This window comes from Tasmannia lanceolata, unplaced genomic scaffold, assembly GCF_043159265.1.
Source record: "Tasmannia lanceolata isolate RefF3 unplaced genomic scaffold, GAP_Taslan_0.1 ptg000003l, whole genome shotgun sequence".
In the NCBI taxonomy this organism is placed as follows: Eukaryota; Viridiplantae; Streptophyta; class Magnoliopsida; order Canellales; family Winteraceae; genus Tasmannia; species Tasmannia lanceolata.
In genome coordinates this window covers 21182644-21254732 of record NW_027518680.1, presented here as the reverse complement: position 1 = coordinate 21254732, position 72089 = coordinate 21182644, and the positions used below count along the sequence as shown (strand labels likewise).

Here is a 72089-nt window from a genome sequence, read left to right as displayed (position 1 = left end):
ACTCTCTTTTATGTGGAATTCGGATTGCCTTAGTGATCCCAAGTTCACGGAAAAGATGAATTAAATCACACCTTGCTATGCTCAGCGGCTTACCCCTGCCCTTATGGGTACTGGGTTGCACGTTTGTTTGCACCCTATGGCTTGGTTGCTGCCTGCTTGGTTGGGTAATTAAAATCAATAATAAAAAGCACACGCCATTCGCGTGAGTAGAAGAGACCAAGAGAAAGCGTGGCGGCTCGCGCCGCAACCCTCTCGCGGGATCGGGTCCCACAGGCATCATATAAATTCTCTCTCTCTCTCCTTCTCTCTCTCTCTCTATATATATATATATAGAGAGAGAGAGAGAGAGAAAATGATTGTGAGCTTGAAGCTCATATAGCTTATATGAGCTTGAGGCCCAAATATCTATCTCTATGAGAAATTATTTGAGGGTAAAATCGTAATCTACATATGAAAAGTACCGACAAAGGGTAACTGTCGATGACAATTACGGAAAAAAACTACCAAGAAGAGGTAAAGACAAGGACAATGACGAAAGAACTACTTTATATTGCTCATGCAGGACACTTCCAAAATATTGACGGATTCCGGGTACCTGAAGAGGAAGAACATTTATGGAAACCTCTATCGATTGGAGGGGTAGGATCAACCTATGGAAATGATTTTACGGGCACAACCGATTGATGTTGTGTTCTATCACATTGACGGTTTGGATCAACCTATAACCCTCTATAGATCGGAGGGTTCGGATCAACCTATGAAAATTATTTTTGGGGCACAACCTATGTAGACAGTGGCCCATCTAATGGATGGTTTGAATCATCCAATGGTAGGGGCCATACCGTACATTTTAATAAAGTGAGGAGTATGATCATCAAAATACGGTGAGTCGTGCCAGTATAAAATATGGTAGTGAGGACATTAGCAGTATATATAATTTGAAACCATCGTTGTTACTTGGATGTTCCCACGTGGGTTCAACCCGAATTTGGGTTGGGTCGGGTTAAGCTTTTTCGCAAATTGGGTTGGGTTGGGTTGGGAAAAATCAACCCGAATTGGAAATCGGGTCAGGTCGGGTCGGGTTGGGCTATCGGGCAACCCGAGTCGACCCGAAACCCGAATTTGGGTTCCATCTGAAGAAGTTCTGTATCTGTGTTTTTCTTTTTCAACATTGAAATAGTCTCCACAGTCCACAATGGACGGTTTGGATAATCGTAGGGTACAGGCCATACCGTACTTTAATAAAGTGAGGAGTGTGATCATCAAAATACAGTAGTGCGGATAACAATTCCCTTTGTTAATTGTTAGTCCCTGTTTGGTTTGGATTTTGAGAACCGATTGTGAGTTAAAAACTGATTATTGGTGACTATTGGTTCTCAAAATCCAAAACAACCCGGCTTGAGTTTAGGTGTCAACAATTGGTACCATATCAAATCGGGTCAACCCGACCCGAATTTGAAATCGGGTTGGGTCGGGTTGAGGAAATTGCAAATCCGGTTGGGTTGGGTTGAGGAAATTGCAAATCGGTTTGGGTCGGGTTGGAAATTGGGTTGGGTCAGGTTGGGTTGGGAAATATGGGTTCCTCGGGTTGGGTTGGGTTGAGACCCAAGTTGCACCCCTAGCGATGACGAAAAACGACTTTTCCTTATTCACTATGTGCGGGTCAAATTATGGAAAGTTTGATATTACGAATGCAGGACACCTGTAAAAATATTGACGAATTCTGGGCACCTTAAGAGGAACAACAACTATGGAAACCTCTACAGATTGGAGGGCTAGGATCAGCCTATGGAAATTATTTTACGGGGCACAACCTATTTATGTTGCGTTTTAGATCAACCTATGATGTGGTCTGTACAATTCTTTGTCGGTCCGTGCATCGTACGGGGTTTTTTGGTAGTATATATATATCTACTACAATATAGCGGGAGGAAAAGGAAATTTCTTTTCTTTTTATCTGGGATTTACACGTCAGCATTACTCTTTTACCATTAACCCATATCTAACATCTATCTCTATGAGAAATTATTTGAGGGTAAAATCGTAATCTACATAAGAAAAGTACCGACACAGGGTACCTGTCTATGAAAATTACGGAAAAAAACTACCAAGAAGAGGTGAAGACATATGACAATGACAAAAGAAATACTTTATATTACTCTTGCAGGACACTTGCAAAATATTGATGGATTCCGGGCACCTGAAGAGGAACAACAACTCTAGAAACCTCTATCGATTGGAGGGCTAGGATCAACCTATGGAAATGATTTTACGGGCACAACCGATTGATGTTGTGTTCCATCACATGGACAGTTTGGTTCAACCTATAACCCTCTATAGATCGGAGGGTTCGGATCAACCTATGAAAATTACTTTTGGGGCACAACCTATGTCGGCAGCGGCCCATCTATTGGACAGTTTGGGTCATCCTATAGTACGGGCCATACCGTACATTTTAATAAAGTGAGGAGTGCGATCATCAAAATATGGTGAGTAGTGCCACTATAAAATATGGTACTGAGGACATGAGCACTATATATAATTTGAAACCATCGTTGTTACTTGGATCTTCCCACATGGGTCGGGTTCAACCCGAACCCGACGGGTTCAACCCGAATTTGGGTTGGGTCGGGTTAAGCTTTTTCGCAAATCAGGTTGGGTTGGGTTGGGAGAAATCAACCCGAATTGGAAATCGGGTCGGGTCGGGTTGGGCTGTCGGGCAACCCGACCCAAAACCCGAATTTGGGTTCCATCTGAAGAAGTTCTGTATATGTGTTTTTCTTTTTCAACATTTAAATAGTCTCCACAGTCCACAATGGACGGTTTGGACAATCCTATGGTGCGGGCCATACTGTACTTTAATAAAGTGAGGAGTGTGATCATCAAAATATAGTAGTGCGGATAACATTTCCCTTTGTTTGGATTTTAAAAACCGATTATGAGTTAAAAACTGATTATTGGTGACTCACTATTGGTTCTCAAAATCCAAAACAACCCGGCTTGAGTTGAGGTGGTCAACAATTGGTACCATATCAAATTGGGTCAACCCGACCTAATCCAACCCGAATTGGAAATCGGGTTGGGTCGGGTTGAACCCAGTCGGGTTGGAAATCGGGTTGGGTTGGAAAATATGGGTTCCTCGGGTTGCGTCGAGTTTAGACCCAAGTTGCACCCCTAACTATGATGAAAAAACTACTCTTCCTTATTCACTATGTGCGGGTCAAATTACGAAAAGTTTGATATTATGAATGCAGGACACCTATAAAAATATTGATGAATTCTGGGCACCTTAAGAGGAACAACAATTATGGAAACCTCTATAGATTGGAGGGCTAGGATCAGCCTGTGGAAATTATTTTACGGGCACAACCTATTTATGTTGTGTTCCATCACATGGACGGTTTAGATCAACCTATGATGTGGTCTGTACAATTCTTTGTCGGCCCGTGCATCACACGGGGTTTTTTGCTAGTATATATATGGCAGAAGAGGAAATGAGAGAATTATTTGAAATTCTCCCAAAATTCTATGTGAATTATTTAACAAAGGCACCCATTCAACCCACATATTTTCAATCCTACCCCCTCCTTTATGCTTTTTAACAAAGGCACCCATTAAAGCCACATATTTTCAATCCTACCCCCGTCCTTTATGCTTTTTTAATTATGAAAACCTCTATAGATTGGAGGGCAAGGATTTGCCTATGGAAATGATTTTACGGGCACAAACTATTGATGTTGTGTTTCATCACATGAACGGTTTGGATCAACCTATGATGTGGTCTGTACAGATCTTTGTTGAACCGTGCATCGCACGGGGTTTTTTACTAGTATATATATATATATATATATATATATATATAATATAATAAGGAGGGACGGGGTTTACTGTTCACTGCCCATGTGGCAACCCTCCCCTTCCTCCATTCACATTTTTTTGACTTTTTTTAGACAAAGGCACCCATTCAACCCACATATTTTCAATACTACCCCCTCCTTTATGCTTTTTCACAAAGGCACCCATGAGGTACACATAATTACAATCCTACCCCCCTCCTCACTTATCTGTACAAATTATATGTGAGGATAAAATTGTAATCTACATACAAATTATTGTTCTTTTATTTCACCCGAAATATTACTCTTTTACCATTAACCCCTTTGCTGATATCTAACATCTAACTCTATGAGAAATTATTTGAGGGTAAAATTGTAATCTACATACGAAAAGTACCGACAAAGGGTACCTGTCTATGACAATTACGGGGGAAAAATACCAAGAAGAGGTAAAGACATGTCAATGACGGAAGAACTACTTTATATTACTCATACAGGACACTTGCAAAATATTGACGGATTCCAGGCACCTCAAGAGGAACAACAATTATGGAAACCTCTATCGATTGGAGGGCTAGGATCAGCCTATATAGATTGGAGGGCTACGATCAGCCTATATCGATTGGAGGGCTACGATCAACCTATGGAAATGATTTTACGGGCACAACCGATTGATGTTGTGTTCTATCACATTGATGGTTTCGATCAACCTATAAAGCCACATAATTTCAATCATACCCCCCTCCTTTATGCTTTTTTAATAAAAACTTTATAGGGTGATCTTAACCATCTGATTTAAGAGGAACAACATATTATGAAAACCTCTATAGATTGGAGGGCTACGATCAGCCTATGGAAATGTTTTTTGGGGCACAACCTATTTATGTTATGTTCCATCACATGGACGGTTTCAATCGACGTATGATGTGGTCCGTACAGTTCTTTGTCGGCCCGTGCATCACACGGGTTTTTTTTACTATATATATATAGCATAAGAGAAAATGAGAGAATTATTTGAATTTCTCCCACAATTCTATGAATTTCGTTACACAACAATTAAGTGGTTATGCATACTTTGTTCCCGTGTCATGTCGGGGAGGGGGGTTTACTGTTCACTGCCCATGTGGCACCCCTCCCCTTCCTCCCTCACGTCTATGTTAGAGAAATGCCTAATAGGCCCTCACATTCCCACGCCTCTTAGTTTCAAATACCCCCTCAGTCCACAAACCTTTACACGTCAGCATTACTCTTTTACCATTAACCCCTCTACTACTATCTAACATCTATATCTGTAAGAAATTATTTGAGGGTAAAATCGTAATCTACATACATACGAAAAGTACCGACACACGGTTCCAGTTTATGACAATTACGGAAAAAACTACCAAGAAGAGGTAAAGACATATGACAATGACGAAAGAACTACTTTATATTACGCATGCAGGACACTTCCAAAATATTGACGGATTCAGGGCACCCAAAGACGAACAACAATTATGGAAACCTCTATCGATTGGAGGGCTAGGATCAACCTATATCGGTTGGAGGGCTAGGATCAACCTATCTAAATGATTTTACGGGCACAACAGATTGATGTTGTGTTCCATCACATGGACGGTTTCAATCAACCTATAACCCTCTATAGATGGGAGGTTTCGAATCAACCTATGAAAATTATTTTTGGGGCACAACCTATGTAGGCAGTCGCCCATCTAATGGACGGTTTGGATCATCCTATGGTACGAGCCAAAGCATACATTTTAATAAAGTGAGGAGTGCAATCATCAAAATACGGTGGGTAGTGCCATTATACAATATGGTAGTGAGGACATTAGCACTATATTTTACGGACACAACCGTTGATGTTGTATTCAATCACATGGACGGATTGGATCAACCTATAACCCTCTATAGATCGGAGGGTTCAGATCAACCTATGGAAATTATTTTTGGCGCACAACCTATGTAGGCAGTGGCCCATCTAATGGACGGTTTGGATCATCCTATGGTACGGGCCATAACGTACATTTTAATAAAGTGAGGAGTGCAATCATCAAAATATGGTGATTACGGCCATTATACAATATGGTAGTGAGGACATTACCACTATATATAATTTCACACCATCGTTGTTACTTCGATGTTCTCACGTGGGTCGGGTTCAACCCAAACCCGACGGGTTCAGCCCGAATTTGGGTTGGGTCAGGTTAAGCTTTTTCGCAAATCGGGTTATCTATGATATGGCCTTGCAAATGAATGCTTTGGATCACCACAGACCCCGTGCAATGCACAGGCCGACAAAGAACTGTACGGACCACATCATTGGTGGATCCAAACCGTCCATGTGATGGAGCACAACATAAATAGGTTATGCCCCAAAAATCATTTTCATAGGCTGATCCTAGCCCTCCAATCTATTGAGGTTTCCATAATATGTTCTTCCTCTTAAATCGGATGGTTAAGATCACCCTATAGATTTTTTATTCAAAAAGTATAAAGGAGTTGGGCTGTCGGGTATAGTCGGGTTGGGTTGTCGGGCAACCCAACCCGACCCAACCCGAAACCCAAATTTCGGTTCCATCTGAAGAAGTTCTGTATATGTGTTTTTTCTTTTTCAACATTTAAATAGTCTCCGCAGTCCACAGTGGACACTTTGGATAATCCTATGGTGCGGGCCATACCGTACTTTAATAAAGTGATGATTCATATCATCAAAATATAATAGTGCGGATAACATTTCCCTTTGTTAATTGTTACTCCCTATTTGGTTTCGATTTTCATAACCGATTGTGAGGGTACCATATCAAATCGGGTCAACCCGAATTGGAAATCGGGTTTGGTCCAATTCTGGTTGGGTTGGGTTGAGGAAATTGCAAATCGGGTTAGGTCGGATTGAACCAAGTCGCGTTCGAAATCGGGTTGGGTCGGGATGGGTTGGAAAATATGGGTTCCTACTTCCTTGGGTTCGGTCGGGTTAACACCCAAGTTTAACCCCTAACGATCACGAAAAAACTACTTTTCCTTATTCACGATGTGCGGGTCAAATTACGGGAACTTTTTTTTAACAACGGCACTCATTCAACCCACATATTTCCAATCCTACGCCCCTCCTTTATACTTTTTAACAAAGGCACCCATTAAAGCCACATAATTTCAATCCTACCCCCTCCTTTACGCTTTTTTAATTATGGAAACCTCTATAGATTGGAGTGCTAGGATCAGACTATGAAAATTATTTTATGGGCACAACCCCAAAATTCTATGAGAATAACACATCACTTTTTTTGACTAATTTTTAACAAAGGCACCCATTCAACCCACATATTTTAATTTTCAATCCTACCCACTCCTTTATGCTTTTTAACAAAGGCACCCATTAAAGCCACATAATTTCAATCCTACCCCCTTCCTTTATGCTTTTTTAATTATGGAAACCTCTATAGATTGGAGGGCTAGGATCAGCCTATGGAAATGATTTTACAGGCGCAACCTATTTATGTTGTCTTCGATCACATGGACGGTTTGAATCAACCTATGATGTGGCCGTACAGTTCTTTGTCGGCCCGAATTTCTCCCAAAATTCTATGAGAATTACACATTACTTTTTTGACTTTTTTTAACAAAGGCACCCATTTAACTCACATATTTTCAATCTTACCCCCTCTTTTATGCTTTTTAACGAAGGCACCCGTTAAAGCCACATAATTTCAATCCTACCCCCTTCCTTTATGCTTTTCTAATTATGGAAACCTCTATAGATTGGAGGGCTAGGATCAGCCTATGGAAATGATTTTACGGGCACAACGTATTTATGTTGTGTTCCATCACATGGACAATTTGGATCAACCTATGATGTGGTCCGTACAGTTCTTTGCCGGCCTGTGCATCGCACGGGGTTTTTTACAAGTATATCTATATAGCAAGAGAAATTAGAGAATTATTTGAATTTCTCCTAAAATTCTATGAGAATTACACATGACTTTTTTGATTTTTTTTAACAAAGGCACCCATTCAACTCACATATTTTCAATCCTACCCCCTCCTTTATGCTTTTTAACAAAGGCGCCTTTTAAAGCCACATAATTTCAATCCTACCCCCCTCCTTTATGCTTTTTTAATAAAAAATCTATAGGGTCATCTTCACCATCCGATATAAGAGGAACAACATATTATGGGAACCTCTATAGATTGGAGGGCTAGGATCAGCCTATGGAAATGATTTTTCGGGCACAACCTATTTATGTTGTGTTCCATCACATTGACGGTTTGGATCAACATATGATGTGGTCTGTACAGTTCTTTGTAGGCTCGTGCATCCCACGGGGTTTTTTACTAGTCTAATATAATGAGGAAGGGGGGTTTACTGTTCACCGCTGATGTGGCAGCCCTCCCCTTCCTCCCTTGGATCTACATGTTAAATAATTTCCCACGTGGCATAGAGCGTGAATTAGAATATATATATATATATATATATATATATATATATATATATATATATATATAGCAGAAAAGAAAAGAAGAGAATTATTTGAATTTCTCCCAAAATTCTATGAGTATTACACAACACTTTTTTGACTATTTTTAACAAAGGCACCCATTCAACCCACATATTTTCAATCCTACCCCCCTAACAAAGGCACCCATTAAAGCCACATAATTTCAATCCTACCCCCCTCCTTTATGCTTTTTTAATTATAGAAACCTTTATAGATTGGAGGGCTAGGATCAGCCTATGGAAATGATTTTACAGGCACAACCTATTGATGTTGTGTTCCATCAGATGGACGGTTTGGATCGATGGTTTGGATCAACCTATGATGTGGTCCGTACAATTCTTTGTCGGCCCGTGCATCGCTCGAGATTTTTTACTAGTATCTACAATAATAAGCCGGAAGGGTTTTTTTACTGTTCATCAACACGTGTTGGCCTCCTCTTACTAGCCAAAGAGAATAGCAATAATTTTTTTGATTTATCTGTAGATTTTGTCCATTTAACACGTTATAGTTCAACATTTTTACGGGTTAACCCTTACCTGTTGTATGCCACTATGCCTATATGCAGGGGCAAGACCGTCTGTCTGTAATTTATTTATCACTATCCGTACTACGTGTCTTCCGTCAGAGATATTTTTGAGATTTTTGAGCCCCTTCTCGACTTAACGGAATGCATGTCCTTCGCTCGCTTCCATCTTACCCCAGGACTAATACCCAATCTGCCCTCCCTTTTGGAAGTTCTTCTTCAAATCTTATCACCAGAAATTCTCTTTCCGGGAGGTCTATTTTCTTATTCTCAAAAGACATCAAGTGAAAGAGAGAAAAAGAGAAGAATCAATAGAAGCGTTTGTTTGGTTCTTGGTGGATTTGTTTTTTCTCTTTTTTCCCATTTATGTCCTCAAAGTTATCTTCTACCACTGGTGAGATGTGCTATTGACATGTATATTATTTTCTGCAGAAATCCTAGAAGATGGAGATGAAGAGGCTTTCAAATAGAGATAGAGGTAGTCTCTTTCCCACCCCCCGCTTTTTTGCTTTTTTACTATCTGGGTTTTTCTTATTATTTTGTTATTTTTGTTTCTTTATTGGAAAATGATGAAGGGATTCTAGGTGGGTTGTTCTTGGGTTTGCTTTTCTATATCTAACTTTGTTATTTTCCTACTGTCAGAATTAATCAATGGTTGTTCTTCAATCATTAGTAGTGGGTAAGTTGGAGATGAGATCTTGCAATTGGCTATAATTGGGAGATTGGTTTCTGTTCTTTAACAGCTTTTATTTTGGCTTTAAAAGTGGTTAGCTTTTTCTTCTTTAAACTCTCTTTTCAATCCTACTGATTTTTCTTCTTTTTTGGTATATCCTTGAAGATTGTTACATTAATTCACAAAATCAAAAACAATTTTCTATTGGTCGGTGTTTTCATTTGGTTGTATTCTTTAGTTTAATTTCATTTGGTTTTATTTTCTAATTGATTGTTTATTCTTTAATTTCATCTTATTGTGAAATGCAGATATTTGTTCTTGCAGTTTTCTCTAAGCCACCTAATTTTCAAGTTTCTAAGGAAGCCGAGAGAGAACGAAAAGCTCCTAAAGTTCCTACATTTCAGACTGAAGTCTTTAAGCTCTTGAAGAAAGATATCAAAACCCTTGAATGTGCATCTGAAGTATCTTGTAGTGGCTATTATTCTCTGAATCTCCTTTTTTGGGGTTCTTTTATTAATTGTGATATACCCTTTCAATGAAACCCCTGTTGCTCTCTCTCTAGCACCATCTGAATGACTAAATCTGTAAACCGCTGCTCCTCTCTCCGAAATCTGCTCGAATGCCAAATTCGCCTCCTCCACAACCTCACATTTGCAATATCTATCCAAAAGTGCATTGTCAAGCATAAATTCTCTCCCAAATTCCATCACTTGAGCATGTAATTGTCTGCCAAATTCCAAAAGCACTACACCTGTACAAGCTCTTAAAACACTCGTTAGTGTACCTTATTTGCTCAAAAACCACCCCTCATATGCTTAAAGAGATCAAGAGCTCCAACATCATTACTGTTCTTAGCAAATGTTCCTGTGATCAAACTCTAAACGATTAAATCTCCCCATCTCACAATTATACTGCAACGGATCTATTGAATGGTCCTCAATCCATCCTTCTCCACAGTAGGATTAGTATAAGTTGAAATCATTGTGGTACGAGAAACGGCATTACGATTCAGACATTTTTTCAAACAGTTGGCGTGCTTCCTCTTTTAGACCTAACTTTATGTACATGTTCATGAGATTGTTGATTATAAAGGATTTTGGTTTGAACCCATGTGAGAAAAGGTGTTGATGGACGAGTTTCCCTTGTTCAATTGCTCTATTTGGATGCAACATTTGATGAGTTCCCAGTAATGTGATCACGCTTGTGTGCACGAATTATGTGGTTTTGGAGGGATTTTATGGCGTTGATGGCCATGGGGAGGACCCTTGGGTGACAGAATTTTGTGAAGTCGTTGATCAAGGTAGAGGGAGCTATGGGTTGATTGATAGAGAGGAGAGTGTGAGAGAGGATAATCGAAAGTGCTTTGAAGGATTCCAGGAGACATCACATAGGGGACTGAGAGATTCTGAAATTTTATTTCTTTGTAGAGAGAGACCTTGAAGCTTTGCAGCGAGAGACGTGATGCAGAGAAGAAGCTGAGGGTTGCGGGATTTGGAAGCGCGAGAGAGATGGGAGGGGGTTTAGTTGAAAGGGCATTTGGTCATGTTTGGAACAATTCTTTCATTGTAACTTGCAATCAATGTTAGCAGGTTTGAGAGTGTGAAAGCGGGTGTCCGCAGAATTAAGAGGGGCGTAAATATCAACTCCCTTTTAAAATTTATATCTATGCAGTGTAGAACAGGCAACTATTGTCAGGAAGGTTCAACATACCATTTGATCTGCTAGTATGATGGTACAAATTCGACCAGTACTTTGGGGTCGGTTGTAGTCGTGAATAGCAAGTATTTGCTTCACTCGGCATTTGATATTTAAAAAAGGTATTACTGGGTGGATGTACGTAAATGGGATATGCATCCTGCAAAATCGTAGTTGTTGTGGGTACAAAATTTCTAAATGCATATGAAAGAATATAATAGCGAGGAAGTAACAGGAAAAAATTACTTACATATTCTATTGATCAGAGTGCTTGAAACACTTCTTGGAAAATAATATTTCTTGTATATCCATTTCTTGTATGTTGCTTTTTAGATAATAGAATCTTAACACCTGCCCGAGAAGTAGCGCGTGAAAGAGCAACGTAAAGTTGTCCATGAGTAAAAACAGGCTTAGGCAAAAAAATACCAACTTTTGATAATGTTTGGCCTTGGCTCTTATTTATAGTCATAGCAAAGGCAAGCTTCAAGGGGAATTGTCTCCTCTTTAATATAAACGGCCATTTATTGGTAGATGGGGACATTATAATTTGTGGGATGCAATGTATGTCACCCTTATTAGTTCCTGTGATAATACTCGCTCGAATCGTACGCCTCTCTAATCCTAGAACAATTAGCCTGGTTCCATTGCATAATCCTATAGATGGATTTATATTCCGGAGAAGTATGATAGGGACACCAACCTTTAGTTGCAAGCAATGGCTCGCTATGCCAGGGAAGTTTAAAGAGTGTAAATATTCAGGTGTTGGTACGAATTGTGTAGCAGAGGGTTCGGTTCTATCAGTAGTAGCCGAGTCGGCACTAAAATATATTTTTATTTCACCAGGTGTGGGACCCGATCCCTCGAGAGGGGTGGGGCGCGAGCCGCCACGCTCTCTCTTGGTCTCTTGTACCCACGCGAATGGCGTGTGCTTTTTACTATTGATTTTAATTACCCAACCAAGCAGGCAGCAACCAAGCCATATGGTGCAAACAAACGTGCAACCCAGTACCCATAAGGGCAGGGGTAAGCCGCCGAGCCGAGCAAGGTGTGATTTAATTCATCTTTTCTGTGAACTTGGGATCACTAAGGCAATCCGAAGTCCACACAAAAGAGACTGACAGAGTCGCCACCTAGATGAGGGATCTAGGACCCATAATTGACCAGAAATCTAGACTCGTTACCTGGTTACGAGAATGGAAGGTATGGGGAGTTACCACCACATGCACCATTCCTGCCCGATAATCGGTCTTCAATTCCAAAAGTTAACTCTTTTGAATTTCTTTTAAATGGCTCATTTAACTCTGTATTAATGTGCGAACTACGTGACATGCATCCTAAGATCTAATTTCAATGTATTCCCTAATGTGTATCTTGATTTTCTTAATATGTTTGGATTCAATCTATGTGAATATTCTCCTAAAATGCTAATTTGAGGAAAATCCTATATATTTTAATTAAGAATTTATAAAAAAAACTAATATACAAAACCCCACCATTTGTGTGTGGGGCGACTCGTGATTGGTATGCCATCAAGCATCCAAGCTGCCTACGTACCCAAGCCTCACTAGGATCAAAGTTGACGTAGTTCGGTGCCTGAACTAAGCTACATGCCTAAGACATCTAGGACACCAATCTAGACTGGAAGGACTGTTTCAACAGTTTAAGAGAGATTATTTGTTTCAAGTTGAGTAGATTTTACTATCGTAGGACTCCATCTAAGATTCTATATGGTCCTATCTAAGTGCAAGACATCCCTTAGACTAATGCAGGTGAACCTACATCCTAGGTAACTAGGCTTGTCCTATGGAAAAAATGGGTAATTAGTGTAACTAGATCTATGACTAAATTGCTAATAATAGCAATCAGTTGTGATGAGGCTGAACTCCCTAACTCTAGGATAGCCTAAAACCTAGGACACAACGCGAGGTAAGTGTTCCTAATTGGTTCTAAAGGTCCTTACGAAGAGATACCGTTATCCAACGGTTCCAAAAGCATTGATCAAATGATCTTAATTTATTAAGTAAGTAATTTTTAATTTTTCAAAGATTTTCAATTCCTAACATCTAAGGAATACCAAAGGCTCTATGGTTGGCAAATTTCAGCCTTGAGTTGCATCCATGGAAGGGCATCATGCTCTCAATCCTTGTATAATTTAACACATAAATTATAGTATATTATTGCCTGGCATGATTCTCAGGATTTCCGTGGACAGTGAATCTCGGAGCCAACAACATACTATAATTTACATACTCAAATTATGGACGAACGATCCCAATTAGTATACGATTATGAATGCGATCTCGGCAGTTAAACCGTCACAGCATAGTCAATTTACAAAGGGAATCTAAAACCTCTAGGGTTTCTGTTTCAAACAATTTTAAGGTTAAATATATGATGAAAATTAGGATTTTCTGGAAGTTTTAAGTGACTTTCGTGTTGATTTGCTATTAAGTTGTGATTTATTAACATTAAGACCAGATTGCTAGGATTACACAGTAACCCTAAGCAATCGAAGTCCAAATTCATTGCAACTTTTTCAATAATAAGATATGAATGATTTTAGACTACTGAAAGAGTTTCATAAATTTGGAATAAGGTTTACTATCCATTTTTGAATTTCCCAAATTTAGGTCAGATTGCAAATTAACAAATCAACTCATAGCATATTAATCTCAAATCAAGTAAAACTGTTACCGTATAGATATAATCATGGTATTAGACTACTGTAAAAATTTCAAAGGTGTTTATCGAGATTTGATGCCAATTAAAATTCACACACAATTCGGATAAAATCAATGAATCAATTAAGCAGTAGATTAAATGGTATCCTAAAATCATGTACAAATTCTAGTAGATATAAAATAGGTTTTATGATTTACTGTCAAAATTTTAAAACCAAATAATTAATGCCCCTCCATAAAATGAATTTTTGAATAAAAAGGGGATTTCGTTCCCTAATAATTAAAACCCGTTTTTTTTAAAGAAAATTGTGAAATCATATTAAACCTTTATAAAATCTTTTGAAATGTTTTCGCTAACCTTCTAATGTCCTAAACAACTGGTTTGTAGGAAAACGATTCGAAATTTCATTAATTTAATATAAAAAAAGAATTACGACACGTAAAACGAAGAAGCGATTAGAAAACAAATAAAAAAACCTTTTTTCAAAAAACCAATTTCATAAGAAATTCAATTTATTATTGAAAATTAATTCTAGAGAGTTTCATCAATTTTTAAAACCTTTTGATATTTATTAAAAATAGCCAAAATTTAAAATAATTTAAAACCGGATTAAATAAATTCAAAAAAATCCAAACATTTTTGGGTGGTCTGGAAATCAAAAAATTGGTTTGGAAACAAGATTTCACAAATTTTGGACATGATTTGATATACTTGTAGCTTCGTTCATTAAGAAATAACCCCTTTCGGGGTTATTTTTTGAAAAATAGAATGAAAATTAAAACGGCCAAACCGCGATTGCAAATTAAGTTTCCAGTAGTATTTTATTTTATAGAAATCCCAAAAAATTGTAATTTTTAAAGAAACCCACCTTTTCAAACACTTTCTTTGATAATCCAATTTAAATCCATATTGAATAAAAAACGAAAGAAAATCATTATTAAATGGAGGAAAATTATTTTTTTAGTGAATTTTTGGATTTTGAAAACTTATAATCTATATTAAAACATACTGGAATTTCAAGGAAAAATTCATTGATTTGATCTATCAAAAGTAAAACCATAGCATGCTATTCTACTTTTGATATTACAAAGATAAAGATCCTACCGTTGATTGCACTCCTTGTCTCTAGGGTGCGTAGATACGAGGTATACGCTTTGTCGCACTTTTTTATATGATGAAGAAGACCCAAAGAACACCCCAAAGATCCTTGATGTGTGATTTGTTGAAGAAGAAAAGGAAATTCAAGAATCCCTTTTGTGAAGAACCCTTGAGAGAGATGAACACACTTCAAGAGAGAAGAAGTTTTTTTTTTTTTTAGGAGGAGAGAGAAAAAGGACGAATTTGGATTTTTTTTGGATCCTTCCTAGGATTGTTTGCTTTGATTTTTATACAAAAAAGCTAGGATTAAGAGAGAAATAGTAGTTTCGAATGTGAGAGCTCCCATTTTTGGCTTGTTTCTAATTTCCCCCTCTTGCTTTCTTTCTTTCTTGTTTCCAAATTGGATTTGATTCCAATCTTAATTTCTTGTCAATCAAGACATGCTATTCTCATTCCACATTGCTTCTTTGGAAGAAAACCTTTTTAAGCAATCATTCATCTGTTCCTTCTTTCATTCTTTTCTTTTTTTATTCTTTTTATTTTTCTTTTAACAAATATGATGTCACCATTGTGACATCATCAAGGTTGAGTGCTCAACTCATGTTGGTCAGCCATGTGGGATGCCCACCATGGTGGTTGACCCATATAGGTGAACCCACATGAGCTTCATCTTTGCGGGCTTTTGCCCAATGGGCCATTTCACAAGGGTTTCAGGTTTTTCCGTAAAAATTTAATAAAATCTTTCTAAATTCAACATTCTATATATGGACCCAACCCATTTGTCCCTCACACATGTCGGACCATCTTTTTTGGAAAATAACTTTTCGGACCAAAATGCCCCTATTTGACTGTTAGACATCCAAATGCAACCAAAATACCCTCAGATTGGATCACCCCTAAAGGAAAAAATTAAAAATGGAAAGTCTTTGTGGTCAAACTTCAAAAATAAAAACTTTTAAAATTGGGTCCTTTCGGTGAGGAATATTAAACAGGATCATTTGGTATCCCCTGAAAATACCCAAAATGCCCTAAACGCTTAGAATTTCTAAATTAAGCGAAACTCCTGAGAAATTCTAAATTTAGCAGGTTTTTCAAAATTCAGGAAATCATTCATAATCTCTCAGACATATTTTGGGGGTCAACAGAATTACACAAGAAAAGACCAAATTACCCCGAGGTGCTAGAATTTGGCGAGACTAGGGAAAACCCTGAGAAATTCCAAAAATAGCAGATTTTCAAAAATTTATGAACGGACTCAAGATTTCTTAGACACAACTTAGGGACCAAATATGATATGTTGGAAATGTCTAAAATACCCCCGAAGTGCAAGACTAAGAGAAAATCTTGAAAGATCTAAATTTAGTAGGTTTCCCAAATCTTACGAAATTACTCCTAATCCATCAGCCGCACCCTCGAGATGGTTTTGGATATATGAGAAATGATTGAAATATCCATAATTTGATGAAAATGTGGAAGCCCCATGAGTTTCTAAAAATAGTAGCTTTTTCAAAATTTGTAAAATCACTCAAGATTTCCAAAATATAACTCGGGGTCAAACGAGACACATCGGGAATGACCAAAATACCCCTGTAGTGTAAAAATGGGCAAAAATGAGGAAAAACCCCAAAAATTCTAAAAATAACAGGTTTTTTCAGTTGGTTGGAAACTTGAATTTTCATCTTCTAGATACCATTGGAACACCCTAGAAACTTTTAGAATAGCGAATCAACTTCAGAATTCCTTCAACGAGGCAAAATCTACCCTAAAATGCACAGAAGCTGTTAGAATATGTGAGATCCAACGGTTAGATTGGGTTAAGATCTCACCGTTGGATCATCTTGGAGGTAGATTAGGTAAGTTGGGTAAATGAGGCAACTAGATAAATGAGGCAAGTCGATTAGAAAAGGCAAGCAAGATAGATGAGGAAAGTAGATTTGATTAGGGATTATTTCCTTCTAGAATTATCTTGATTCCATTCCATGTTTATCATGTAAGTACTCTATATAAGCACACATTGATCCTCTTGTAAAGACATCTAAGAATTAGTGAAATTCCTAAATTTATCATGGTATCAAAGCAATTCAGTCCTAAGGTGCCTTGACCTTGAAGTTTGCAACACAGTGTTCCGGCGGATGGCCGATCTAGCCGTCCGCCGGGCCTCCTATAATCTCCCACGCCAGGCATTGCACCCATCATCAACACCTGTACTAGTTGCGCCAATCGTACCTCTTCTTCCTTAGGTTTTCTTTCCCTCCTCTTAGGTTGCAGTCTCTACCCTAGTTTTTCGTTTCTTTTGTTTTCCTTAATCTGTCATTCTCCATGTCCATAATTGCACACCTTTTGGTATTTCAAAATCCAGTCTTTTGATTCATGCACCCCTTGATTTTGTTTTCTATATTTCTCCTAGCATTTTTAATGCACTTATTTTCTTTCAAGACCCCATATTTGATATATATGCACCGTTTTTCACATATTGTCCCAAAATTTGTTATCTGAGCCGCTTGTTGTCATTTTTTTTCCTTCTCCATCCATTTTTCTTTGTCCTATTTCAGTTGAGGTACCTCTTCGAGGTGCGTGCCTGAAGTTGATTACTCTACTCAGTTGAGGGGCCTCTATTCTTTGAGGTTCGTGCCTGAGAGAGTCAAATTCCATGAGGATCGGTATTTTATCGACCCATGATTTCTCGCCCATCGTGGCCCATTCTTGCCAATCGTGGCTCATTCTTGTCCATTCCGGCATTGGTCTATTTTGACCCATTTCTTGCCCATTCCGGCATTGGTCCATAGTGACCCATTTCTACTCGCCCATCAAGGCTTGAGTATCATCTAGCTCCTTTGAGGCTATGATCTATTGGCTTTTAAGCTCTCTTCGTGACACATCAACAAGCGGCATCTTCTTCGTAACCATCATCAATGATCATTGGCAGCAACATCAGTCTTCATCAGAGGATCTTCATCATAGACTTTTGGAAGTGTGCATCATATCAGTTGATTTTGATTACATTTGTAATTTGGGGAATTCTATTGTATTGGGATTTTTTTTACTTGTTGTCAAACGTATATCGATTTTCAATCCATATACGTTTGAGGGGGCATGTTAGAATATGTGGGATCCAACGGTTGATTGGGTTAAGATCTCACCGTTGGATCATCTTGGAGGTAGATTAGGTAAGTTGGGTAAACGAGGCAACTAGATAAATGAGGCAAGTGGATTAGAAGAGGCAAGCAATAGAGATTAGGAAAGTAGATTTGGTTAGGTAGATTTGATTAGGGATTATTTCCTTCTAGAATTATCTTGATTCCATTCCATGTTTATCATGTAAGTGCTCTATATAAGAACACATTGATCCTCTTGTAAAGACATCTAAGAATTAGTGAAATTCCTAAATTTATTAGATGCTTAATCCTAGGCGGAATATAGACTCAAAACTTGACAAAATACCAATTCTTTTGCCTTTTAAAGTATAGCAAAATGGGAATGTCTACACCAGGTAACATGTCCAACATCTGTAAGTTGATGTGATCGACATCATCATTCCTTGAAGCTAATATCGCTCGTTGTTCGAGGTAGCTGTCTTCGTGCAACTTGGATGGGAAGTCAGTATAAATCTCTGAAATTAATCGTATGATGCCAGAATTATCATCATCTATGAGCATATCATCAGGGATCATTATCCAATCTGTTTCTGTGTGAATACCTATAGCATTCATAGGAACGTGGCCATTTCCAACTTCAAGAACCCAAGTTGCAAAAGTAGACATGTCACGATTCTCTATTGATGTTGACTGCTCTCCAGATAAGCGCATATTTCTGATTAAATAATGCAATTTGCAATGGGACCACAAGTAAGATTTCTGCAAGCAAGCAGCTACAGTTACTTGTCGGCTAGCCTTGGGAATGACAGGGAGTATTTGCCTAAAATCGCCTCCTAGCACAATCGTTTTCCCTCCAAAAACTTTTGACCCAGCGTCAGTTGATGTATTTTTTAGTAAATCTTTGAACGTCCGGTCTACAGATTCAATTGCGTACCGATGTATCATTGGAGCATCATCCCAAATTATGAGGCTAGCTTTCCTAATTAGGTCTACCAATTCTGACTGCTGTGGAATAGTGCAGGTAGAAGTGTCATTTAGTTCAAGTGGGATTTTAAAACGTTAATGAGCAGTACGACCACTTGGTAGTAATAGTGCAGCTATACCTGAGGAAGCTACAGTTAATACTATTTTTGCACTACTGCGCAACTTATATATCAATGTTTTCCACAAATATGTTTTACCTGTGCCGCCGCTTCCATATACAAAGTAGAAATCACCTTTATTATTATCACAGGAGTCAATTACTGCATCGAAGATTTTCAATTGTTCGACATTTAAACCTTCATGTAAATGTTGAAACTCAGTCAGTGCCTCAATTTGATCGTAGTTTGAGTCTTCCCAAATTAGTCTGTTTTCATATTCATGGTTGTGAGTTTTCATTGCCAGTGGTAGAGGAGGGTAATTCGAAAGACTTTTTCCATTACAATTGAGAATGCTTTCTATTTCTTCAAGTACCATATTCTATATGACATCTGGAGATAATAATAACATTGGATTTTGTAAATGCCTTTGAGTTCATAATTGTAAGTCTTCTGAAAGAGCTTCATAGTAGGTTTCCCATAATAATAATGGGTTTGTTACTTTGCATGATATCAAAATCGATGCAAACAAATGGCGAAACTGGTTACCTGATGCCCAAATACTTGCTTCTGCTAGTGCCCCAAGCCATTCATTATCATCTTCTAACAAACCCAACGAACCACACCCTGATTTAAAATCTGGGTAGACAATTCCATTAACAGTGCGTATGTTCTCATAATAATGTTCACCTGACGATGGGTGAGCAAAATACAGTTTGCCAATAGCTCTCTTTTTCTTACGGTGGTGCCATTCTTTTTCTTTTCTATCCCACACCCATGCAGTAGGGAATTCTATATATTTCAATGCTCTCGCATCATCGAATTTTCTGTTAGTGTCCATCCATTTTGTAAACATTGTTATCCGAACATTTGGATTTTCAACAATTTCATACAAATTGTCATTGTCATTGAGTATAACGTATTGTTTATTTGGTAGATGAAATTGCAGACGTTCAACAAATGGTTGTTGGCCTTGTGTATAAAATTCAAAAATTCTCCAACATGCCTCCGGTGCAGATACATATCTACAATCTAAGTATTGTTTAGCTTCGTCATTATTTTTATGTAAGCCAATATTTCTATCTGTCGTTTTCGAGGAATTAAGTTCAAAAACTATGGTTGCTCGATCAGGTCCCTTATGAAGATATTTAAACAAATACTTAATAACTCTTGTTCTAGCACAAAGTTCAACATTCATGTGGCAGTTATATTTTGTTATTAAAGAACGATTGTACGATACAACCCATCGATTGTCCACTTCCTGATTATGAACCATTGTTGTCCGTCCATCAGCCCTTCGACGGTAAATGGGGAACCCATCTTCATCAGTTGATGTATTATTGATGTATTATTGTTGAATTTCTTAGGGTAGTGTTTAGAACTGACATTATTAATCATACATGGCGAATTTGGATTCGAAGTTCCACAAGGCCCGTGTATCATTGTTTTTTATACAATTTCAAAGAGCAACGGTTCGTCATCTTTATCTGGGAATTCAGCACAAATGAAATTATCAATCTCGTTTGCTGTAACAATCCTATCTTCACTTGCTAACGTTAAAAGAATATGTACATGTGGCAATCCTCTTTTTTGGAATTCTACTACATGGACATCTGCATTTAATGAATATTACTGTTAGCAATAGGGGTGTTCATTAATCCGTAATAACCGATCGAACCGACCGAACCGAATTTTTTTTCGGTTTCGGTTTCGGTTAAGTTGAATTTCGGTTCGGTTTCGGTTTCCAAATCCTGATTTTTTCGGTTATCGGTTTCAGTTTCGGTTATAGGCATCAATACATTCGGTCTAACCGAAAAACCGATTTGTAATTTTGTACGCATACAAAAATGAAAATTTTGTAACTTGTAAGAGTTTTTCCCCAAGTGGTGTCTCCAAAAAGCCTAGATAGTCAAACTTCAAACCCTTATCAGAGGTGGTGTCTCCAAAAACCTTAGATAGTCAAACTCTAGATCCCAGCTCTAGGTCTCCTGACTCGCATTTATTACCCAGAGAATCCTATGCTTCTATTTCAAAAGCCCAGTGTACTATTTCAGGCATGAATATCACCATAGCTGCTAACCTTGGTAATCCCTGACGATAGAGTACTGCCTAGTTCTGCTCTTCCCCTCTTTATCTGGTTGTGATCTTGCAACATTTAATGCAATAGATCTTTCTATTGAAAAATCAAAAGTTGAAATTTCCTGCCCTCTTTATAGCTCTCCTGCCAAGCGCTCAGACCCTAGCCTTTCAAATACACTAGAGAAGGTCTCATCGAGTGCATTAAATGAAGATGGTAGCATACGTACTGGTCTTACTATTGTTAGCCCATTAAATATAATAGATAGCCCTATCATCCTTACTGAAAAGCTTCAACGTACCAGACAACCAGTCACTCCCACATACAAAAATGAAAATATTGTAAGACTTTATTCATCACACCCCTCGTTTTGTTGCTTTGGACAGCCCCCTTTCATGATTTTTAATACTAAAATACGAAAAGATAGCCAAATAGGGGTGTATTAGTGAGTCGAAATTTTTAGTTTGACACAAAGACTAAAGAGTCAAAGCCCAATGCCCAAAGGCAAAAGTCTTAAAGTCGATTGCAATTTCATTTTGCTCTGCGTTTTTAGGGTTTTTCTCAACTCCTCTCAGCAAACCTACTTTCTTCTTCGCGTTATACCTTTCTCAGTTCTACGATTCGACACAACCTCTTCTTCTTCTCTCTCAGACTCTCGAATCTCTCCCTCTCTCTCACAGACACGTTTGGATTTTGCCATTTTTGGGTTTTTTCAAGTAGTAGCAAGTTGCAGACGTGGCCTCTCTCCTAGTGTTCTTCTTCTCTCTCAGTCTCTCCACCTCCGCCCTCACACTCCAAGTCTCCAACACTGGTCAAGACTAAGGGGTATTGCCTTTTATTTCTAGTGTTTGTATGCGTTTTAGCTTTAGGGCTTTGGTCCTTTGGATGTGGTCCATGTGGATTGCTATTTAGGGTTTAGGTTTTGATTTCGAAAGTGGTTTGTTTGATTTCAACATTGATTTCAACATTGAGATTTAGGGTTTTTCTTTTTCCTCAATTGAAATAGGGTTTTGTTTTTTTCCCTTTCATTTGTGCTAATGCTTTGTTTTTTCCCTATGAATCAATGACTCGATGAATGACTTCTTTTTTTTCCCCAATTGAAATAGGGTTTTGCTGTGCTAACTTGCAGCTAATGCTCTCAACTCAACTCAACAAAGCCTTTGTCCCAAGCTAGTTTTTGAGTTTTTCTTCCCATTGATTCGGTTACACCGAACTAACCGAATAACCGAACTAAAATTTCAGTTTCGGTTATGTTCGGGTATAAATAACTTCGGTTACGGTTTCGGTTATGAGATTCAACTAACCGAATTTATTTCGGTTACTAATTTTCGGGTCATTCGGTTCGGTTATAACCGAATGACCACCCCTAGTTAGCAACACGTAACAAATTTATTTTTTTGCAAATCTCCAGTGGAAAAATGTTACTTATCTAACGGAAGGAAAAAATTTCATTATGATCATATATATTTATTATCTGCGATAACTCTGCCAAAGACTTTTTCGCACGGAGGTCATTCAGAAGCTGTTTTTTCTTAATATTAAACACTCTTGCTACTATATCAGGCCTGTCCTCAACCTTCTGTCCCGGGATTAATTCTAAAGCAGAAGTGATTTCTATCCATTTGAATTGCAAGTGAATGTTATGAATAAATCTGGAACTCCATACCATTGGCAGATTGCCATTGCATCCTGAAATATTTGTCCCATATATCGAGCTCCACCTGTGAATGACGATGGAAGAATAACTCTTTGTCCTATTTTTCCTACATCGTGATCTCCGTTTTCTACAGCATCTTCTAACCCTTGATACACTTCTCCCGCAATTGTCCCTGGTGCTTTCTCACCCAGTAGAGTCTTTGTTCTTCAATAGCTACAAATGCATCAACGACAAACTGCTGAAAAAGCCGCCCAGATTCGATAAGGGTCCTTCCTTCGATACTTCGGTATTGAATTCGATAAGCGTAAAACTCTCTCATGGTTACATTTTTCCTACTTGGGCGTGTTGAAGTGAGAGTTGACCTAATTGGTATGTTAATTCTCCAACCATCTCCTCCAAATGGAAACAGCAAGGGATACTGCAGTGCCATATAAGCGGGGTGGCATTCACTTATTCTCTGCAAGAAACCTTCACGATTACAAATAATAACATCACGACAGTCAACATGTTCAGATCCATCACCAACCATAAGCGCGGCAACTTCAGGGGCAGTTGGTAGATTATATTGTCGACTATCTCGAGATCTTTCTTCAATAAGACGAATACGTAAGTCAATAGTGGAATCATTTTTCAAGAATTTGCTCGCATATCTGAAAATCTGTACATAAGGATTTGTACAGTTGAGCATATGCGTTAAATTTCTGACAATATGTTCATCAATAGAGAAACGCCCATCGTGAGCATGAATTTCTGTTATTCTATTCCTTATTTCATTGTTAGGATCATACACGTATAATTGTCCAAACATCGGTTTGCAACTAGGTCTTGGCAACAATGTTCCAATTTGATGGTAGTTTGAACCGGAGATCCTAAATGAATATGGGCTTCTGCCATCAATAATACTGTAGTCAACAACACCACCCATTGAAGTGAAACTGAACATAGAATTATATGCTCGAAGTAGTTCTTTGAAACATGTATGTTGAGTATCATATTTTCCATTATGCAATTCTTGTAAATATTGTGGCATCTCTGGAAGTGACGGAAGCTGGATTTTCCCATCCTGGCAACACATGGTAAATCTGGCAAAAGTACTTTGCGTAGTAGAAGAGGATCTTTCCTCATACCACATAAGCGCACCACACATTCGGCACATCATGTTTGGTGGACCAAAGTTCCATGTTTTTTTAAATGCATAACGTTCTCTACATGTGGAATGATTCGTACCTATACAATTTGGTAGAGCAGCAATCATAAGGGGAAGATAATAGTAAGTGAATATATATTGAAAAGTACAGGAATTGGGACCTTCGGGACAAAAATCTGGTTCTTCGGCACATCTGTTTTGTCCTGTTAATGGATTTAATGTGATAGGCTCCATTTGTACTTCAGTAGCAAGTACGGTTGGTGCGAGGGCTGATATCCTAATCTCTATTTGGAACAGACGAAATCACATTAAATAAATATGCACTATATAATATTGTGCTCTAAGAAAATCAAGTTAAGAAAAAGTGTTGACCTTGAAGAAAGGATGGTTGCTCGTTTGCAGACATGCTATACTGTAGTAATGAATTTAATGTAGGAAGCTCAACGGACGTTCCATCAATAGCTGGACTTTCTTCAGTTGTTACAATTAGGCTTGCCATTTGGGGTTCGGATTCCGAATAATTGTGCTGAACATTGTTTAGAAGATGTTGGCGTTGTTGTAGGTCGCAATCAGTAGTATTTAATTCTTCAGTTGCAGTTGATGGTGCGCCTTCACATGTACTTCTTACCAATGCCCGCTCCACATTCAGAGTAGCACCTTTCTTCATACGTAACTGTCTAATTCTAAGCGAACGTCTAAGTTTTGAACCATCTTCTACCAGCTTATCATCTATTGAGGAAAGGCAATGATAATATCAATTATTTGATGAATGATGAAGTAGGTCATGGAAGTTGCAAAAACGTTCATGTAATGAGTTGATAGACAATTATGTGTATCATGACGGGGATTCATTTTGAACAGTGCATAAATTAGTTCGTAACAGATGCTGGGCAATAGTGAATAAATTAGTTACAATTTCAACAATGAAACTATAAAACTGTACAGTACGACGTATGAGGAATAAAACATATGAGGAAGCCAAAGGGCATATTTAAATGATTTAAAAAAAAAACAAAGTTAACATCTTATATTTTAAGAGTAACATCTCATATTGTAAGAGCTAATGTGAAAAATACAGTAAATAAGATTAGTCGATATCTGAAGGAAAACAATATACATCCGTATGGACAGAGCATATATTTGAAGGAATTGTTCTTAAGACTCAATTGACATATCATATGCTAACAATCCATAAGAAAACATAGTAAATACTATTAGTCGATATGCCGGAGGAAATAATATACCTACCCATATAGTAAAGCTATAGAAATAGATGGACATATAAGTGCATCTGATGAGGCGAAAAGTAACGATTGACCAAACATCATTCGGGAATGTAAGAAATATATAGGCATAAACTTATAGCTACGAAGAGGGCATGTTAGCAAACAATTGATTTGGTAGATGTAATAAAGAAAGACGAATAGTACAAAAAATAATAATTATGCATACCTAGTAAAAGGAACTTACAAATCCAACCAATCGATCTTTAATTTGGTCTACAATTGTTCTGATGCTGTTTGCACGTAGAAGAAGTAAGCAGAATAAAACTCCAACCGTAACAGTCGAAGGAAGAAATCTTGTTCTTTTTGTATTCTACCAGGAAGAAATTCCATATCCAATCTGTAGTAGGCACAAATCACAATGTCAAGATCGTTTGTATTGGTATCGTAGAAATCCCTACGCATGAGGCAAAAAAAACCTTAAAACAGACACAACCAAAGTAAGAAGAGACAAATGAAAAGAAGAAGAAACCAATCCAATTATAGTGCTCGTATTTGCAATAATGATGAAAACCAAAGGTACTTGGTAATTGTTTTCTTAGTTTCTGTTTTCCTTAGTGGGGGGCCGTTACTATAATTCATGATAAATTAAGAAAACATTAACAAACAACATCAGTAAGTAAAATTCCATTGACATTAAACAGTAAAGACATTCTACAGGGGACTTCCAATACTAATATTTATTTTTTCCCAAATAGAGATGACACATAAAATGTTATCCTCTCTCTCAGAAAGAATATGTTTTTTGCAATTGGGAATTTTTTTGCACTAAGGATGTTACACTATAAGTGTCATAGAAATTTTCATTGTTTTTATTATTGTAACCAATTATTGAAACAGTTAAATTTTTTTATTACTATAGCACAAGATAAGTACGATATTGTAAGCTTTCTGAGTTGAACCAACTATAACTGTTAGAGTAGGCATTAAAGGAACTTTATGCCTAGATGGTGTACATCAACTTATAACAGCCCATCATCTTTCTCAAGAAATTACTTTATGATTTGTTTACTTCACTATTATTTGTAAAAAATAATACTTTATGATTTCTTTTGTACATAAAAAATAAAATAATTTCTTAAGGAATATGACAAGCTCTTGTAATTTTTTTGTAAACCACGTAGACGTAAACCTATTTTAATGTCTACTTTAACATATATATTTGCTTTGATTCGGGAACTCATCAAAACTGAGTAATTATATAATTATACAATGAAATTTGATCTGTGAACAACAGAACTTTATATCACGAATGACATAAATTATAATTTTTTACCATAGTAGGAGAAAAAATAAAAAATATACTGTTAAGACTTTCTACATGGGATGGGAAATTTCATTTCAAAGCCATGCTATATAATTTAAAAGACATGAATACCTTCAGTAGAGATGCACAGTAGGAAGTAGTAGGAGTCCAATTGATGTAAAGTTTTTCAAACGACGTTGACAAAATATACTTCCACTACAGGAAATGAGAAATTCAAATAACATAAAGTTAAAAAAAATGGTGTTATTTCATGTTTGCATTTATTTGGTGTAGGGAAAATTACGAATTGTAACGTAAACAAATATGGACAAAACCAGTTGAAATTTAACAGCAAAAAATAAATTTATTATCAAACTTGTAGGAGTTCATTCATAGCATGGCCTTTCGAATTCGTTATTTGTGTCCCCATCAATTTACATGAACCAACTTATAGGGGAAAAATTCTGAAACAGAAAGAAGGCTACATAAGTAACAAAGGAACCGTCTAGTATAGTACCTGTCGAAAGAAAGGTTAGACTTTCATGCAGCAGGTCTCCAATAGCCTGGAAGCTAATTGGCCGCAAACTCTGTCTATCGAAGACGAATGGAAACCAACAGGCACAAAATGTTTTTTCTACTAACTCGGTTTTGATTTTTTTTTCTGTATTGGTTGAACCTACTTTCTAAAGTTCGATAAGAAAATAGTTTATTTCCTTTAAAACGATAGTGAGGGGAACAATAAATATCCCTAATGATAAAAGAAAACAAAGTAACACCCAAACAAAAAAAAACCAACAAAAGAAACAGTAATAGAAGAATTAGAACTTTACATGTCGTGCTGAGAGAATAAAACATATGTCATCCATATTTTCTGTACTTGAAAATACCTACACCAACTATACGACCTAATGTAGACACCCCCGTTTTGCTACGCTTTAAAAAGTAAAAGATTCGGTAGTATCATCGAGTTTTGAATCCGTATTCAACATTAGATTAGACATCCATGCATTTTAGGGTAGATTTCATTTCATTATGGGAGTTTTGAAGTTGATTCACGATCCTAAAGGTCTCTAGAGGGTTCCTTTGGCCTCTGTAAGATGAAAGCTCAAGTTTCCAAGCAAATAAAAAAACCTGCTCTTTTTAGATTTTTCAGGGTTGCCCTCATTTTTGCCTATTTTGCACTGCAGGGGTATTTTGGTCATTCCCGATGTGTCTCGTTTGACCCCCGAGTTATATTTGAGAAATCTTGAGTGATTTTATAAATTTTGAAAAAGCTACTATTTTTAGAAACTCATGGGGCTTCCATATTTTCATCATCTTATGGATATTTCAATCATTTCTCATATGTCCAAAACCATCTCGAGGGTACGGCTGATGGATTAGGAGTAATTTCGTAACATTTGGGAAACCTGTTAAATTTAGATCTCTCAAGATTGTCTCTTAGTCCTGCACTTCGGGGGTATTTTAGACATTTCCAAACATATCATATTTGGTCCCTAAGTTGTGTCTAAGAAATCTTGAGTCCATTCATAAATTTTTAAAAAATCTGCTATTTTTAGAATTTCTCAGGGTTTTTCCTAGTCTCGCCAAATTCTAGCACATCGGGGTAATTTGGTCTTTTCCTGTGTAATTATTTTGATCCCCGAAATATGTCTGAGAGATTATGAATGATTTCTTGAATTTTGGAAAACCTGCTAAATTTAGAATTTCTTAAGAGTTTCTCTTAATTTGGAAATTCTAAGTGTTGAGGGCATTTTGGGTATTTTCAGGGGATACCAAATGATCCTGTTAAATATTGCTCACCGAAATGACCCAATTTTAAAAGTTTATATTTTTTAAGTTTGACCACAAAGACTTTCCATTTTTAATTTTTCCCTTTAGGGGTGAATCAATCTGAGGGTATTTTGGTCGCATTTGGATGTCTAACAGTCAAATAGGGGCATTTTGGTCCGAAAAGTTATTTTTCAAAAAAGATGGTCCAATCATGTGTGAGGGATGCATCATAAATGTCAAATGGGTTGGGTCCATATATAGAATGTTGAATTTAGAAAGATTTTATTGATTTTTTACGGAAAAACCCGAAATCCGTGTGAAATGGCCCATTGGGCTAAAGCCCGCAAAGATGGAGCTCATGTGGGTTCACCCATATGGGTCAACCACCATGGTGGGCGGCCCACATGGTTGACCCACATGAGTTGAGCACCTAACCTTGATGATGTCACAATGGTGACATCATATTTGTTAAAAGAAAAATAAAAAGAATAAAAAATGAAAAGAAGGAAAGAAGGAAAAGATGAATGATTGCTTAAAAAGATTTTCTTCCAAAGAAGCAATGTGGAATGAGAATAGCATGTCTTGATTGACAAGAAATTAAGATTAGAATCAAATCCAATTTGGAAACAAGAAAGAAAGAAAGCGAGAGGGGAAAATTGGAAACAAGCCAAAAAATGGAGCTCTCACATTGGAAATTACTATTTCTCTCTTAACCCTGGCTTTTTTGTATAAAAATCAAAGCAAACAATCCTAGAAAAGATTCAAAAAAATCAAAATTTGTCCTTTTTCTCTCTCCTCCCTAGAAAAAAAAAAAAAAAACCTCTTCTATCTTGAAGTGTGATCTCTCTCTCAAGTGTTCTTCACAAAAGGAATTCTTGTATTCCTTATTCTTCTCCAAGGCATCACACAATCAAGAATTATTGGAGTGTTCTTTCGATCTTTTTTAGCGTAAAAAAGGGTTGGACAAAGCGTATATCTTGGATCACCATCCCTAGAGACAAGGATCGCGATCAACGGTAAGGATTCCTCATCTTTGTGAAGTAGAAAAAGCATGCTAGGGCTTTAATTTTGATGGATCAAATTAACGAGTTTTTCTTTCAAATTCCAGTATGTTATAATATAGATTATGAGTTTTCAAAATCTAAATTTTGATCCAAAAATTAATTTTCCTCTATTTAAAAATGGTTTTCTTTTGTTTTTATTCAATATGAATTAAAATTATATTATCAAAGCAAGTATTTGAAAACATGGGTCTTTTTAAAAACTGATATTTTCTGGGTTTTATATAAAATACAAAACTAGGGGAAACTTAATTTCCAACCGCAGTTCGGCCGTTTTATTTTTCATTCTATTTTTCAAAGAATAACCCCGAAATGGGTTATTTCTTGATGAATGGAGCCAAAAGTATATCAAATCATGTCCCAATTTAGTGAAAGTTTGTTTCCAATAGTTTTACAAGGTTTGTAGATCACCCAAAAATTTTCATATTGGTTGGAGTTTATTTAATCAGATTATTAATTATTTTCAATTTCGGCTATTTTTAATAAATACCAAATGCTTTTAAAAATTAATGAGATTTTTCAGAATTAAAGCTTAATAATAAATGGAAGTTTCCATTGAAAATATTTTTAAACAAATATGGTTTTTACTATTTTCTAATCGCCTCCCCGTTTTACATGCCATAATTCTTTTTCTTATTAAATTAATAAATCAAACTTTTTCTTTACAAACCAGTAACTTAGGTTACTGGAATGTTAGAAAAATATTTTTAATTGATTGTGCAAAGATTTGTTAAGATTTTACAATTTATTTTAATAAACGGGTTTTAACGCCTAGGAAACAAATTGATCTCTTATATTTAAAAACCAATTTTATGGAGGATATTTAATTTTTAAGTTTTGAAATTTTGATAAAAAAATTTATAATCTATTATATATCTACTGGAATTTTTTATTTGATTTTAAGATACCATTAGGTTTGCTTTTTAAGTAATTATTTGGTTTCATCTGATTTTTGTGTGAATTTAAATGGGGATCAAATCATAATAAAAACCTATGAAAGTCATACAGTAGTCTACACTTATGATTGTCTTTATCCTGTAAGAGTTTAAGTTGATTTGAAATTGATATGTTATAGGTTGCTGTGTTAATCTATAATCTGATTTGAATTTTGAAAAATCAGAAATTGATATCTAATTTTAATGATAATTCATGCAAATTTTTCAGTAAACTTTAATCATCTATATCGTTATTCTATAAAAGTTTGGAGTAATTTAAGATTGATATGATATAGGTTGTTGTGTTAATCTATAATCTGATTTGAATTTGAAAAAATCGGGAATTTATATCAAATCTTAATGATAATTCATGAACGTTTTCCAGTAAGCTACAATCATCCCTATCTTGTTACTGGAAAAGTTTCAACTGATTTGGAGTTCGCTTGCGTAGGGTTACTGTGTAATCCTAGCAATATGGTCTTAATGATATTAAATCACAATTTAATAGCAAATCAATACAAAAGTCAGTAAAAATCTCCAAAAAATCTTAACTTTCATCATAAATTTAATCCCTAACTTTTTTGAAACAGAAACCTTAGGGTTCATAGATTGCATTTGTAAATTGGCTATGCTGTGACAATTTAACTGCCGAGATCGTAACCATAATCGTATACTAATTGCGATCGATCCAGCATAATTGGAGTGCGTAAATTATAGTATGTTATTGGCTCCGAGGTCCACTGTCCACGAAAATCCTGAGAAACATGCCAGGCAATAAGATATTATAAATTACGTGCTAAATTATACAATGATTGAGAGCACGATGCCCTTCCATGGATGCAACTCAAGGCTGAAATTTGCCAACCACAGAGCCTTTGGTATTCCTTAGATGTTTAGGAATCGAAAATCCTCAAAATTTGAAAATCATTAAGTTTAACAAATCGAATTAACTCGATTCGCATCTTAGGAGCCGTTGGATTACGGTCTCTTATCGTAGGAACCTTTAGGGCTCCTTAGGAACACTTACGTCTCGTTGTGTCCTATGTTTTAGGATAGCAACCGTGCCATAGATCTAGTTACACTAGTTACCCCATACCCCACTTTTCTCATAGGACTTGCCTAGTTACCTAGGATGTAGGTTAACCTGCATTAGTCTAAGGGATGTCTTGCACTTAGCTAGGACCATATAGCATCTTAGATGAAGTCCTAAGATAATAAAACTTAAACAACTTGAATTAAATAATCTCTTGAAAGCTGTTAAAATAGTCAGCCCAGTTTAGATCGGTGTCTTAGACGTCTTAGGCACATAGCTTAGTTCAGGTGCACCGAACTACGATCGACTCTGATTCCAGTGAGGCTGTGATACGTAGGCAACTTGGATACTTGAGTGGTATACCAAGCCCGAGTCGGCTCCGCACATAAGTGGTGGGGTTTTGTATATTAATCCTTAAATTAAAAGTAATTAAATCACTTAGGACTTTTCATGAAATTAGAATTTTAGGAGAACTTTCACTTAGATTGAATTCAAACAAATTAAGAAAATCAAGATACATATTTAGGAATTACATTGAAATTAGATCTTATGATGCATGTCATGTAGTTCGCACATTAATATAGAGTTAAATGAGCCATTTAAAAGAAATTCAAAAGAGTTAACTTTTGAAATTGAAGACCGATTATCTGGCAGGAATGGTGCATGTGGTAGTAACTCCCCATACCTTACATTCTCGTAACCAGGTAACGAGTCTAGATTTCTGGTCAATTATGGGTCATAGATCCCTCATCTAGGTGGCGACTCTGTCACTCTCTTTTGCGTGAAATTCGGATTGCCTTAGTGATCCCAAGTTCACGAAAAAAATGAATTAAATCACACCTTGCTAGGCTCGGCAGCTTACCCCTACCCTTATGGGTACTGGGTTGCACGTTTGTTTGCACCCTATGGCTTGGTTGCTGCCTGCTTGGTTGGGTAATTAAAATCAATAATAAAAAGCACACGTCATTCGCGTCGGTACGAGAGACCAAGAGAGAGCGTAGCGCCTCGCGCGTCATTTCCCTCTCGCGGGATCAGGTCCCACACCTAAGGAAACAGATTAAAAGACGGGGAAAACAATTACCAAAAAACAAAAATAAGGGAAAAAACCTACAACTAAAGTTTTCTGTACTTGAAAATACCTACACCAACTATACGACCTAAGGAAACAGATTAAAAGACGGGGAAGACAATTACCAAAAAACAAAAATAAGGAAAAAAACATACAACTAAATTTGGAATAAAAAAAAACAATCCAAACAAGGAGGGAAACAACATTATTTTTCTCCTTCCTAAAAACCCAAAGATAAGAAAGATATGTAACAGAAGTAAAAAATTCAAAATTAACGCATATATTTCAACTTGTCTTGAAGAAGAGTCGAACGCTTCTTTCAATAACGGTGGCGCATCGTACAAATAACACGGGGCGTCTGATCTGTATCCCACCGCCAGATAAACATATCGGAAACGAAGTTTGTTGGCGGCGGAAGAATTGGAGCCATTTAGAACGACCTAGAAGAATTTTATGACAGAAGAAATGATTTAACTTCTTTTAAACCTTATTTAAACCTAATATGTCTGTAAAAAGTGCAAAATATGTAAAAAAAAATAAAAAAAATAACCTCTATGTAGGATTCCTTACCGAAGATTTCGGAATTTCTCCCCCCTTTATCCGCTTCGACGGTTGGATTATAAGGGAACGTGGAGAAGGCGGATTTACTGGTCGTTTCCCCTTGATGTTAATTCCTGGATTTTCACCGTCCCCTGATCTCACACGTGTCTTCATCGTCCCCTTATCCCATCCACACATCTACACGTACCCAACCGTTCTTTGGGTTGTATTTTATAGCGTTTGACGAAAAGTATCGCTCTCTCCGCCCACAAGATAGACCACAAATTATAGAATATTTTCTTCCTGGGATGATCGCCACCGTCCCATATTAAAAAATTTCTTCTGATGTAGTTTTAGGCTACATTTTAGGTGAAAACGAAACCAAAAGGCATTTAACGGGTTTATAGATTTAGGAATAAGGGCATTTTAGTCATTTGACAACTCCAAATGGATGTACGTTTGACGGTGCGCGTTTCCGGTGATGCTAAGCCCTTATGAAAAGATTGTCGATAAAAACTCCATTTTCATCGTATCTGTCTTTCTAGGTGAGACACGTCATTTTCAATCAGATAGAGAGAGCAGCCGCACATGTGGACCATCTTGCAGATTTTATTTTATTTAATTCAATAATAAACTAGGGCAGTGATAAATCGACTCCCATGTGTGTATCTCTCTCCTCTTTCTCTCTCTAACTAACCTAGGGGAGAGAGAAAGACACATGGGAAGTCGATTCATCAATTTGGAGAGCCGATTTATCACTCTCCTAAACTAATGAGATAGAGAGAGTACTGTTCGCATGCTTATGAGAAAGGGGAGCATGACACGTAGAAACGAACTAAGAGGACATTTGCCAATTTGAAGATAAGTTAGGCCGGACAAATGCATTGACAGTATAGTTGTCAGCTTAATAGCTTTTTCACAGAAAAGAAATAAAATTCCCTAATTTCCGCATCCTTATTATATTTCATCGTCCTTTTTTAATTAACAGGTGTATGTAGATAAAGTTGGAAGGATTAGAAAGCCATTTTTTAATTGAAAATTTATGGAGACAGTAAATAACGCTGGCATTTGCAAGAGAACGACGCTTAGAAACATTGGCATAGGCATCGTTCCTGAACCACCTAAACACCTATGTTATCTTTGTGCTTGTTCGTTTTGATCAATGGTTCCACTTAGAGAGAGAGAGAGAGCACATTGTTTTGGGCTCCTTTAAGTCATACGAGCCCACAACTATGTTCCCACTCCTTCCCATGAAAATCTATGAGAATCTTCTTTTCCAGATTGAAATGAATGATTAGGCAATATTCATGTCGTTTTTACAATTACTAGAGAAAGTTCCATGCACTTTCCTCTTGATTCTTATCTTCATCTCCTTGACTAAGATCACCGAGCCGTTCACATTTAATTGGCAAAAGTTAATTTATAGATTACGTGAGTAGGATAGTTTTATTGACGTAATATTTAATTGGCAAAAGTTAATTTATATATTACGTGAGTAGGATAGTTTTATTGACGTAATTTTTATGGGATTCATCGCAGTTGGTATTTCGCCGGCATGCAATCGCATGAGAGAGCAGCCATAGCCACAGCCACATAGGCTCACTTCTCAACAAATTTTGTCTTATTCATTTAATTCATCAGAGGTAGAGAGCAGCCACAGCCACAGTCTCACTTCTCAATAAATTTTGTCTTATTCATTTAATTCATCAGAGGTGGCTGCTCTCTCGTGCAACAGTCTGCTTGTGAAATGCCTTCTCCGTTGGTCCCTAGCTAAAAAAAGGAAAAAAACCAACTGCCCGAGGCGGCAAAAAATCATAAATTTCCAATGCATTCCTACTAATCCCAGCAAGGGTAAGTCCATCTACATCGCTATTAGCTGATCTTTTCACATGCCAAAGGGTAATTCCATAGTTGGTGCCCATTTGGATGCCGAGAAGATTTTGATTTGGATTTCGCACATTTGCAGCCCTTTTTGCATTATGATTTGGATCTGGATCAAATCCTTGGATTTCCAACTCAGCGACTGACAGTGAAAAAAATCAAATTTCCAAATATGCTGTGAAAATAAGTAATTGGAAATCCACAGATCTGGCAGTTGCCTTCACGCTCTTCAGTCCTCAACCTCTCCACTCCACTAGGAAGTACCCCCTTCCCTCTCTGTCTGCCTCAACATGAGCTGGCAGATCTATTCAATTTGTATTCAAAACTCAATTCCTAATCCAAATGCAAAATATGAGGTATCCAAATGTGCCCTCATTCTCTTGTAGATGTCATCTATCAACTTGACAAATATCCAAGGATAGGGATTGCTACCATCCATCTGCCTAATAAACATTAAGTGAATCCCTAACAACAATCCGCTTTATTTGAAAAACTTTCATTTGAGATTTTGATTCCTTGTAAGACCGCACTTAATTCAACTTCACTTGAGTCAGTCACCCCAACGGGACAAAAAGATCAATCCTTGGTCATCCTTCGTACTCCTCCAACTCTGGCCAGCCCCGGATTACCCTTACTCTAGTCATCAAATTGAATTTCAATATGCCTTATCAGGGGAGGGTTTCATTGAGGAGCGGTGGCCGCCTTCTTGTCACTGTTGGTCCAAAACAACTATGTTTGAAAAGTTTTTCTCATAGAACATCTAGAATACATTGATTTTCTAAGCACGGCTTAGCACAATGGAGGAATCATTAATCAAGCATTATTTTCTTGTACTTTTGACCGCCCATTTTATTCTTTCAAAAAGACCCAACATGTGTACACATCCTCTTTTCACACTGTGGAAGATCTCATTGTGGTTTAATATTGATCAAGCAAATCATGGGTCCCACCACTCATTAGCAGCCCTAATTTTGTTCTGCATGCGGTGTGCCCTCGAGCCTGAACTTTTACAAAATTTCATGAAAGGAATAATAAATGCAACTTGTCGCTTTTTTTGGGTTTTTGTTTTCATTGGGTCCTTTGCTACTTTCGTTGGCTTACTTAAATAACATTTGATTGTGCAACATCATCGTGTGAACGTCATCGCGTGGACTGCATCTTGTCGCTTTTTTTTTTTTTTTTTTTTTTTGAGTGGCATCATTATGTACATTTTCTATCTCTTTCAATCCATTTCTCACACAAAGAAGACTAAGACTCCATCATCGTGTGAACGTCATCGCTTGGACTGACATCTTGTCGCTTTATTCAGGGTTTTTGTTTTCTAGATTTTCTTTTTTCTTTAGTTTGGTTTACATCCATCAATTTCCTGGAATCTTATTTTCGATGGTTTGGTTCGATTCAAGGAATTGCCTCAAGTCGTGATGATGTTTCATAGCCAGATCCCCATTTTGAGAAAAGACGAGAACCTATAAACCTAGCCTGATAAACAAGAATTTTTGTTTTCCATAACCAAAATTACAGCTCTCGGTGAGTTTTTTTCTTTCTCTTTTTTTTGAAAAAAGTTTATTCATAGAATTTGATAATCTGTATTTAATAAGCTTACCAAATTATGGAAAACACCTTTTTTAAGGAAAGTTTTTTCTCAGAAAAAAAATATCTATTAAAAAAATGAAAAGCTGAGTATAAGATTTTAAAAGCTTGTATGTACTGCCATTGTCAAACTGAGCATAATTTTATAAAACTTGTAAGGGGTGTCGTTATCAAAAGGGCTTCTGACTATGTTTGGCTTTTGGAGATAAGTAGTAAGGATTTCAGCTTTTGAGAAGTTTTCCCAAGCTGTTGAGAAGCTTTTGTTCTCTTTTAAATCATTCGACTAAATTTTGTGTGTGTGTGGATCATTCAACTAAATTTGGGGGGGGGGGGGGGAGGGAATAGGTAACTTGGGGAAGGAGGCTATGTTGGAAAGAAATTGAGGACTTTATATTTCCAAAAATCAAAGGGCTATTTACAAGATGTAGGTGGTAACCCAAAAGACAAGAAAAAAGTTGGAAGAGCAAAGAAGTTCATTCTATGTTACTGGTTTTGACAAAAAAAGTAAGTTCCCATTCTTGGGGGTGCATCACAGAAATTGAGGGGCGACACAGAAATCGAAGGGCTATCATATGCCACAAAAATTGATATTTTCGTAGGGTACTGATAAATTCACCCCCTTGAAAGAAGAATATGATGCGTCATCGAAATTTAGGACATGTGATTGTCTTATTAAATAACCACAAGTGCACGGATCGCGTGTAGTCACGGGTCGAACTCAGGAAAGAGAAATCTTGTTTGTGAATCATATTCTTATATCACTTAGAATATAAACTATGATATATGTTGCCTGGCATTTACTCAGGATTTCCGTGGACGTACCTCGGATCCAACAATATCTATAAATTTGTATTCTAAACAATCTAAGAATCGAACACAAATAAGATTGTGATTTGAAAATCTTAATTTAGGCAAAGTGTACCAAAATTTTAATGATCCCTATTAACTACTTATCTAATCTAATTAGAAAACCAAATTCTAATGGCTTAAGTAAATTGAAAAATTGCAAAAGTAATTTGGAATAGTGTAAAAACCTTAATTCAATATAAAAGAGTACTTAGGGTTAGAATCCACCATGGGTTTGAATAAAATTTAATTAAACAATCATTTGAATTAGGTTGAAAATCCAACTAAACAGTCAATAAATAATAAGATCTAAAAGATGTCATTATTTATGAGTATCTTAATCGAATTAACCCTCTAATTTATATTAATTATATAGAATTTAATCTTTGTTAATCAACAATCATCCATACGAAAGGGGAAAGCCAATGGCATGGATGATTGGGATTTAGACAAAAATAAAATCCTACATAATTTGTTATATAAGCCACTTGTTTTAATTACTTCTCTTTCTCCTTCCCCATGGCTTCATTTAAACTCTTAGTGGGTTTAGCTACTCATGGAGAAGGGGAAAGAAACACAAAAAATAGAGAGAGGAATTGCCATTAAAGAAATTGAAAAGAAAAATAAACAAAACTCTCTTCTTCAATTTAAAATAGATCACTAATACATCAACTTCAAAATGAATGTAAATAACAAAACAAGAAAGATTTTAAAAGCGGCTATTTAAAAAAAAAAGATTTTAAAAGCTTGTATGTAGTGCCATTGTCAAACTGAGCATAATTTTATAAAACTTGTAAGGGGTGTCGTTGTCAAAACGGCTTCTGACTATGTTGGGCTTTTGGAGATAAGTAGTAAGGATTTAAGCTTTTGAGAAGCTTTTGTTCTCTTTTAAATCATTCGACTAAATTTGTGTGTGTGTGTGGATCATTCAACTAAATTGGAGGGGGGGGAGATTAGGTAACTTAGGGAAGGAGGCTAGGTTGAAAATAAATTGAGGACTTTGTGTTTCCAAAAATCAAAGGGCTATTTACAAGATGTAGGTGGTAACCCAAAAGACAAGAAAAAAGTTGGAAGAGAAAAGAAGTTCATTCTATGTTACTGGTTTTGACAAAAAAAAGTAAGTTCCCATTCTTGGGTGCTGCGTCACAGAAATTCAGGGGCGACACAGAAATCGAAGGGCTATCATATGCCACAGAAATCGATATTTTCGTAGGGTAGTGATAAATTCACCCCCTTGAAAGAAGAATATGATGCGTCATCGAAATTTAGGACATGCACATTGCAAAACAAAAGGGTAAAAGGGTGCCCATTGGTCAATATCCATTTAGGATGGCATAGAAAAATAAGATTATAAATTGACGGGGTGCCCTTTTACCTGTTTTTTACAACGGCCTTGTCAATCTAAGCATTCCTCTTACAATATCACTTCTGAAAAGTCATTATAAGTGAAGAGAATTTATATGATACCCGACCGTCAAAATAACAAGGGCTAGGTGGCAAACATGTACACTTCTCTATAGTGTATACATTACACAATCTTCTTCTCCTTATTTTGGTACACCTTTCTAGCATATTCATTTTCTTGATATTTTGTGTTTTCTAATCAAGCTTCTGTCGAAGTGCTTTAATCTTCAAGATTTAAGAATATTAAGAAAGAGAACATCAGAAAATCACTTTATTAACGTTACAAAGACAATATTAATGTCTTTGTTGGAAAGAAATTGAGGACTTTATGTTTCCAAAAATCAAGGGGCTATTTACAACATGTAGGTTGTAACCCAAAAGACAAGAAAAAAGTTGGAAGACCAAAGAGGTTCTTTCTATGTTACTGGTTTTGAAAAAAAAGTAAGTTCCCATTCTTGGGGGATGCATCACAGAAATTGAGGGGCGACACAAAAATTGAAGGGCTATCATATGCCACAGAAATCGATATTTTCATAGGGTAGTGATAAAGTCACCCCCTTGAAAGAAGAATATGATGCGTCATCGAAATTTAGGACATGCGCCCTTGCAAAACAAAAGGTAAAAGGTGCGCCCATTGGTCAATATCCATTTAGGATGGCACAGAAAATTACGATTATAAATTGACGGGGTGCCCTTTTACCCATTTTTTACAAGGCCAGGCCTGGTCAATCTAAGCATTCCTCTTACAATATCGCTCCTGAAAAGTCATTATAAGTGAATATGGGAAATGTTATCAGTGCTACCGTATTTTGATGATCGCACTCCTCCCTTTATTAAAAAGTGAGGCCTTGGGGAAGGAGGCTATGTTGGAAAGAAATTGAGAATTTTATGTTTCCAAAAATCAAAGGGCTATTTACAAGATGTAGGTGGTAACCCGAAAGACAAGAAAAAAGTTGGAAGTGCAAAGAAGTTCATTCTATGTTACTGGTTTTGACAAAAAAAAGTAAGTTCCCATTCTTGGGGGCTGCGTCACAGAAATTGAGGGGCAACACAGAAATCGAAGGGCTATCATATGCCACAGAAATAGATATTTTCGTAGGGTAGTGATAAATTCACCCCCTTGAAAGAAGAATATGATGCGTCATCGAAATTTAGGACATGCACCCTTGCAAAACAAAAGGTAAAAGGTGCGCCCATTGGTCAATATCCATTTAGGATGGCACAGAAAATTACGATTATAAATTGACGGGGTGCCCTTTTACCCATTTTTTACAACGGCCTTGTCAATCTAAGCATTCCTCTTACAATATCGCTTCTGAAAAGTCATTATAAGTGAAGAGAATTTATATGATGCCCGACCGTCAAAATGACAGGGCTAGGTGGCAAACATGTACACTTCTCTATAGTGTATACATTACACAATCTTCTTCTCCTTATTTTGGTACACCTTTCTAGCATATTCATTTTCTTGATATTTTGTGTTTTCCAGTCAAGCTTCTGTCGAAGTGCTTTAATCTTCAAGATTTAAGAATATTAAGAAAGAGAACATCAGAAAATCACTTTATTAACGTTACAAAGACAATATTAATGTCTTTGTTCGAAAGAAATTGAGGACTTTATGTTTCCAGAAATCAAGGGGCTATTTACAATATGTAGGTTGCAACCCAAAAGACAAGAAAAAAGTCGGAAGACCAAAGAAGTTCTTTCTATGTTACTGGTTTTGAAAAAAAAAGTAAGTTCCCATTCTTGGGGGATGCATCACAGAAATTGAGGGGCAACACAGAAATTGAAGCGCTATCATATGCCACAGAAATCGATATTTTCGTTGGGTAGTGATAAATTCACCCCCTTGAAAGAAGAATATGATGCGTCATCGAAATTTAGGTCATGCGCCCTTGCAAAACAAAAGGGTAAAAGGGTGCCCCATTGGTCAATATCCATTCAGGATGGCACAAAAAATTACGATTATAAATTGACAAGGTGCTCTTTTACCCGTTTTTCACAAGGCCGGGCCTGGTCAATCTAAGCATTCCTCTTACAATATCGCTCCTGAAAAGTCATTATAAGTGAATATGGGAAATGTTATCAGCACTACCATATTTTGATGATCGCACTCCTCACTTTATTAAAAAGTATTGTACGCACCATAGGATGATCCAAACCGTCTATTAGATGGGCCACAGCCTAAATAGGTTGTGCCCCAAAAATCATTTCCATCTTTGGAAATGATTCCTAGGGCACAACCTATTTAGGCTGTGGCCAAATCTAATGGACAATTTATGCAGTTTGACGCTCAATTACAACATTATTACTTTCAACTATTATATATGAGATTGTTCACCTAGATGGCGATGAAGGAATATTTTCGTTCATTGGCTTATGTATTATTTGATCACACGAACAGTGGAGATAAAAAATCTCGCTACCGGGTTGTTTTTCAGCCAGCTAGCTTCCGGTAGCTCAAATGAATTCACAACTTTAAGTGAATTCTTACGAAGTTGCAAAAATTCATAACTCTACATACAGGTTTGGATCTAGATAATTTTTTGTTGGATTTTTTATAATTTAAAGATTTTAGTGTCTGTATTTCAAGCTTTTCTAATTTTGTGAACCCAAATTTCAAATGTTGTGCAACATATCCAACTTCCTTTCTTATTAAATGCCTTGATTTCATTACCTTTAATAACTCATCCAAAGCGTACGTTCTAAAGTTCTGAGAGTTAATGCAAACTTTTCTCATGCAAAACTACTTGTATCATATCAAATGAGAATCGTTGAGGAAGAAGTGTTAACTTATACACTTCTGGGGTTGAGCCTCTAGCTCAATTGGTTAAAGCATTGTTCTGTAACCTAGAGGACGGAGGTTCAAATCCAGCTTACCTACTATTAGGGGTAAAATCGGTATTCACGGTACCGATCCTCAAATCCCTCCTTCGTCGATCGACTAGATCACGTTAACCCCCACAAGCAGCACTCATTAACGGACCACACCCATAAAACTACACCTTCGTACGGTAACGAACCTAAAAAAAAGTCAAAACACAATCACGGGAATATCTCCATTGTGCAACCAATCCGGACTACCGTTGCACTCCGGGCGCGATATTCAAAATTCAAACATCCCGCCCAGGCCACCATCCAAGATCTGCGCCCAAAATCGTCGGGAATCATATCTCCACGATTTTATTCTCCATCCATCACGCTCCACATGGGCTAAACTAAAGCCCTAATTGATATCTCCAAGATCGTGGATCTCCCTCCCTATAAAAAGGGGTCTACGCACTCAAGCAGATTCATTCATTCCATTCCCCTTCTCCCCCTTTGGTCTGGTAACTTGATTTGGCCCTCTCCTATTCATCGTCCATTGTTTGTGATTGCCTATTTCTGACTTGAGTGTCGAAGTGGCCGCCCGGAGCCACAACTCCGGGTCCACTGACGCTTTTTCTATGAGCACAGGATTCCAAGTTCTGCCAAGCTAGTTCGTGCAGTCAGATATCGGGCGTCATCAGATTGGCGCCATCCATGGGACCGACTATGCCAAAGTCGAAAGCTACCTCCCAACTTAACGGTGGAATGGTTACGAGAAGCCAAGCAAGTCAACGAGACCGAGAACAGCTAGAGGAGACAGGAGAAATGGTTGTCTCCTGCGACGCTCTGGTAACTATGACCGCCTTCAACCAGTTCGTACAACAACTTGAAAGCGTCGCAGCCGCCCTCCAACAAGTACTTCAGAGGATTCCTCCTCATCCGGCAGTGCCACCTCCGCCTATAAACCCACCGGGCGAAGGGATTCTTCCCGCTGAGATTTCAGAGGAGCAAGGATCCTCAGAAGGATGAAATCCTCGGAGTCAAAGACCCCGCTAACATCAACAAGGGTCTGCCTCAATCACCAATCACTAGCCCGCCACCCGACCATCGCCGTGATAATTGCCATCGAAGATGCAATGACCCAATGGTGGAGCCAACGAATCTAGTCCAACAGATCGACGGTCAGATACCTCTACCAAGAGAGAGCCCTAGGAGAAACAATCAAGCAGAAGAAAATCCCACCATCATGGCCGATCTCCAACGCCAGATAAGAGAACTCCAACAGCAAATGAAGACGTCCTGTGACCCGGACTTCCTGGCGGAGTGGGATAGCAAAATCGCTTCTCCATTCTTTCCAAGAATCTCCAACACGGTCGTTGCTACGAATTCTTACATGCGTCGGCTAGACCTCTATGACGGGTCATCTGACCCTCTTGAGTTTCTCTGAACTTACCACCGTGCTATGGTGATCAGGAACGCTTCGGATGTTACGATGTGCAAAGCCTTTTCTGCCTACTTAAAGAAGGATGCTAGCAACTGGTACGGTCGATTGAGGCTCAACTCCATCGAGTCATTCCACGAGCTAGGAAAGGAGTTTGTCGCTTATTTCTTTAACAGTCGGCTCCGAAAGAAGCCAGCCGACGCTCTTCTGACTTTACGGCAAGGAAAGGACGAAACACTCCTAAAGTTCATCAATCGGTTCCGTGTGGAACTCCACCAAATCAACGAACCGAACTTCGATATGGTCCGTGCCGCGCTCCGCCATGCCATTCGAGATAGAGACATGAAAGTAGCCTTGAATGTAAACCCTCCACGTGACCTCCAAGAACTCATGGCCACTGCGGATCGATACATCAATAATGAGGAATCATTTGTCATGGAAAGAGAATTGGAAACCACCCGAGGAAGTGAAAAGCGGAAAGACGATTCTAGGGCAGTACCAAGTCATAAGCAGGCAAGACACAATGACAGACAGAATCGTCGCGCCCCAAATCCCCAGTTTGAAAGGGTCAACTACACCACATTGAACAACACCATATCAAATATCCTGTATGAAATCCATGATAGAGAACCCATACACTGGCCTGAAAGAATGAGAAACACGGGAAAAGGAAAAAATTCTATTAAATATTATCATTTTCACCAAGATCATGGGCACACCACCAACAATTGCTATCATCTTAAGAAGGAAATTGAAAGGCTCGCGGGACTTGGTCGGATTGATCGTTACCTTCAAAATCCTCCAAGGAACCAACAACGACCCAGGTCCTAAATACATTGACCAAATGAACTTCGACGCTCACCCGGCCAGCAAGCGGAAAGTAGTAGGGAAAGAGCTTCGGATCGAGAGGAAGCGCCTAAGATCACCAGAAATATCGACACCATCTATGGTGGTCCGGCATTGGGAGGACCGACCGAGGAAGGATGGCGCCCTCTATGCGGGACAAATCAACTCCGTAGAAAACCCCTCCAAGAAGTCAAGGTCGGATCCAAGTCCCAGTGTACCCATCACCTTTACCGAGGCAAATTATGGGAAGATAGATCGACAGCATGATGACGCTGTGGTGGTCCGACTCACCATTGCCAACTTTAACGTAGGCCGAATCTTGGTAGACACTGGAAGCTCGGTCAATGTCCTCCATCAAGATGCCTTCACCGAAATGGACATCAGCAGTGATAGGCTGGAGCCTGTTGACTGGTCCATCTTCGGATTCTCTAGAGGAGAAATCAAGGTACGCGGGAAAATCAAACTCCCTGTAACGTTTGGAGCTCACCCAATCCAACGCACCATCATGCAAACCTTCCTGATAGTTCGTGTCCCTTCCACTTATAACAGAATCATTGGAAGGCCTGCGCTGAACGAAGTGGGGGCAGTGGTTTCCGCGGCCCATTTGAAAATAAAGTTTCCCACAAAGCTTGGTGTCGGAGAAGTTATCGGCGAACAGGAGAAAGCCCGCGAATGCTACGCCACCCTGCTGAAAAAGAAAAAAAGCCGCCAAAAAAACCTTCTCCATTGGTGGTCCCGACCCTCGATTTGAGGTAAAGCAGGGAGAACCGGTCGAAGAACTCACGAAAATTCCTCTGTTCCCCAATACCGACGAACAAACCGTCTAGATAGGTTCTCTCCTGTCAAGTAAGCTTAAAACTGACCTCGTAGATTTCTTAAAGACTAACTCAAATATCTTCGCCTGGTCCGCCTCCGACATGTAGGGAATTCCCTCAGATGTAGCAGTGCACAAGCTGAACGTAGACCCTAACTCCAAGCCGGTCAAGCAAAAGAAACGTAATTTCGCAACTGAAAGACAAAAGTACATCAGAGAAGAAGTAAATAAACTCCTCGATGCCAAATTCATCAGAGAGATTCGCTACCCGGAATGGCTTGCCAATGTCGTAATGGTCAGCAAATCAAACGGCAAGTGGCGAATCTGCATAGATTTCACGGATCTCAACAAAGCGTGCCCCAAGGATTGTTATCCGTTACCAAGGATCGATTACCTCATTGATGCCACTGCCGGACACGAGATGCTAAGCTTCATGGATGCCTTCTCTGGCTATAACCAGATCCAGATGTATGGTCCCGACATTCCAAAAACCTCCTTCATCACCGACCAAGGATTATTTTGTTACGAGGTCATGCCTTTCGGCCTCAAGAACGCTGACACCTCATACCAGCGTCTCGTCAATAAGATTTTTTCCGAACAAATTGCGAGGAACATGGAAGTATACGATGACGACATGCTCGTCAAAAGTCTCAAAACACAGAGCCACATTACCGACCTTGAAGAGGCCTTCGCCGTACTCCGCCGAAACTGAATGAAGTTGAATCCCGCCAAATGCGCCTTTGGGGTTACCTCCAGAAAATTCCTAGGCTTCATGGTCAGCCAGCGAGGAATTGAGGCCAATGCCAAAAAAATAAAAGCACTACTAGAAATGACAGCGCCGAAGGAAGTCAGGGATGTGCAAAGGCTCACAGGCAGAATCAGGGCCCTCAGTAGTATGTCTAAATCTGCCGAAAGATGCCTGCCTTTCTTCAAAACTCTCCGAAACATGAAAGACTTTCAATAGACAGAGGAATGTCAGACGGCCATCGACCAGCTAAAGGCATATCTCTAAGCGCTTCCATTGCTCTCAAAGTCGGTACCTGGGGAAGATTTGTACCTATACCTAGTTGTTGGACCCGCCGCGGTAAGCTCTGTACTTGTTCGGCAAGAGAGAAAAACGGAGCAACCCATTTATTATGTCAGTAGAGTGCTCCATGACGCCGAAGCGTGATATCAAGAGATTGAGAAATTCTCCTTTGCTGTCGTCATATCTACAAGAAAGCTCCGTCCGTATTTTCAAGCTCATCCTGTTACAGTCCTCACCGACCAACCTCCTCGGAAGATATTGCAGAAGCCCTACACTTCAGGACGCCTGATTAATTGGGCAGCTGAATTGGGCAAGTTTGACATCCAGATAAGACCCCGTCTAGCGGTTAAGTCCCAGGTGCTCGCAAATTTTATTGTCGAACGGACAGTACCGATAGGGGAACCGAAGAATTGGGTCTTCCAGCCGAAGAACCGACCCTGAACCAGCAAAACCAAGATCCACTGTGGATGTTATATGTTGATGGCTCCTCCAACGCTGGGGTCAGTGGTGCTGGCCTGGTCATAACAGGGCTAGACAACTTCATCGCTAAGTACACCCTGCGACTGGATTTTAAAGCATCCAACAACGAGGCGGAATACGAAGCTTTGATCGCCGGAATAGCTCTCGCCACTTAATTACGGGTCAATCGGGTCAGAGTTCACAATGATTCGCAATTGGTGGTGAACCAGGTAATGGCTTCAGCGAAGCTAAAGAGGAACGGATGATCAAATACCGAGAAAAGGTAAGAAAGGAAATCTCCACCTTTGAAGAATTTCAGATAGTACAGGTTCCCCTAACCTTGAATACCCGCGCCGATGCTCTCTCCAAGTTGGCCTCGTCTGGAATGTTCAAACCCGGAAACATCTACACCAAGATCCTTCCCCAACCTAGCGTTGAGAGAGAAGAAATCCTACAACTTGATGAGGAACCTAGTTGGATGGATCCTATAGTACAATACTTGAAAGACGGTGTATTACCCTCAGATAGAAAGGAAGCTTGACGCCTGGTTGCCAAAGCCGCCCATTACATGTTTGATGGACAAGCGTTGTACAAACGGTCCTTTTCATGGCCACTATTGAAATGTCTCCGAGCCTCGGCTGCGGAACTCACCATGAGAGAGGTCCACGAAGAAATTTGTGGTGATCACTCAGGCGGAAAGGTGTTAGCTCACAAGAACCTCCGTGAAATTCCAAGGGTGGTCCCTAGTACGGCAACTTAAGAGGAGGTGAAATTTTAGGTTGCTAACAAGTTTTAGACTTTTGAAAACTTTAACCCAAAATTGAAGATTAAGAGATCAAGAATGAGAATTAAGCACACAAGTTAAATCTAAAGTGCAATGCAAATTAGGAGCATGAGAAAAGAGAGAATGCACCCGAGATTTAAAGTGGTTCGGTCCTCCAACGCGAGGCCTACTCCACTCCACCAACCAAACCCGTTAATGGCTTCACTATTTGATCTTCTTAACTCCGGCAAAGATCAATGCCGATTACAATTCCGAATGCCTTTAACCTTGGTGGCAATCTTCACCACGGAGAGTGGGCTCCGCTTCTCCGAACACTCGCCCGAATACAATCTTGATAAAGAAGGAAAGAACTAAAAATAATCCCTCACAAGGGTTTACAAGATTTGTAGAAGATGTACAAATTTGAGCCTAATGATCCAAATCCTAATTCAAGAGGATGAGAGGCATAAACAAGCTTTAATCACTCTTTTGATGTTCAAATGGAGTTTTTGAGTGTTAGGATTGATAATATGGAAGTTGGGAATACCCATATATATAGAAAAACCCAAATATGACCGTTTGGTGGCATAGTGGTAATTCTGGCAAAAACACCAACGGATATAATTCTTCCCGTTATAGTGGTCTCGGAGTTCCAAGAAATTCTCGAAGTTCCGAGAATTTCTCTCGGAGTTCCGGGAATACAAACAGAAGATGAAAAATTCTACTGGACCAAATCTCGGAGCTCCAAGGCTTTTCTCGGAGTTCCGAGAAGCCTATCAGCAGCAGATTTTCAATTCTGTTACACTGGCTTCCAACTTTACACCAATTTGAGATTGTTATGAGGGTTCCACATTGTTGGAACACCACAAGGACAAACACTTTGACATTTAGGGTGTGTGAGATTAACTTAACCTTGTGAGATTAACTTAACCTCGTTTTGACTCAGTTACTACAGTTCTTGGTTGTAGGTTGACATGATGACATGAACACAAAATAAGGGAGTTAAAGAGATCGAGGAAAGAGTGTTTGGCCATGTGGCCTTGTCGGGCAAAGTGCCTTTACCTTGTGAGTTGTATTGGATTTTTTTTTAGTCCGCTTGTTTCCCTTTTTGGAGTAGCGATTCAAATTTTGGAATTTGGAAAAAAAAATTTGCCCCAAATCCGGGTCGTTACAGTTGTTATCAAAGCTTAGGCTGTAGGTCCTTAGGGCTAGTATCTAGCAAAGATGTGAGAAACTAGGCAAGGAGCATATAGGAAATGACGCAATAAATTCGTGTGTACTGCAAGCACATGAGTCAATTGTGTTGTAAGAACCATGTAACAAACTCACATGCACCGGGGACACCTGATTCGACATGTGAGCGAGTTATGTCGGCAGAAGCCAAGAAAGCTAGTTACGAAGTCCAACGGCAATATTAGTCGTCTCACATAAATCCAGAGTGTCATACCTATGTGCCAACGAAAATATTAGGCACTGTTAAGGGAATTTAGGGAGTCGAATTTCGGGGACGAAATTTCTTTAAGGGGGTAGAATGTAAAGACCCGGCCCCACACGGGCCTAAAAAGTTAATAACCTTAATTAAATCTGGACCGTAGATCCTCGACCAAATATCACAACAGTGTATTTTCGTTTTTTTAGTATAACCAATTTTTGGGGCATCAAATCTTGTCCGTTCGACATGATTTTGGTCCCGGTAGATAGGTATTTCGAATACCTATCCAACGGACCCAAGTTTTGCAATTCAGACATGATTTGAGCAAGTTATGACTCTTTTTCTGTTAGGGTTAGGCATAGTTACGAGTTATGTCTTATTAAACAACTTTTAAGTTGTTTTATTTAAAAAAAGATAAATGTAAAAGTAACCTAATATAACCTAAATACTAATAATAAATTAGACTAAGCTAGGAAACCCAATATTGATATTTCCATCCCTCTTAAGTTAGTATTAGATTATAATTAGAAATCTAATAATTAGAATCCTTAGTAAAATAAAACTATAGGCTAAGTTTATAAATAAAGCCATCTAGGGTTATTTTTAATCAGCTAATAATTGAAGGAAAGGAAGAGAAGAGAAGAAAGGAGAAAGAAATATGGAAAGCTACGATTTTGCATCGATTGATTTTTCGTCTTCAAGGTTGCTTCTCGATTAATACTTAGAGTCTTCCATCTTCTTCGACGGTCAAACACTAAGGCAAGTGATAGTGGACTCTCATGATAATGGTTCCTTTAATAGTTTTGATATTATAGTTATATTCCCTATGTTCATGCATCATATTTCTGTACCTTGGAATTTCAAGAAAAAAAATAGAGTTTTGAAAGGATTTGATTTGAAAAAAAAGACGAATGATCTTATGCGTATACTCCTTGTCGCTGTATGGTAACGTTATTAACCTATATATATGCGTGGCATATATATAAAGACCTATGCTTCCACCCGCTTCGGTCAGGTGATGATGACTTGGGATAGATGCATATGATGATTCGGATTTGAGACCGTATACTTTGGTATACAATGTGATTTTTTTACAGTACATATATATATATATATATATATATATATATATATATATATATATATATATATGCTTTTCCGCAAATACAAGGTTTTGATTCTTGCGTTATTTATCTCTACCATGATCATTGATAACCTTTTTGTTGTTCTCATGTCTTTTGACTATTGTACTCGTCCTCTTATTTTGATTTTCATATCTCTATTCAAATTGTTGCATATTCTGTTCATTGACATAAGGATCATTGTTATAATACAATTTCATTACCGTGCACTTTTATTATGTGAGCCCACGAAGGGATCTTGTTCAGCTCGTTCTGACTCAGTTACTACAGTTCTTTGTTGCGGGTTGACATGATGACATGAGCACAAAATAAGGGAGTTAAAGAGATCGAGGAAAGAGTGTTTGGCCATGAGGCCTTGTTGGGCAAAGTGCCTTTACCTTGTGAGTTGTATTGGATTTTTTTTAGTCTGCTTGTTTCCCTTTTTGGGGTAGCGATTCGGATTTTGGAATTTGGAAAAAAAAATTATGGCTAGTATCTAGCAAAGATGTGAGAAACTAGGGAAGGAGCATATAGGAAACGATGCAATAAATTTGTTTGTAGTGCAGGCACATGAGTCAATTGTGTTGTAAGAACCACGTAACGAACTCACATGCACCGGGGACACCTGGTTCAACATGTGAGCGAGTTATGTCGGCAGAAGCCAAGAAAGCTAGTTGCGAGCTGCAAGGGCAATACCTATGTGCCAACGAAAATATTGGGCACTGTTAAGGGAATTTAGGGAGTCGAATTTCGGGGACGAAATTCCTTTATGCTCTGTTTGGATGCTGGTAGATGTTGGGAGGGTTTGGAGAAGAAGTCAAAGGGGGATTAAAAGCAAATCAAAAGGAAATCAGTCAATGGGGAGATTGAGAGCAAATATCCCATACGTTGTTTGGTTGCGTTAGGAGATGTGAAGAAGGTTTGTTGCCGTATTTTTTAAGATTTTTTTGGGGAAATGTTATCAGCACTACCGTTTTTTTATGAGGGCACTCCTCACTTTATTAGAAGTACGGTATGGCCCGCACAATAGGATGATCCAAACTGTCCATTAGATGAGCCATAGCCTAAATAGGTTATGCCCCAAAATTATTTCCATAGGTTGATTCTAACCCTCCGATCTATAGAGGGTTAGGATCAACCCTCTAACATTCAGATTGGAGGGTTAGGATCAGCCTATGGAAATGATTTTTGGGGAATAACCTATTTAGGCTATGGCCCATCTAATGGACGGTTTGGATCATCCTATGGTCTGGGCCATACCGTACTTTTAATAAAGTGAGGAGTGCCCTCATAAAAAAACAGTAGTGCTGATAACATTTCCCTTATTTTTTTGTATAGGAATTTGCTAGCCACCTTCTCCGAGGCCACTTCTCGGCTTGTGGCCCATCCTTTGTGCAAAGATTGGCACCTGGTGCAAAGGTTGCTAGCAAAAACATAAAATAGCAAAAATAGTAATCATTACGAAAAAAGTAGTAAAATAGCATAAGTACTAAGTTTTAAATGAAAAATTACGAAAAAAATGAAGCAAAGTAGGAAAATTACAAAATAAATACCAATAGGATGTAATAACATATGACAATTACTGAAAAAACTACAATGAAAATTAAAAAGTTATGACAATTACGGGAAAAAATAATTTGCCTGAGAATTTCTCCCATTTTTTCTTCGATTCGGAGAAATTCATCCGGCGAATTTTGAGGGTTCCACGTCACCGACAAGCGCCCGACATCCCCAGCAGTCAAACTCCCCAATTTTGCTAAATCCCCTACCAAACACCCTTCAGCGAATTAGTAGAATTACATTCCCTACTATTTTTCTCAAAAAAAGGGAACCAAACAGACTATTAAGGAGGGTAGAATGTAAAGACCCGGCCCCACCCGGGCCTAGAAAGTTAATAACCTTAATTAAATCTAGACCGTAGATCCCCGACCAAAAATCACAACAGTGTATTTTCTTTTTTTTAGTATAACCAATTGTTGGGGCATCAAATCTTGTCCGTTCTACATGATTTTGATCCCGGTAGATGGGTATTTCGAATACCTATCCAACGGACCCAAGTTTTAGCAATTCAGACATGATTTGAGCAAGTTATGACTATTTTTCTGTTAGGGTTAGGCATAGTTACGAGTTTTGTCTTATTAGGCAACTATTAAACTGTTTTATTTAAAAAAAAGATAAATGTAAAAGTATCATAATAAAACCTAAATACTAATAATATTATTAGTATTTAGGTTAGAAGGTTTTGATTCTTGCGTTATTTATCTGTACCATGATCATTGATATCATCTTTGTTGTTCTCATGTATTTTGACTATCGTACCCATACTCTTATTTCGATTTTCATATCTCTATTCAAATTGTTGCCTATTCTGTTCATTGACATAACGATCATTGTGTAGACACTTCCATTTTACTACACTTTAAAAAGTAAAAGATTCGGTAGTTTGTCAAGTCACGATTCCATATTTCGCGATAGATTAGGCATCTATGCATTCTATGGTAGATTTCATCTCCTTTTAGGTGTTTGGAAGTTGATTCGAATCCTAAAGGTTTCTAGGGTATTCCAATGGTATCTGAAAGATGAAAGTTCAAGTTTCCAAGCAAGTGAAAAAGCCTGTTATTTTTAGAATTTTCAGGGTTACCCTCATTTTTGCCCATTTTTTGCACTACAAGGGTATTTTGGTCATTTCCAATATGTTTCATTTGACCTCTAGGGTGTGTCTAAGAAATCTTAGATCATTTCATGAATTTTTGAAAGCCTGCGAAATTTAGAGTTTCTCAGGGGTTTCGCTTGACTTGGAAATTTTATGTATTAAGGCCATTTTGAGTATTTTCAAGGGGTACCAAATGATCCTGTTTGATATTGCTCACCAAAAGGACTCAATTTTAAAAGTTTCTATTTTTGAAGTTTGACCACAAAGACTTTCCCCTTTAAGGGGTGAACCAATTTGAGGATATTTCGGTCGCATTTGGATGTGTAATGGTCGAATAGGGGTATTTTGGTCCGAAAAATTATTTTTTCAAAAGGGGATGGTTCGACCATATATCGATGGTGCACCATAAATGTCATATGGGTTGGGTTCATCAATAAAAATTCTAAATTTAAAGAATTTTATTGAATTTTCATTAAAAAAGAACGCAAAATACATGTCATAAGGCTCATTGGGCTAAAGCCCACAAGGTGGGGGGTCATGTGGACCCACCCATGTGGGTAGGCCACATAAGTGGGCGCCCCATATGAGGAGGCCACATGCAAAACTGTCCAACATGGGATGAGGTGGTTGGTGACATCATATTTGTTTTGAAAAAATAATAAAGCACTTATAATTAGAAAGGGCTTGTAAGATCAGGTTACTAAAATGACCATAACTTTTTACCTTCTTGTCCACAAAATTTACAATTATACTTGTTTCAAACGTCTCGAAAAGATCTACAACTTTCTAGTTTATGACTTTTCCTAAATTAGCCTCTAAATTGGTCAAAATGAGCTCAAACATTGGGCAGCCCTTTTTGGACGAAAATCATTCATAAAAGCTAGTTTCCTATGTGAGAAGGCTTCTAAATTGATCTTGAAGAATCTCCGTTGTGTAATTTAGCATTGCTTAGCTTGCAAGAAACAAGGTTTAGAAATAAGTTCATTATGAAAATCAAAGAATGAGAAAGTCAAAAAGCACAAATTGAAAACTAATTAAAGATAGGAGTCCTCACATTGGAAACTTCGAAATCCAATCTAACCCTAACTTTTTCTATAAAAACAAAGCAAGCACAACCTTTGGCTGCTGTCTAGAAATTTTCATCCCTCTCTCTCCTCCATCTTGGAATTTGTTCCATTGTTTTGTATACTTTGGTGTTCATCTTTATCACTTGGTTCTATACAAAGTGCTTTCATATATTCAACATATTCAACATTGGAGGCTATTCGGGGTTTTCTTTGTGATTAAAAGGGTAAGTCAAAGCTTATATCCAAGGATTACTTACCCTAGAGAGAAGGAGAGCTAGCAAGGTTGGTCTTCCAAAACCCCCTTTCATGTAGTTTAAACTAGAAGCATGCTATGATTGAATTTGTGATTTTCTTTGACAAGCTATGAAGATGAAATTATTTGCATGTGAAATTTTGAAGAGATTAGATCAAGTTTAGGTTATTTCGTAATCTAAATTTTTTTCTAAAAAAATTATTTTTTAATATTAAAATCTAATTTTTGAAATTAAGAGGGTTTAAATCCACTTTACAAATCCACTTTACAAAGCAACTTTAATAAGCCTTTGAAATTTCTTAAATTTTTCAATCTCTGAGACTTTTGTGTATTAAAGAGCATAGAAATCTGGAATTTTCAGAAATTTTGACTTCGTTTTGACCACGATTTGACCTTTTGAACTTTACCCACAAAGGGGTAAATTTTCAAAGATCGAATTTAAAAAGATGTCAAAACATATCAAAAATCAATGAAAATTTAAACATAATAGACTTTTAAGGTTTTGGAACAGTAAGAATGTTTTGAAGAATTTTGGATTTAATTTAACGGGCTTAAAAATTTATTTAATCCTAGTGTATTTTTGGAAATAACTAATTTTTGAAAACTATATAGAGTTTCCATAAATGAAATTTGGATGAGAAGTAACTAAGACTTAATCTAATCTCCTGTAAATGTTTCAAGATTTTTTGTTGCTGTTAGATATTTGTTTATGATTTTTTTATGCTAAATCAAGCATGTCATATTAAATCGGAAAAAATAGTAAATTGCAATGAAAAATTCTAAAAATATTTTAGTAAGAGTTACTGTTGGAATTACATGTTTTCATGAAGTTTGGCGTGATTTGGATCAGATTTACTATGTTTTTCGTGGTAAATTTATAATCTGGACAGATACTTTTAAAATCAAATATTGATAGTAAATCATCTTTAAAATTCATGAAACGTTTACAGTAATCCTCTCTAGTCCATAGAAATCTACTGTAAAGAGTTGAACTTATTTAGATTAGATTTACTATGAGTTACTGTGTAAATCTATAATCTGGACAGAACTCTTCAACATTGAAAAATTGATAGCAAAACATATTTATAATTCATGAACATTTTACAGTAATCTTATTTAGTCAAGAGAAAGCTACTATAAAAATTTCAGCTTAATACGAATAGATTTGCTGTAAGTTGATGTGTAAATCTCAAATCTAAACTGAATTTCTTTAAAATACTTAAAAAAATCAAAATAAATTCGAATTGTTATCAAAATTTTCCAAAATTTTTTTAATGCTCTATCGAAACTTTAGGAGTCATTGATTTTCTTTGCTAATTTGCATTGCTATGATAGTTTAATCGCCAAGATTGCGTTCATAATTGTATCTTAATTGCGATCAATCCTTAATAACTTGAGCATTTAAATTATAGTATCTTGTTGGCTCCGAGGTCCACTGTCCACAGAAATCCTGAGAAATATGCCAGGCAATAACATACTATAATTTACGTGTTAAATTATGCAAGGGTGGAAAGCACGATTCCCTTTCATGATTGTAACTCAAGGCTGAAATTCGTCAAGCCCTAGAGCCTTTGGTATTCCTTGGGGATAGGAATAATAAGCACACACAAAATAAATGAAAGAAGTGTCACCTAAGCATAGCTAGGTTACGAGTGGCATGCCTTATTGGTGTTTAAGTTTTGGTGGACAAACACATGCACGCTAGAGCTAAAGGTATAAGGTCTGTACAGGAAAGTAAGAAAACACAACAAAACACACAATAGAACCTGACAACACACACAACACAATACGACAAACCCTAGACTTTAATGTGAAGTTTGACTCGGACTAGGATAGCCATCCCGGCTGCACTACTATCCCAGCCTCGAGAAGAATCAGAGTCAAGGTAGTTCGGTAGCATATTCTAAGCTACAATGCCTAAATGTGCCTAGACCACACTAGACTCGACACGACACGATTCGACTCATGTTTAAGTATTTTAGAATCACCTATATGATCCTAAACTAATGCAAGTCAACCTAGGGACACTCACATAAAACACGCAAATCATCAACATAACCAGGACAGACTCCTAACTCTAAGACACCTCAAACATTTAGGATAAACTCCTAACTCTAGGGGAAGATCTTTTCGAAAACAGGGTGTAAAAGATTTGTTTGAAGAATTTTTGTGTTTTTGAATGATTTGAACATGTTTATTTTGAAATTTTTGACTGAAAATAGGATAAGGATCCCAGCTGCCCACGTACCTCGTGGAAGAGGATCAAGCCAACGTAGTTCGAAAACAGCCTTCTCAAAAATTATTTTTGTTATTTTTTGTTTAAAAGGGGATTTTTTACTCAAGAGGAGACACTCCTAGACTAATGACGGTAGGACAGAATCCTAACTCTCCATTATGGTAGGACAGACTCCTAACTCTATGAAGGGGTAGGACGGATTCCTATGACTCTCTATGACAGCAGGACAGACTCCTAAACTCTATGAAAGATCATAAAAAATGAAGAAATCCCTCAACCTGTGAAAACTCTAGTACAGGGAGGGAATGCGTTGGCTCAAGAAGCATTCCGTCATATCCAAACCCCGAGAAAAAGTTCATGAAAATCGATGGAAAGATCAAGCGCTAGTGACAACCCCAATCACTAATGTATAACCCGAAAATAGGAGCGAGCTCTAGAAATCCAAGACGATGCCCAAACATCGGTCCAAAACCCAAAGGGGAGATAAAGAGAAAGAGAGAAGAGGCGTGATCATCATTTCTATAGGACAATATTGGCTCTATTAAGAAAATGCAATCACTACAGCATAAGAAAGATATCATTTCTAAGGACATGAAACCATTATCTTCAATAATGAAGAAAGAGTTCACCTAAAGATATGTGATCATCAAATTATGGAAAATAACATCTATTTTATAAACATATCATCCATAATGGGCATATTCTCCTTGGAAATGAAATCGTTATCACACTGTAATGCTAACACCGATATTAACTGAGAACTATGATCATCAAGGCGTGATAGTGTTACACGGCATGTAAATGTCAGCATCATTTAAACCCATCAGTATATAGATTCAATTTCAAGACCAAAACCAAAATCAAGGTAATATCAACTGATTCATGTTCTTGTATTCTCAACATGGGGTCAGGAGATGAGATCAAATAATTCACACAATCATACCCTCGACATGGGGCCTCCTGTGAAATCAGATGATACTCGTACCCACGACATGGAGCAGAGTAGTCATCTGATTTCCTACATGAGTCAAGCATACATAACTCCACCATCCATTCATCACAGATAATTCGATTGTCATTTTGCACTCAAGGATCGAATTAACATCCAAACCCATGAATCAATTCTATAATTAGAAAACAAGGCAAATAACCATATAAATTTTAGCAAGATAAGAGAGGTCAGAGATGTTACCCTGAGTAGCAAAATTACCAAGTAGAGAGATGATTAGAGAATCGATCTCAGTGCTGATGAGCTCGACAAAGGAGATTACCAATTTCCGCTCCAACAGCTTTCGAATCTAAAGCGAAATGGTCTAGAACTAGGATTTTTTAGATTGGATTTGTAGCTTAGCAAGAAGGTTGAAATGGGTTTAATGGGGGTTTTCCTAAAATATAAGATAACTGGAATCACTAGGGTTTGATGAAATAGCAAGGGTTTTGGGTATTTAGAAGATGGGGATCGGAAATGACATGGATAGTCCAAGGAGCATGGAAATGGAGGTGGATTTAATAGGAGAAGAGAAATAAATGGGGTCTGTAAATTTTCTTAGGTTGATAATGGATGAGGGTTTTAAGAGATTGGGGATTTCAGTGATGGAGATAGAGAAGTAGATGGTGGCTCGATGAAGGAGATGGAAACAGTGATGATGGCCATCAGCTTGGTACTCAAACCCTCTTCTTCTTCCATTTGCAGCCATAACCAAAACTCAAACTGTAATCCTTTTCCCTTTTCTTGCAGCCTTTGTCAAACCCCTTTATTCAAACCCTAAAAGAGAGATAGAGATAAAGTCTGGAAGGGTTTCAAAATGGTGGAAATAGGATGGCTGAAATAGGGTCTGATGGTGGTCTCTAATATTAGATCAGAGAAATGGGTTTTGGGTGGAATTGATGGTGGTAAAAGCAATGGAGGAGTAATGGTGGCAAGGGCGGAGCTCTAACGGAGAAGAAGATGGGGGTGCAGATTCCGGTGGGTTTGCCGAAGCTTGGAAGCTCGACCACCTCCTCTCTCTCTCAATCTGATTTTTTTCTCCCCCCTCTCTTCTCTGTAAAATGAATGAGGATGGGGATGGTGGCTGAGATGGTTTTGGGCGAAATAGGGTTTAGAAGTGGGTTTGCGTGGGAATGATGATGGTTTTAGCTGATGAAGATGATGATGAAGGAGGTGGGCAAGAAGAAGGTAATGGTGAATGTAATGGAGGTGGATGGAACCGTGGAAGGACCGGAGAAGGTGGTCCCTGAGATGGAAGGAGATGAAGGGGACCAAGCTTCTCTCTCTCTTCTCTGTAGCTTCACAAAAATGGGAAGAAGCCCCACCTTTTTCCCAACGAAAATGAGCTCCCCTCTCAGAACCCTAACCCAATTGGCTATAAAAAAGGGAAATGATATTTTCTCCCCCCCCCATCTTCCTATGGACAGCCCCTCATGCATTAATGAGTACTCTTTTTACACCATAAGGGGTGATTCGGGTAAGAAAATGGGGGTGGAATAAATTCTCTTTGTCTTTGATTTGCCTATGGGAAACTAGTATTGGCACACCCATGCCTTGCTAATTCACCCCACTTTTGTCCTTCATTAAATGTTATTTACACACCTTTAGAAAATAATATTGGCACAACTTTCCTTTAATATTAACACACTCATTTTGTCCTTTTCTCATTCTTGCTTGATGCAAAATAGAAGTTGATATCCACACACACCTATACTTGATAAAGGCACTAACCCAACTATCTTTTCTTCGATTCTTCGCCCATTTTTCATGAAATTTTGCGGGGAGATTTCCGGAAATAGTAATAACCTTTTGGTATCTCTTTTACGCCCTTGCAAACAAGGTGGGTTAGCGAAATCATTAAAGCAAGGTTGTATGTAAGCGTTTGGAACTTGGGGGTATAAGTAAAGGGGTGCTAATACCAAAACACAAGGGCATTTCACAATTTTTTGCAAATTTTGGGACAATGAGAGTGGGGATAAAGGCTTCCAATTCAAGGGGTTTCTTGGGTTGAGAACAATGATCAATAGGCTTGACAACAACAGTATTTTTTAGATTTTTTGGGTTTATTTCGCATTTCCGGACCTTATTCAACTTCAGGATTTTTTTCGAATATGAGGGTTTAGGGCTCGGTCAAAATGGGGCGTCTACAGATGCCCCTCTTTGGCAGAGTGTGCTTATCCTACAAATGCCAAAGCTGAAAAGACAACACATTTTGACTGGCCCAAGATTTCAAACAGAAGGCATGTAAGTGGATAACAAGAGGGGTTGACGAGACAGATTCTCATCAGATTAATCAAGAAAGGAATGATAAGATGAATTGACGAGACAGATTCTCGTAAAGGAAACGGAGATGGTGATGAAATAGTGAGACAGACTCTCAATGGGATGGTGAGACAGACTCTCAATGGAATGGTGAGACATTGTCAATGGGATGGTGAGAAAGACTCTCGATGGAATGGTGAGACTGACTCTCAATGGACTGATGAGACAGATTCTCAATGGAATGGTGAGACAGACTCTCAATGGAATGTGAGACAGACTCTCAATGGATGGTGAGATAGATTCTCAATGGAATGGTGAGATAGACTCTCGATGGTATGGTGAGACAGACTCTCAATGGATGGTGAGACAGACTCTCAATAGAATGGTGAGTGGTGAGACAAACTCTCAAAGAAATGGCGAGACAGACTCTCAATGGACTGGTGAGATAGACTCTCAATGGACTTGTGAGACTGAATCTCAATGGATGGTGAGACTGAATCTCGATGGAATGGTGAGACTAGATCTCAACTGAATGGCGAGACAGACTCTCGACGGGATAATGAGACAGACTCTCGACGGGATAGTGAACAAACTCTCAACTAAATGATGAGACAGACTCTCGACGGGGAGAATGAGACAGACTCTCGACGGGGAGAATGAGACAGACTCTTAACTGAATGATGAGACAGACTCTCAAAGGGATACTGAGATAGACTCTCAACTGGATGACTAGACAGACTCTCGACGGGGATAATGAGACAGACTCTCAATAGAATGATGAGACAGACTCTCAATGGAATGCTGAGACAGACTCTTAATGGAATTATGAGACAGACTCTCAATGGATGGTGAGACAAACTCTCAATAGAATCGTGAGACAGACTCTCAATAGAATGCTGAGACAGACTCTCAATGGAATGGTGAGACGGAATCTCAATGGAATGGTGAGACAGAATCTCAATGGAATAAGACAGACTCTCAATGAAATGGTGAGACACACTCTCAATGGATGGTGAGACAGACTCTCCATTGAATGGTGATACAGAATCTCAATGAAAAAGTGAAACAAACTCTCATTGAGTAATTAAGAACATGAAACTGAAGAAGGAACAGCTTCGCCTCTGGATGCCGGAATTTTGATCGATTCCTTTAATGGATTACTTATCTCTTGCCGAGAATTTTTGGAGTGTGCGATCTCTGCTGAGAACCAGACACAAGTAACTTGCCGAGATTTTGAGTATTGACCGTTTTTGCTGAGAGAACTGAATTATGCTGGGGTTTGAAGGCTGTGGGATCAAATTCTAGACACCCGCTGGGGAAACTGATTTTCTTGGAGAATTGACTCTTTTGGAGAGCAGACTTAGTTGGAGATTTTTGGAGGTTTGGCTTGGGATGTGCTCGTACCCCTCTTATCTCAATTTGCTGGAGACATTGGCACTGACTGCCTTTGCGTACTTGACATCTTTTATGTCGCATGTCATAAAAGATGTCCCTAGTGTATTGTGCTTCCATGACAAGAGTCTTTAGGAGGCGGAACAATGATGGTTGAAGAAAAAATGCTTTGTTTCATCAAAGCTTGAGGTTGCAAATGTTTTTTTTTTTTGTATGGAGAGAGTAGGACAATCACCATGATGGCTGAGTCTGAGAATCCCTTCTTTCGCATTGCTCACTTCTAGAGGCTTAAGGTCTCTGGTAGGTTTGAACAAGATGTCTCTCGCCCCTTCTGATACCTAAACCTGGCTTTACTTCAAGTTTTTTTTTAGGGCATGCTGCCATTCTTCCAATGTCAGTGACTTTGACTCAAAGGAAATGGAAAACGAACAAAAGGACTCATAGATTTCAAAGGACTCAACCAAAGAAAACTCATATTGCTCTAGGGACTCGACTCACTTTTGACTCACCCTTAGAACTTATGTGTTATTTCTTAAGGGTATGGCCTAGCCACTCTTAGAGTATTTCGAATATTGTGTCAAGAGGCACTACTCCCCTCATTCGGTATTTCCGTCATGGTTAGTATCCCCTTTCTGATTGTCTAGTTTCAATGCCCCTAGTTTAGAGGACTATCAAAGTAAGCTTGTCGGCACTACTTGGACTCCGAGATTTTGCTCTAATTGAATATTCTTCCTCCGTCTCATTGATTCGCTCCTTGCAGGAAATCATTGCCATTGACCAGATTGCCTTTCCAGGTTTTCAATCCGGTGGACCGCTTGCCTAACTTTTGCCTAGATCGCCCTTTCGAGTTTTCGGTCCAGCGGGCTTGATACCCTAACTTTTGCCTAAGCCGACCTCTTGGTTGTCGTCTTAGCTAGTGAATAACCTTAACTTTTGCCTAGGCCGCCCTTTCGAGTTTTCAGCCTAGCGGGTCTTCAGACACCATCAGTTTTTTCTTTTCTTTTCTTTTTTTTATTTTGCCTCGAACATTTGCTTGTTCACCAGAAGGACTTTCTAGGTGGGCTTGGGTTCAAAAGGGTTCGATATTTCACTTTTGGATTTCAAGGTTTTGACCGAACCTGGATTGGCCAGGTTGCCTACGTACCCCAAAAATGGAGGATTAGGTCTATGTAGTTCGCTTGGGCTTGGAAAAGAATGACTGGGTTTTTCTGAAAAGGCCGACCGAACTTGAATGAACCAGGCTGCCTACGTACCCTGTAAAAAGGGATCGGGACCGCGTAGTTCAGATGCAAAAATGCCCGCGGTTTGTTGTGTGTATGACAGAAATGTTTGTTTTAACTTTCGGCTCAAAAGGTTTGCAATCGAATTTTTTCAAACTTAGGATTTTGGCTTTTAAGGCTCAGACGTCCAAGGATGGCCTTCTGGTATTCTGGCATGAGATTTTCTCAAACGATTGAGGTTCAATAACTTTGAATTTTTTTTTATGAGTCTGGCGGCATTTCCTGGCAAGACTTCATCTGCACTGTGCAAGCTTGACTGATTGAATTCCCACTTTGTCTTTGGGATCTTGAACTAATACTCGAGATTCTGTGACTTTGGATCATTTCTGATGCTTGATATTTGAAGCGCTTTTGTCGATGTTGCTTTCTGGAACTTTGATATTTCTAAGGATTAGAAGTAGGCGCACGTTCCCTTCTCTTTTTTTGTTCTGGATTCTATCTTTTTTTGCGTTCTTCTTTTTTTTTTAACGTCGGGAAAGCCCCTATTATTGAATGCTTTAACTTAAAATTCCATCGGAATGTACGGCCCAAGTATTCTTTTGGGACTCATGTTCTATGATTGTGACTTTGTTGTCAAAAGATTTTCTCTCAATCTTTTGAATATCTTCACTTGATGTCTCGTATTCATCCTTGAAACTTTCTCGCTTCTCCGACCTGATGTCTAAAGCTGAGGGAGATTTACATTGAACAGTGCCAAGGCATGTTCTCAGTTTATCCTTGTAGGACCAAGCAGGACTACTTTGAACCCTCTAAATAGGTTTATCGATTCTTTGCGCTCTTCAGGAGATAAAGTTTTACCAATCCGTATTTTCCAAGTTGGATTTTGATACCACTATCCACTGTTTCGATTTCTCTTCGAGTGGCTTTGCTCGGCGCTCTTCCTCTCGTTTGACCATCTTTCAGGTCTCAAGGGGGATTTCGTCGGCATACTCATCCGAGGAGGGTGTCTTAGTTTGTTTAACATTAAATCCAAGAGTGAGCATATAGGGAAATTGGACACTAAAAATACATGTTCATTTCACTGAGGAGTTTATGTAAATTGATGATACTCGACGTGCGACAATGGGCTCTACATCAAACATAACAACGAGCTGAATGCTGACTCACAATAAGAAAGGAGAATAGACACAAAATACTCGGACTTGACACAGACATGGTTATTTGACCTACCAACTTGGACAAGAGAGTTGGTACTGTGGGACCCGATCCCACGAAAAGGGCGCGGAGCGTGACCCTCTCTCTTGGTCTCTCGTACCCACGCGAATGGCGTATGCCGTTTTTAATTATTGATTTAATTCATCTTTTTTGTGAACTTGGGATCACTAAAGCAATCTGAATTTCACGCAAAAGAGAATGACAGAGTCGCCACCTAGATGAGAGATCTATGACCCATAATTGATCAAAAATCTAGATTCGTTACCTGATTACGAGAATGGAAGGTATGGAGAGTTACCACCACATGCATCATTCCTGCTTGATAATCCGGTCTTCAATTTCAAAAGTTAACTCTCTTGAATTTCTTTTAAATGACTCATTTAACTCTATTAATGTGTGAACTATATGACATGCATCCTAAAATCTAATTTCAATTCATTTCCTAATGTGTATCTTGATTTTCTTAATTCGTTTGGATTCAATCTATGTGAAAGTTCTTCTAAAATTTTAATTTGGGGAAAAGTCCTGAGTGATTTAATCAATTTTAATTTAAGGTTTTAAATGATGAAAGAAAATAAAAACTACCCTAAAAAAACCCCACTGATTGTGTGTGTGGCCGACTCGTGATTGGTATGCCATCAAGCATCCAAGCTGCCTACGTACCCAAGCCTCACAGGGATCAGAGTCGACGTAGTTCGGTGGCCTAAATTAAGCTACATGCCTAAGACATCTAAGACACCGATTTAGACTGGACTGACTGTTTTGACAGTTTAAGAGAGATTATTTAGTTCAAGTTGAATAGATTTTTATCCTATGACTCCATCTAAGATACTATATGCTCTGTGTGGTTGCTTGTGGATGGGTGGGAGATTAGGAGAAGAAGAAGTCAATGGGAGATCAAAAGGAGATCAAAAGAAGATCAGTCAACGGGGAGATTAGGAGAGGATGTAGGGAAGGTTGTTTGGTTGCTTAAGATTTGTGGGAGATCTCCCACACCTCTTCTCAACTCTATCTCCCCGAGATTTTCTCCTCAAATTTCTACGTTTTGGTAAAACTTGGGGAGCGAATTTAGAGGGTGCCACATCACCCGACCGGCTCCCGACAACCCCGGTGGTCAAAGACCCCAAAATTGCTAAAATGGCGACCAAACAACCTTCGGCAAATTAGGAGAAGATCATTCCCCCATATTTTTCTCAAAAATAAGTAACCAAACAGAGCAATATGGTCATATCTAAATGCAAGACGTTCCCTAAACTAATGCAGGTGAACCTACATCCTAGATTAACTAGGCTTGTCCTATAAGGAGATGGTTTGACTAGTGTAACTAGATCTATGGCACGGTTGCTATCTGAAATTCCAAGGGTGGTCCCGAGTACTTACTCTAATGGCAACTTATGAGGAGAAAAAATTAGGTTGCTGACAAGTTTTAACCTTTTGAAAACTCAAACCCAATTTTGAAGATTAAGAGATCAATAATGAAATTTGAAGCACATGAGTTAAATCCTAAGGTGCAATGCAAATGTAAAGCAAGATATTAAGAGAGAGTGCACCCGAGATTTAAAGTGGTTCGGTCCTCCAACACGAGGCCTACTCCACTCCAACCAAACCCGTTGATGGCTTCACTATTCGATCTTCTTAACTTCGGCGAAGATCAATGCCGATTACAATTCTGATCGCCTTTAACCTTGGTGGCAATCTTCACCACGGAGAGTGGGCTCCGCTTCTCCGAATACTCGCCCAATACAATGTTCTTGATAAGAAAGAAAGAACAAAAAAATCCCTCACAAGGGTTTACAAGATTTGTAGAAAATATACAAATTTAAGCCTAATGATCCAAATCCTAATCTTAGAGGATGAGAGGCATAAACAAGTTTAATTCACTCTTAGGATGTTCAAATAGAGTTTTTGAGTGTTAGGATTGATAATTGGGAAGTTAGGAATGCCCATATATATAGAAAAAACCCAATATGACCGTTTGAGTGGCATAGTGGTAATTCTGTCAAAAATCCAAACGGCTATAATTCTTCCCGTTATAGTGGTCTCGGAGTTCCAAGAAATTTTCTCGAAGTTCTGAGAATTTATCTCGGAGTTCCAGGAATACAAACAGAAGTTGGAAAATTTCTACTGGACCAAATCTCGGAGCTCCGAGGATTTCTCGGAGTTCCGATCTCGGAGCTCCGAGAATTCTCTAGGAGTTCCGAGAAGCCTATCAGCAGCAGATTTTCAATTCTGTTTCTTGGGCTTCCAACTCTACACTAAGTTGGGATTGCTATGAGGGTTCCAAAGTGTTGGAATACCACAAAGACAATCTCTTATACATTTAGGGTGTGTGAGATTAACGTAATTTATGCCTCTAAACACCTAATCTAGGATTGGATCTTTACATTCTAAATAAACTTCGATCTTCAATGCGATTCTTCAAGTCTTCATTCTTCTTGGATCTCCGTTGTCTTTGGCCTTCCGAATGTGGTCCAATGAGTGCTTCTTGGCCTCAATCCAAGCAATCTTGTCTTAGTACAATAAAGATCTACAACTTAGACAATTAAACACATTAGTGATATTAAATCACTTGTGTATTGGAATCATCAAAAGAAAATGGGAATGCCAAGGTGGGAACCATTGGGCTTACACTATCCATAGCAAACGGCCGTGATGAGGCTAAACTCCAAACTCTAGGACATCCTAAAACCTAGAACACAATGGGACGTAAATGTTCCTAAAGGGCCCTAAGGATTCCTACGAAGAGATACTGTTATCCAATGGTTCGTTCGAAAGAGATGGATTAAATTAATTCTGTTTGTTGAAGTTAATGATTTTTAATTTTTTAAAGATTTTTAAATCCTAACATCTAAGGAATACCAAAGGCTCTATAGGGCTTGACGAATTTCATACTTAGATCGCATTCATGAAAGAGAATCGTGCGCTCTCCCCTTGCACAATTTAGTACATAAATTATAGTATATTGTTGCCTGGTATGGTTCTCAGGATTTTCGTGGACTACAACCTCGGATCCAATGTCATACTATAGTTCAAATATCCAAATTATCAAGGATCAATTGCAATTGGAATACGATTATGAATGCGATCTTCGCGGTTAAACTAGCATAGCATAGCAAATTCGTAAAGAAATCAACGATTCCTAAGGTTTCTATTTCTATAGTTTAAAGGTTGAATACATAATGGAGAATTAGAATTCTCTGAAAATTTTTATAACAATTTGAATTTATTTCGATTTTCTTAAGGATTTTAAAATTTTTAGTTCAGATTATAGATTTACACATCAACTTATAGCAAATTTGATCTAAATAAGCTGAAATCTTTACAGTAGCACCAGAGATGATTACGGTAAAATTTTCAGGAATTATCAAGATGATTTACTATTAATTTTCCAATGTTGAAGATATTTGTCCAGATTATAGATTTACACATCGACTTGTATCAAATCAACTCTAAATGATTTAAAAAATTTATCGTAGCTTTATCTTGACCAGAAAAGGTTACTGTAATAATTTCATGGATTTTAAATGTTTTTTACTATCAATTTTCCATTATTGAAGATCTCTGTCCCGATTATAGATTTACACTTCAACTTGTGGCAAATCTAATCTAAATAAGCTGAACGTTTTACAATAGCTTTCTCTTGACCAGATAAGATTACTGTAAAATTTTCATAGATTGTCAAAATGATTTGCTGTCAATTTTTTATTTTAAAGATATCTATCCAGATTATGACATTACAAAACAACACAGAGCAAAAATAGTCCAAATCAATCCAAACTTTATGAAAACATGTAATTACAGCATTAAATCTCAATCAAATATTTCCAAAAAATTTTATTGTAATTGGCTATTTTGTTTTACATTTAATATGGCATGCTTGATTTGGCATAAAAAATCATAAGACATATCTAACAGTTACCAAAAATCTTGAAAATATTCAAAGGAGATCAAATCAGATTTTAGTTACTTTCCATCTAAATTTTACTTCTGGAAACTCTATATACTTTTCAAAAATTAGTATTTACCAAAATACCCCTATAAGTAAACTAATTTTTAAATATCTTAAATTAAATCCAAAATTATTTTAAAAATTCGTACTATTTCAAAACCTTAAAATTCTATTATATTTAAATTTTTATTGATTTTGGATTTGTTTTGACATTTTTTTAAATTCGATCTTTGAAATTTTACTCCTTTAAGGGTAAAGTTCAAATCATCAAATCGCAGTCAAAACAAAGTCAAAATTTCTGAAAATTCCAGATTTCTTTGCTTTTTAATACAAAAAAGACTTAGAGATTGAAAATTTTAAGAAATTTTAAAGGCATATTAGAATTGCTTTGTAAAGTGGATTTAAACCCTCTTATTTTCAAAAATCAGATTTTAATATTAAAAAATAGATTTTCTAAGAAAAAATTTAGATTATGAAATAACATAAAGCTGATCTTATCTCTTCAAAATTTTACATGCAAACATTTTCATCTTCAAAGCTTTTCAAAGAAAATCCTAAATTTACTTCTAGCATGCTTCTAGTTTAAACTACATGAAAGAGAGTTTTAGAAGACCAACCTTGCTAGCTTTCCTTGTCTCTAGGGTAAGGAATCCCTAGATATACGCTTTGACTTACCCTTTTAATCGCAAAAGAAAACCCCGAAGAATAATAATATAGCCTCCAATATGTTTGAATATGTTGAATATATGAAAGTACTTTGTGTAGAACCAAGTGGAAGAGATGAGCACCAAAGAAAGTGGAATGAATTCCAAGAAGGAAGAGAGAGAGGGACCAATTTTCAACAGCAGAAAAAGCCTTGGGTGGGTTTGCTTTTATAGGCACAAGGCTAGGTTTGAGTAAATTTGGAAGTTTCCATTGTGAGCTCTCTCCTTTTGGCTTGTTTTCAATTTGTGCTTTGACTTTCTCATTCTTTGATTTTCATATTGAACTTATTTCTAAACCTTATTTCTTACAAGCTAAGCAATACTAAATTACACAATGGAGATCCTTCAAGATCAATCTAGAAGTTTTCTCACATAGGAAACTAGCTTTTATGATTGATTTTCGTCCAAAGAGGATTGCCCAACGTTTGGGCTTGTTTTTTACCTATTTAGAAGCTGATTCACGAAAAGTTGTAAATTAGAAAGTTGTAGATCTTTTTGAGGCGTTCGAAACAATTATAACGGCAAATTTTTGGGATGAGAAGGTAAAAAGTTATGGCCATTTTACTAACCTAATCATACTAGCCCTTTCTAATTATAACTCTTCCTTCTTTTCATTCTTTTTTTTTCAAAACACATCAAATATGACATCACCATCCCACCTCATCCATGTTGGGCACCCAACTAAGTGGGCCACCCATGTGGGGCGCCCACTTATGTGGTCGACCCACATGGGTGGGTCCACTTGGGCCCCTTCCTATGTGGGCTTTGCCCAATGGGCCTTCTCACATGGGTTTTGGGTTTTCATAAAAATTTAATAAAATTCTGTTAAATTCAATATTTTATATATGGACCCAACTCATTTGACATTTATGGTGCACCCCTTACATGTGATCAAACCATCTTTTTTTTTGGAAAACAACTTTTCGGACCAAAATGCCCGTATTAGACCATTACATATCCAAATGCGACCAAAATACCCTCAAATTGGTTCACGCCTAAAGAGGAAAGTTAAAAATGGAAAGTCTTTGTGGTCAAACCTCAAAAATAGAAAGTTTTTAAGTTTGCTTCTTTTGGTGGGTAATATCAAACATGATCATTTGGCATTCCCTGAAAATGCCCAAAATGCCCTCAACACTCAAAATTTCCAAATCAAGTGAAACCCCTGAGAGGTCTAAATTTAGCAGGTTTTTCAAAATTAATGGAATCACTCAAGATTTTTAGACACAACCCGGGGTCAAATGAAACACATTGAAAATTACCAAATTACCCCTGTGGTGCAAACTTGATAAAATTAGGGAAAATCCTGAGAAATTTTAAAAATAGCAGGTTTTCTTACTTGATTGAAAACTTGAATTCTCATCTTCCGGAGACTAATGGAACCCCCTAGAGACCTTTGATCAACTTCAAAACACCTAAAATAAGGTGAAATTTCTCCTAAAATGCAAGAATGCCTAACCTAATGCAGATGACTGACACAGAACAAACAAACCTTTCATTTTTTAAAGCGTAGCAAAATGGGGGTGTCTATAGGTACACACACGACAAGGACGAATTTCAAAGAACAGATACTTTTTCAGAGGCAGTGAACTGACACTGTGAGTTCATGGGAAGCGCGCTTTCCTCAATGATCATGGTGAATGGAGAGATCGTCCTGGGATAGGAATCTCCGAAGGGACAGCCCTATAATGTCATGTTAACTTGGCTCAAACTGTTCTTCCATACTCGATAATGGCAAGGCTTTCTCTGGCATGATGTTTTCAAAGAGTGCAAGCTCTAACATCTTTTCTTTTTCTTTCCCGTTCATTTCCCAGCCCCAGGGTGGTACACGTAAAGGTGATGGGACCTGTGAAGGGTTGAAGGGTTCCCACAGTGGATGAAAAGCGTGCAATATGGTTAGGTGTAGGGTTTTTGGAAGCATTTGAGTTCGAGAAGAATGAGGAGATCCCCGTCTATCAGGTCCTGGATTTCATCATCATTTCCCTCATTTCGGCCAGGACGAGACTCTCAGTAGGCTCAGCCATCTGGGCAAGGTGAGAGAAAATAGGTACAGCAAACTAGCGAGACCAAGCGACTTTAGAGATGGAAGCCCTTTTTTTTAGATATGATGGCAGACTAGGTCAGACTCCTGTCACGGACACTACAAACACTAAGCTCAATAAGAAGTAATCACATGGCAATGTAATGCGCAAGTTGAGGCAAAATGTAGTACAAACACATCCTTCCCTTGGATGAAATCTGGCAGCATAACGGTTATACAAGGAGATGTGATAAGGTAAGCACATGATTCGTCAACAAACCCAAAGGATAATGATTACGCTCAAGGTTTTTAAAGAAAATCCGGTAATATGACGGCTATACTAGGAGGGCCTCAGCAACTAAACAAGAGAGTACGCCAACAAGGTCAAGATGAAGCAGGTCTCTTAACAAGAACACGCACTCTGGTCGTGATAATGGCAAGATAGACTCATAATTGACATGCGAAATGCATCTAATCAGGATCAATCAAAGGATCAGGCTCATGGAAGATAGATCATGGCTAAAAGAACCAAGAATCTGATGATAATCCACGGAATGGATGGGTAGGAATAATTGATTAGATTAGAGAGAAAACCTAACTAAGAAGTAAACCCTAATTTAATAAAAAAATATGTATACAAATAAATAAATATATATATATATATATATATATATATATATATACACATCCTAACCAGGGGCACCAACCCTAAGTCTAATACTAAACAACGTCGCTAGTGGCCACATAAGGTGAACCACTCTCCTATACTAAATGGGTCTAAGGCTAGGCTGTAAGTAGGCTCACATGTGCTAGTCGCACATGTACGTCCTATATACCTATATACACACATATATATATATATATATATATATATATATATATATATATATATATATATATATATATATATATATATATATCTATTTCTGTTAAAGTATGGCCCCATTCTACTCTAAAGATGGGTGAACTATGCATTTGATTCATGCTCTTGTGCATCACGAATGATCTAAGCAATGCACAGAGTTTAATGAATCACGCTCATTGGCTGCATAGCCCTGGATATAGATCGCACCCAGTGCCCCTTACAGGTAATCACCTCCTGCCAGGCCTGACTGTACCTATACCCGAGGCCGAATATAATATATGTAGATCAAAACCAAAATAAAATAAAACATAGTGAAGTGTGTGAGTCCCTTGTTTTATTACGCACCTATTTGGTACCCCTTGATTTCTAACGATAAAAATCTCATTTAACTTGATTTTAGCCCAAATTCTTCCAAAGTTAATAAAAAAGGCATTTTAACAGAGTTGGGCATTGTTCTAAGAACTCCCCAGCAGAGTAGCCAGCCTGTGGACCCACGATCCCGAGGAAGATGGCGAGGATACGAGATCCTCTGTCAATCCTCTGAGACCTCCACATGTGAAGGAGAGCTCTACCAAGGAACTCTCGAAAGGATGCCACTCACAACATGGGTAACGATATAAGTGAGATACCTCTCGATTCGGGGACTACCCCAGACTCGAGATGTACCTAAAACAAAGAAGAGTCACCACCCAAGGAAGTCGGCCCTGGATCCCATGAAATACTCTGTTGCAACGGATAACTAGAGATATAAAAGTTTGTGCCTGATAGCGAATGGGAAAGGTGTTAAGCGCCCCCAACTCACCCAAGTGTAAGAACCTGGTCTCTTATACCATTTATTATTAACCTTGAAGAGTTTTAGGCAAAAATCATGTGAAATGGGAACGAATATCCCCGAGATAACGTCTACCTAAGCATGCATGTTCCGGGGATGGGAATAATAAGCACACATAAAATAAATGAAAGAAGTGTCACCTAAGCATAGCTAGGTTATGAGTGGCATGCCTAATTGGTGTCTAAGTTTTGGTGGACAAATACATGCATGCTACAGCTAAAGGTATAAGGTCTGTACAGGAAGGTAAGAAAATACAACAAAACACACAATACAACCTGACACCACACACAATACAACACGACAAATCATAGGCTCTAATGTGAAGTTTGACTCGGACCAGGATGGCCATCCCGGCTGCTCTACGTATCCCAGCCTCGGAAAGAATCACTGTCAACGTAGTTCGGTGGCCTATTATAAGATATGATGCCTAAATGTGCCTAGACCACACTAGACTCGACAAAAAATGGCTCGACTCATGTTTAAGTTGTTTAAGTATTTTAGACTCACCTATATGGTCCTAAACTAATGCAAGTCAACCTAATCTAATGCAGGTGGGTCCTACATCCTACGTGTAATTAGGATGTATGTCCTAAGGAAAATAATGGGCTAACTAAGTGCATCATAATCTAGCCATCAGCTATATTAAGTGTCTAACTAACCATGACTCGATGCCTCCTAACTCTAGGAACACTCACTTGAAACATGCAAAGCATCAATATAACCAGGACAGACTCCTAACTCTAAGAAACCCCAAACATCTAGGACAGACTCCTAACTCTAGGGAAAGATCTTTTCAAAAACAGGGTGTAAAAGATTTGTTTGAAGAATTTTTGTGGTTTTGAATGATTTGAACATGTTTATTTTGAAAAGTTTGACTGAACCTAAGATAAGTATCCCAGCTGCCTACGTACCTTGTGGAAGAGGATCAAGCCAATGTAGTTCGAAAATAGCCTTCTCGAAAAACATTTTTGTTATTTTGCTTTAAAATGGATTTTTCACTCAAGAG

The 72089-nt window shown here is 37.9% G+C and overlaps 2 protein-coding genes across 2 annotated transcripts; one reads left to right on the top strand and one right to left on the bottom strand.

Annotated features, from left to right (window-relative positions):
- Nucleotides 1–18425: 18425 nt before the first annotated feature.
- On the bottom strand, nt 18426–20453 carry LOC143867189 (uncharacterized). Its single transcript, XM_077376061.1, has 3 exons — nt 19727–20453; nt 19280–19290; nt 18426–19103 (listed from the first exon to the last, which is right to left on the bottom strand). Exons 1-3 carry the CDS (start codon nt 20451–20453, stop codon nt 18426–18428), a joined length of 1416 nt encoding a protein of 471 aa, XP_077232176.1.
- A 22536-nt stretch (nt 20454–42989) lies between these two features.
- On the top strand, nt 42990–43799 carry LOC143867173 (uncharacterized). The gene has a single exon (XM_077376060.1). The coding sequence runs from the start codon at nt 42990–42992 to the stop codon at nt 43797–43799; it is 810 nt and encodes a 269-aa protein (XP_077232175.1).
- Nucleotides 43800–72089: the final 28290 nt, after the last annotated feature.

What these genes read in the sequence shown, in the direction of transcription:
- LOC143867173 (XM_077376060.1), top strand. Translation starts at nt 42,990, where the DNA reads ATGGTGATCAGGAACGCTTCGGATGTTACGATGTGCAAAGCCTTTTCT.
- LOC143867189 (XM_077376061.1), bottom strand. Translation starts at nt 20,453, where the DNA reads ATGGTTCATAATCAGGAAGTGGACAATCGATGGGTTGTATCGTACAAT.